Source organism: Benincasa hispida, chromosome 11 (genome assembly GCF_027475165.1).
Source record: "Benincasa hispida cultivar pf3 chromosome 11, pf3_genome.v1.1, whole genome shotgun sequence".
NCBI lineage: Eukaryota > Viridiplantae > Streptophyta > Magnoliopsida > Cucurbitales > Cucurbitaceae > Benincasa > Benincasa hispida.
The window spans coordinates 78,229,285-78,301,049 of NC_143488.1; the positions used below are offsets into that span (position 1 = coordinate 78,229,285).

The window sequence follows — 71,765 nt, forward strand, 5'->3', positions numbered from 1 at the left end:
TGGAGAATGATGATTTTGCCTGGATAATTGGTTCGAGCGCCACTAATCACGTTTGATCTTCTTTTCAGGGGATTAGATCCTAGCAACAACTGGAGGCTAGTGAGATGACAATGCAAGTAGGCAACGGGCACGTCGTCTCAATTGTGATAGTGAGAGGGCTCCAGTTAGCTTTACATAATAGGTTTCTAGTTTTGAATGATGTTTATATTATTCCCGAACTTAAGAGAAACCTTATTTTTGTAAAGTGTTTGCTGCAATGTAAATACACTGTTAGTTTTAATGTGGATAAAGCATTTATTCATAAAGATAGTGTTATTATTTGTACAGCAAATCTGGAATCTAATTTGTATGTGTTAAGGCCGTTAGCCACTAATTCCTTCCATAACACAAAATTATTTAAAACTGTCGTAACTCAAACAAAACGTCGACATATTTCTCCAAAAGAAAATGCCCATTTTTGGCATCTTCGTTTAGGACATATCAATCTTTATAGGATTGAGAGATTGGTGAAGAATGGAATTCTAAGTGAATTAGAAGAAAATTCTTTACCAGTGTGCGAGTCTTGCCTTGAGGGTAAGATGACTAAACGACCTTTTACTGGAAAAGGTTATAGAGCTAAGAAGCCTCTTAATTAGTACATTCTAACCTTTGTGGTCCTATGAATGTGCGAGTCCGAGGTGGCTATGAGTATTTTATCAATTTTACTGATGATTACTCCAAGTACGGGTATATTTATCTTATGCAACGGAAGTCTGAATCCTATGAAAAGTTCAAAGAGTTCAATGCTGAAGTTGAAAACACATTGTATAGACGGATTAAAACACTTCGATCGGATCGAGATGGAGAGTTTTTGACTTGGAATTCCAAGACTATTTGATAGAAAATGGAATCGTTTCCCAACTCTTAGCACCGGGTAGACCTCAGCAAAATGGTGTAGTGGAGAGGAGAAATAGGATCTTGTTGGACATGGTTCGTTCGATGATGAGTTACACTTCCCTATCGGACTCGTTTTGGGGTTCCGCAGTGGAGATTTCGGTATATATACTCAACTGTGCTCCCTCCAAGAGTGTTGCGAGAACACCTCTGGAGTTGTGGAACAGCGTAAAGCTAGTTTACATCACTTCCACATTTGAGGTTGCCCTACAGATGTGCTTGAGGCTAGTCCTAAGAAGTTGGAACCACGGTCGAGGTTACGTCTCTTTGTAGGCTAACCCAAAGGTACACGAGGGGGTTATTTTTATGATCCAACAGAAAATAGAGTGTTTGTTTCAATGACACTACTTTCCTAGAGGAGGATCATATAAGGGAGCACAGTCCACGAAGTAAAGTCGTGTTGCATAAGCTTTCCAATGAAACTACTGAAACTTCAACAAGAGTTGTTGAAGAGCCTGCTACATCAGCAAGAGTTGTTGATGGGAGTTCATCTAGTAGATCGGTTACCTCAAGAGTTGAGGGAACCTCGACGTAATGGGAAGGTTGTGAACCCGCCCATTCGTTATCTAGGTTTCACGGAAATACTTACTATGGTAGTAGATGGCGACGTTGAGGATCCGTTGTCTTATCAGAAGGCAATGGATGATGTTGACCGGGATAAATAGATCAAAGCCATGGATCTCGAGATGGAGTCGATGTACTTCAACTCAGTATGGGATCTTGTAGATCAGCCTGATTGGGTAAGACCTATAGGTTGTAAATGGATCTACAAGCGTAAATGGGGTGCTGATGGGAAGGTACAAACCTTTAAGGCTCGACTTGTGGCAAAGAGTTATACCCAGGTAGAGGAAGTCGACTATGAGGAGACTTTCTCATCTGTTGCCATGTTAAAGTTGATTCGCATCCTCTTGTCCATTGCAGCTTATTATAATTACGAGATTTGGTAAATGACGTCAATACGGCCTTTCTGAATGGCAATCTTGAGGAGACCATTTATATGGTGCAACCCGAGGGATTCATAGCCCAAGGTCAAAAGAAAAAGGTTTGCAAACTGAATCGGTCCATGTACGGGATGAAACAGACATCTCGATCTTGGAACATACAGTTTGATACTGCGATCAAATCGTATGGCTTTGACCAAAACGTTGATGAGCCTTGTGTCTACAAGAAGATCATCAACACTTCAATAGTCTTCTTAGTGTTGTACGTAGACGATATACTACTCATTGGTAATGATGTAGGTCTACTCTTTCCCTTGTGTTTTATTGTTCGAAGCATGCCATTAATTAGTGTTAATTTGCATAACTATCTGTTAGAATATGTATGTTGTAAGATTGTATCAATTTCAGGGGAAGCTCAAGGATCATCTAAGCATTTAAATTCACTAATTTTGACAAAATATAAAGCATGCTTTTGCAGAAAAATGGGTTTTAAGACATACCTCTTGTAGAACTTCTTCAAAGCTCCATCTCCAGCTTCTATCTTCTCCATATCTTGTTGTAGATCACCTCAAGATCTTTCCCACTATTCTTTTTGTGCTCTAGATTAAGTTGTGGGACTCAAAAAAGCTTGAATCAAGGGATGAAGGAGAAAAGCTCACTGCAGCAACCTTTGTTGAAGAACCTTTCTTCAAACCGAATTTTATCTCAAAATTCTATAGATTGCATGCCTAATTTTCACTCCAATCTCTTCATTATATTACAGATCAACATGCAAAGAGAAGAGCTGCATGAGTTGCAGCTCATGCTTGGAGAAGACAAGGCAAATATATTAGTTCATGTGTGAGCTAGTTCAAAGATGGATAATGGAAAAAACCATTTTTCCATTTAAGTGTTTTAGTTTTCCAATTTTTCAATTTTATCTAAAAATCAAATTTTGATTTAAAAAATCTATTTGATTTTAAAAATGAAAAATTAATTAATTTTGTAAATTAATTATTAAATAAAACTTAATTAATTTAATATTGAATATTAAATTAATTTTAACACATATCCATCTTTATATATTTAAATCTTATTTAAATATATAAATTCTTCTATTCCGTTTAATTCTAAAATTAAACATAATTATATCTCATATAATTACTAATTCTCTTAATTTTAATTTGAACGTTTCAAATTAACTTATCACGCTATTCTAGAGCTAGTCCGTTACGAGCTAATAGGGGGACCTCGCGGACCTACAGATCATGGGCTCCAACGATCCGAGATTAATTGGCTAAGCTCATTAGACCAAATTAATCTGCATTCGTTAACTAATGGGTCATTCCACTAAAGCCCATAGTTGCACTCCCCTCACTATAGATATATTATGTCCACATGATTTAACTATAATCAACAAGTCGACCCTTTACAGGTTGTTCGTAATAATGGCTGGGTCAAATATCTGTTTTACCCCCGAGATTATGTCTTATTCCTCAAGTCCCTACTGATCCTCTAATGAACAATTGATTTTTTATCCAATCACCAAACCAAACTCTCTCAGCCCAGTGAGAGGGTGGGGCCCCTTGTTAAAGACTTGGATCCAGTACATGAGAGAACAACCTTTCTCCTATCCCTAAATCAGGTAGGTGTGAACTTCTTCTTGCACCCTATGTCTCCAGCTATCTATCCGGTCTTACCCCTGAAATGGGAGTCTTATTGAGCCGGCGTTGTTGAGCCAACCCTCAACTATGAAAATCTAAGGGCAATCCCGAATAAACAGGAGTTCATAGTTAACTCAGGATTAAGATCGAGTTACCTAGGTCATCTAGGTGAAATAATCAGTCTTAAACAGTAAACAACGCTATAAAGTAAGAGTGACTTATTTCTTGGTCCTGATCTTATGCAAACTCATTGCATAGGACGCCCCCACTTCTCATGTCATAACATGTACGAATTAGGATCACATTGTATGTAGCACTTTACAACTCTTTGTAGCAACTACAAAGTAGGCCGCATCCAATAGTGTTACCAGAATAAGGTACCGAACCTCATTCATGTACCATAGATCATTTTGACTATTTACTCGAATCCGATCCACTCTTATGTCTCCACATAAAGTTCAAGTACTCATACAATAGTCATGGGTCTTAGTTAATTGGATTTAGACTTTCATACCATTTATGAGATCAATAACAAGTATATTGATAATAGAAAATATTTATCATTTTACAAACTGCGAGTTTTTAGGACATAACCCAACATATGTTGTATTTCGATCACGATGAAATGGATAGATCCGAACACGCTCATGAATGCTCTTCGTTAAGAGTTCCTTCACCCCACCCTCTTATTGGCCCGAGAGGGATCTAGTTTAGTGATGTATTACAAACCAATCGTTCATTAGAGGATCAATAGAACTTAAAGAGCAAATGTAATTTCAAGGGTAAAACAACATTTAACCTAGTCGTTATTACGAACAACCTGTGAAGGGTCGACTTATTGATTATAATTAAATCAAGTGGACACAAATATATCTACAGTGAGGAGAGTGCAACTATTGAATTATAGTTGTGTGACTCGATAGTTAACAAATATTGATTAATTCGGTCTAAAGAGCTTTAACCAATTAATCTCAAATTGTTGGAGCTCACGATCTGTAGGTTCATAAGGTCTCTCTATTAGCTCGTACATGAACACCTTGAATTAGTAAATTGAGTGAATTTATAATGATATCAATTTGAAATGTTCAAATTGAACTTAGGGTTTGAATTTGAATAGTTCAAATTCAAATTAGGGTTTGTATAATTATATTTGATAAAATTAATTAATGTTTAATTTATCGAAATTAAACGAAATTGGATAGTTTATAATATTTAACTATTAATTACATGAATAATTCATATTTAAAATTAGGTATGTGATTAATTTAATACTTGATATTAAATTACTATTTAATTAATTAAATTTTTTTAGTTAATTAAAAATCAAAATTAATTTTCATTTTTATTTCAATTTCAGAAATTGAAATATTGGTTTTGATTTTAATTAATTATGAATTAATTAAAATTAAAGATTAAAAATGAAAATTGAAATTTTGAAGCTTGGTAGTAGACTTTTCCACATTTTGGTGAAGTAAGGAGGTGTTTCTCCTAAATTCACACACATTACCCATTAATTTCATGCATTTGAAGTGGCATCAGCTGGTCTATTGAGTGCCTGCATGAAAGGGAATGGTAAAACTTTCAATTTTGAGATTGAAAGATTTTCAAGGCTGAAAACTAGTTTCTGCATAAACTATTTTTCCTTCTCTTCAAATCGACGTCAAAACCTTCAGAAACTCAGTCCAATTGTAAGTTACACCACTCAAATTTAAGGCTCAGAATAGTAGAGAAGATCTCTTAGTGGTCCACGACTTCAATTGGAGAAGATTGCAACTCAAATTCGTGTTTGGAGAGGATCTTCAAAAGTATGTGTTGAAACCCTCTTAATACCCTATGAATATGCTTATTTCGATGTCAAAATTAAGGAATTGGAATGCTTAGTGATCCTATTTTCTTCCACTGCATATTTCTGTAATCCAACAATGGTATCAAAGCATCATTTAAACATTCAATTCGAGTTAATTTTGGCTTATGGGTGTTTTTCACAAGTTGCATGAAAATGGTGAACTGATATGGCTTTTCTGAGTTTTGGCATTATTTTCTCTTTAATTATGTTGTAATTCTTGTAATTGACTCTTGATTGATGGGCCTTAAGGTGTGATTAAGTGTCTAGAATTCGATTGGAGTCATTAGAGTTAAAATTAGGTTGTAATTGAAGAAAAAAGTAAAGAAGGTCGAGCAATAGATACTGGCTTTTCAGTCACTGCCCTATACTCAATGCACAATGCCATACTCGATGCTCGATGGCATACTTGATGCTCATGCTCGATGGCATACTCGATGCACGATGCCATACTCAATGGTACTCGATGATATTTGCTCATATTTGATGCTCGATGGCATACTCGATGCTCAATGACATACTTGATGCTCGTTGGCATACTTGATGCTCATACTTGATGGCATACTCGATGCTTGATAGTACTCGAGTCCTCGACAACAGTGCCAAAAACTTGAGGTTGGACAAAGAGAGGGAAATATGCTTGTTTTATGTTATGTATTAATCTCCATGCGTCGGAGGACATGCGTTGGACTAGAAAATATGAAATATGCGTTAAGCTCGTATGTAATGATCTTGCGTTCCTATCATAAGTTTTCTTACTTTCTCGCCAAGTATAACGAGAACGCAAGTTTATCGAGATGATCCGAGGTCGAACACAGGGACTTGTAACTCAATAATGTTTTTGAAATGATGCGTTTGAGGCGATGAATAAAAGTAAAAAGACAGAAGTTAAAAGACTATGCACTACTCATAATCCTAACTAAACAGATTGAGCAATGGAAGTTTAACTATGAGAATTGGTAGAGATGCAACAACTGTTAACGCATAATAATGTTCATTATGTTAGGTCGCTCAAGTAATCCCAGCTCGCCACACTAACGCATCACACACCTCTTGGTGGCCAGCTGCATGCCTATATCTTAATAATGCATGGTTGCGTCGAGTACAAGATCGTGCCTATCTCTAGAAACAAGGCTTACTTTGCTTTAGTGTGTTCCACTACTTACCTTCTCGGGTAGTTAGTTGCGGCTAGTAAGCTCATAGACAAGTATTGCAATAGCTCATAGACAAGCGTTGCTTCAGCCTCACACCAAGTGAAGAAGACTAACTCATTATACTCGTGCAACGCACACCTCTCGGTGGGTTGCTACATGCGTCCTATCTCTAGGTTGCAGATTAAGTATGCGACTATCTTCGATACTTAACTAAATGATGAATGTAGATAATGATAAAGAAGAAGAAGATGATGAAGATGGTGTTGAAGAAACTAAGATATGCATTGATTACAAACTGTATTAATATCTTAAACTAAAATGTAATACAATACAGAGATAAGAGGAGAAATGGAAGGCTAGATGAAAACAATCTCTTGCTTTTCATCCGAAATGCGTCAAGGCTGCTGGTGGCGCTATGAATGGATGATGGAGAAGTCTCTCTCAAGCTCTATCTCCGGCTTAACTCCGGTCGTCACTCGGAATGGGTTGTGGAGGTGAAGAATCCTCAAAGAAAATCTTTTTCATGCTTTCACTTGTGATCACAAAGGCAGAAACTCGGATGCTTTGAAGATCCAAGGTGCTATTTATAGTGCTCAAACGCTGATAGCATGATGATGGCGTTCTGACTCAATGCTACCTTTGTCGCGGTATGGGCAATGTCAACATCACCTCATCTTGTTGATACTCCCAAGGTATGCGTTCAAGCTTGTTTCTCCTAAAGTGTCAACGCATTCCACCCACTTGGCAATCAATTTTCCATTACGATTATCACTGTGGATGCAACATTCCATGCGGCGAACTAGTCTTTATGAACCTTTGCATGTGGTTACTCTTGCGGCGGACTGCGGTTGACGCATGTGGTCAATCCCTGCAATGGCTGCAACAATAGACACCTCGATGCATAATAATGCATGATATAAGGTTAGTGAGTATTTCTGATGTTGATCGACGTAAGCTCACTTTTTCATATGAATTCTTAGTATTATTGACCCATATTCTTCTTATTAGCCCTCATAATTCTAAGTAAAAGGCTACAATAGCTTGTATTTCTACAAGCTATCAGTACACGATGGGTTTTTTCTCGGTTCAGTCCAATTTTGAGCATTGGATGTCCGGTTTGAGAGGTTCGGGTATGGTTCAAGGCGGTTCGAGCGATCCAGAAGTGTTTTGAAGCCAATTTTGGTTATTATTGTAATGATTACACCTTTGTTTGCTTGAGAATGCCAAAACTAAACCATATCAGTTTGTGTTTAATTATTTATGCATGTGATGTATGTTATAATTAAATCAATCTTGTATGTGCATATAGTATGTCATGTAGATTTAGAATCCCACCATAGGAAGCATGTTACATGCATTGAAAGTATGTTGTAAGATGTTATAATATATAGTATGCATGTTTAGGGTTTTTATTGTTTTAATATAAGTGTTATATTAAATCATGAGATATCTGATGTATGTTATGGATGCAAAAACATGTCTAAAGTTTTGTAAGTTATTATAAAATTGGGTTAGACATTAAAATTCATCACAAAGATAAGTTGCATACTCACGTAGGTTAACCACTTATTTTTAATAGTTAAAATAGGTTGTTTTATTATAAAACTTAGGTAACAAACTCAACCGATATATAATTTTGTCTAAGGCTGGAGGTATTTAAGTTGACGGTCTACGGAATACCTCCTACTTGGGGATTATGGCCAAATAATTGAGCATTATCAACTAGTTTTATGAGCAATATGTGAACGATGTGAGGTTTTAAAACTAGTTTATCATCTAGACATCGTAGGTTAAATCCAAATGTAAATGTTATACTTGGATAAATACCTAGACTTAGGTTGTTTAATTAGTCGGAACAAACCTACGTAAAAGAATAACCAAACATTTAGAACACTTCAACGGGAGATTAACAATATATTCGATATATCGTTTTTAGCTCTCACGTCCCCAAGAGTTCACACTGTGAGATCCATGCTTGGCTTGTTCCATTCAAAAAGTGTTTGCATGGGTCAATAAGAAGGTGAATGGGAGAAATAGTTCATAGTAAGTGGGTGAAGAAAATGTGTCAACATATCCACGGTCTCGTCCGTTAGTTTGAACCGTGAGATTCATATATTGTGTCTGTTGTCATTTTTAGGCAACACTAGCTAGTCGTTAATCGCAGTGATACCTTCGGAGAGTTGTAACATAGGATTCAGAACAACCTAAGCTTTAGAAATGAATAGGATCTTATAGTTCCGTCTTGAACATTGTCTTCCAATTTAGAGACATGTTTATACCATTCTATAAGATCTAAAAATGGCATAATTGCAATGAAATGAGTTTGAACAATCCAAGATCCTGCTTGGTAACCATTTGATTTTTAGCTTTTTTTTGTTTGAAAATTAAGCCTATAACACTCATTCCACCTCTAAATTTCATAGTTTGTTATCTAATTTTTACCAATATTTTAAAAAACCAAGCTAAAATTTGAAAACATACAAAAAAATAGTTTTTAAAAGCTTGTTTTTGGAATTTGGAATTTAGCTTAAAATTCAACTCTTGTACTTAAGAGTATGCTAACCGTTTTAAGATTAAGAGAAAATAGGCTTAATTTTCAAAAATAAAAAATGAAATGGTTATCCGAAAGTATTTTTGCTTCTCCAATTGTAAGCATGAGGGAGTAACTTGCTCATGTTGTAAATTGAGAGCTGCTCCTTAAATGACATATCAATCACCAATAGTCACCACATGAGCATTTTCCATCCTCAAACCGATGAAATCTGTTGTTATCTCTAACAATGAGAATCCTCCCCCAGCACTTGGACATGAACTTTATTGCAGCGTGAGAATCACCACAAACACGCAAATTCTTCATAACTCTTATAGGTCTTCCAGGTGGGAACATACTGAGTCCGAATGCAATGGCTAGCCTTTCACTGTGATACCGAATCGTCTCGCTTTTCTCCTCACCATCGACTACTCGCAGCACAAAACTCTTATCTGCAACATAGCCAACTTTCTCCATTTCCTCCTCCAACTCTTCCAGTTTCTTATAAATATCTTCCCATTTAGCATGAGATCTATCACCTGCAGTGAACGTGTGAACTTTGTTTCCCTCCTCAACCCAACTCAAACCAGTCTCCTTCTGCACTCCTCGGTCACGCAACATTTTCCTCATCCGGGCCGCTTCTTCATATCTTCCAGCAACAGCATATGCATTAGATAACAAAACGTGTAAACCTGAGCTAGTACTATTTAGTTCTAATACTCTATCAGCCACAAAAGCTGCCATTTCTGTATCTTTATGGATTCTACACCCTGTTAACAAAGCTCCCCAAACAGATTCAGTAGGTTGCATTGCCATTTCTTTGATCACAAACACAGCTTCCTGTAACTTTCTAGCTCGACCAAGCAAGTCCACCAAAGAGGCATAGTGCTGAGCTTCTGGTTCAATCCCATAATCTTTCATTAAATTGAAGTATTCTCGTCCCTTCTCGACCAATCCTGCATGGCTACAAGCATAAAGGATAGATAAAAAAAAATGAAGTTTGGTTTCATCCCCACACTTCCCATTTCTTCAAATAAACCAAACACTCTCTCTGTATGACCATGTTGACCGCAGCCTATCAGCATTGAATTCCACAGGCCAAGATTTCTGGTGGGTATCTCATCAAAAACTTGATAAGCCCCTTCTATAACCCCACACTTGGAATACAAAGAAATCAAAGCACTCTCAACAAAGCTCGAGGAATTAAAGCTAATCTTCAAGCACAATCCATGAATCTGCTTCCCCAATTCAAGAAGTGTGGAGCTGCTACAAACACGAATCACACTCGAGAATGTGAAGTCATTAACATCAACATCCTCAACCAAAGCTTGCTTGAACATGTCAATGCCTCAACACTCTCATCCAATTGAGCATACCCACAAATCATCCCACTCCAAGACACTACATTCCTCTCAAGCATTTCGTTGAACATATGACGAGCGTCCTCAATCTCTCCACATTTCGCATACATATCCACCAACGAATTTCCAACAAACAGATCACAATCAAATCCAGTTTTCACAACAAGACAATGTACAGATTTCCCAACATCACACCTACACAAAAACCCACAAGCCTTAGTGGCACTAGGATAAGTATGATCATCTGGGTGAATCCCAACATTCAACATTCGTCGAAAGAACTCAAGGGCAAGCAATGGGGCCTCAATTTGGGCAAAAGCAGAGATAACAGAGCTCCAAGTGGTGGAAGATTTCCTCGGGGCTTCATCAAACACCTGCAGAGAAAAAAGTGGCAATTGGGTTTTGGAGTATAAGTTAATTAGATGATGGGAAACGAGAGGAATGGTTTGTAATCCGAATTTGACGATGTGGGCATGGAGCTGGAGGCCTTTAACGAGTGAACGGTAATGGGTAAAGGAAAGAAGAAGGTTGCAAATTTGCCTGTAGTTTTGTTCAAAGCTGTTTTGATTGTGAGGGTTTTGTGAGGGTTTAATGGCGGTTGGAGTTGAGAGAAGGCGGTCACTCTGATGTTGAAGAAGCATTATAGTTTGGGAAAATTCTTTGTTTCACGATGATCCTTTTACATTGTCCAACTATGCTTCATTTTTCCATTTTATTGGCTAATGTGTTTTGTAAATTTTAATTAATGGGTTTTAAGTAAAACGTAACCTAGCAACTTCTATTTATGTATCAAGTTCTAAATTTCTTAATAAGTTCTACCTTTTGCTAACACAAAAGTCACTCAAATTGTAAGTGTTATTATAAAATTCTATCGACAAAAAAAAAGTAAGAGATCGAAATTCTTATCAGTGTTATAAGTTAAAAAAATTAACGTCGAATTTGAAAGTTGTGAACTTCAACCTAACCAAGTAGATAAAACTGAAGGAAATTGAACACGAGGATTTCTGTGAGCAGCGGAATAGATCATTCAAAATTACAATCATGTATGAATATTACAAATTACAGTCGTAAACAAAACATACAGTTATGCAATCAATATAGAAATTACAGCATGAAACTACAAATGAACAAGGAGAACAACTACGAACGTCTGTCGACTCGTCTCCACACTCCTTGCTCACGAACGCTCGAACACAACAACCTCGCACGCTCGAACAACACAACTGCAACATAGCACGAACGCTGCGCACTGGAACTCTGTGATCGCCTCGATCACGAACACTCTAGCAAGAACACAAACGGCCTCCACAGAACCTCGACGGTGTCGAGTTGAGTATGACACCACCAAGAAAGTTACCTTGGTATTCTCGGTGTGAGAATCCAGAGGGTGGACTCTGTGTGGACTTGGTATGAGGTAGACGAAGAAGGATTCAACAATCGTGTACACAATTGGGCAAGTGGGAGATGGTTGAAACCTATCGTATAGGTCGATGCCCAATCGTTTAGCAAAAGCTAAGCGATCGTCTAGCAAAAACTAAGCGATCATTTAGCTCATTGTATAGCAACGTGCCTGTCGCTTACAAACACTACACGATCGTTTACCTTTTTTCAAGCTGTCGTGTAGTAAATCCGTATTTACTTGACAAGCTCCGTGAGATTTTTTTTTTTTCAGAGAAAATCTCAAAATCAATTTTGACAAAAACTTACTAAAATTAGAAAAACAATTTTCCTTTTATCTCATGGTTACCATAAACCACCAATAACCTCCCACTCAATTGGTTATTAGAGAAAAAGATTTAATTATCCAATAATAAATATTATTATAAATGTAAATGATAACCAACTTGTCACACTATATTTATAACCTATAGTTTTAATATTTCATCTCATGAAACATATAAACCATATTTCTTTTTCTATTCCATGGTACTTAATGTAAAACTCATTTACATTAATCATCTACTAGATGTATCTCATATATCATACCGATTATATCATATATAATCAAAATACCTCTTGTCAATTTGAACATTTCAAATCAACACCAAGAACTGATCCTCAACTGAATCCATTGAGCTACTAAGGGAACTTTATGGACCTGTAGCTCGAAGCTCCAATGGTACGTGAATAACTGACTAAACTCTTTAGTCACAGGATCCACCATCCGTTAACTGCCAGACCCTCCACTAAAGACTGATAGCTGAACTCTCCTTACCACAGGTATATTATGTGTTCATCTTAACCAATCAACAATGCGACAGCCCTCCACAGATCACTCGTAAGTACAGTTGGGCCAATAACCATTATGCCCCTGTAGTTACATCTAACTCCTTAATTACCATTAATCCCTCTCATAAACATAAGTCATAGTCCTACTATGACTGAGTTCTCTCTTCCAAAGAGAAGTTGTGACTACTATATTCAAGCCCCGGAATCAACCCTTAAAGGAGAAATCTCTCTACTTATCCCTACTTCGGGAAATGAGTAAATTTCATCTTTTAGATTGAGTTTCCAACTCTTAGATCAGACAAGTCCCTAAAAAGGTAGGCATGATGAGTTGGAAATCTGGCCATTCTCACCCATACTAATCAAAGGACCGCCCTCAAAAGCAGAAGTTCCCAAAACACTTAGGATTGAGGTCGTGTCACCTATGGTCGTTTAGGTGAGATGTAAGTCTCTAGTATCAACAACATTATATACAGAGTCTAGTCATCTCGTGGTCCAGGTCTTATACAAACTCTTTGTATAGGATACCTCCGCTCGCACGCCTCCACATGAATGGTCAGAATCTAGCGTTTGTAGTCGTTTACAACACTTGCAAACCTCTACAAAGCAGGTCGTATCCGTAGATCAGGTATCCCACCTTAATCCTTATATTACAGACCTATTTAGGTTATCAATGATTCATTTGTATATCACATATACATGCTTAAGTTCACATAAGATAACCAAGGAGCTTCGTTTATTGGATATGAGTAAATGCCAGAATTAAATAACGATTATTTTATTCATCAAACAATGTGTATCTTTACAAAACAACGAGACTCCGGGAGAATTAGGACACCAATCCCAACAAAAACATCCATTATCATTTCAAGATAATTCGGTTTCTATTTTGTAATTGTTTATTCTAAACGTACACCTGAAAGTTACTATTATTAGAGCTCACTCTTTTTTGCTTTCTTGTGAAAAAAAAAAAACTATAGGAAAGCTCGTGCAACAATATTTGAGCTTCACATGTAACGTCATTTTTTTCTCAATAATAAAATATCTTCAACCCACGTACCTCCTTCGACTAGAGAAATTGACTTGCCTTTAACTAATGAAACCATCGAAAGGAGATCATATTCAACCATCATAAAACCAATGCTTAGAGGGTTATACGACGCCTTCTAACTTCTTATTATTATAAAATATTCCACATTTTTATCCAAATGTTGATTGTAGTCCCCATCCACCTTTGATCTTTGATTCTATTTTATATCCTTATGTTCTCTACTAGGCTTCCAATTTTTTAAGGTGTGTTTGGTTTAAGGAGTTAGGAAGTAGGAGTTGTGAACTCCACTCCTTGTTTGCCCCAAGGAGTTTGTGGGTCTCACTACTAAAAAATATCAATTTTATATCATATCAAGTTTTTATATTGTGGGCCCATGAGTTCATAGCTCCATAAAGTTCATAACTCATTGAGTTCACAACTCTATAAAGTTCATAACTTATTGAGTTTACTATTCCACTTCTTGTCCCAAACACCTACTTAGAGGCAAACTAGTTTGATTTTTTTTTTCTTTTTTTGCTCTCAACTATGAAATATATTTAAGGAAGTTGTTACAATGTAGTTGACAGTTTTACATAATTGAATGTTGGAGAAAAACTAAAATTTTTGGTTTCACAATGCATTTTTTAGTAGGTTTCACTATGCATTTGATAGTTTAGGGTCTGTTTGGTAATGTTCTCGTTTCCTATTTTCCCTTATTTGTTTCTTGTTTCCTGTTTCATCTTTTTTGAGAACAAGAAACAATAATATGCTTGATAAATATTCTTGTTCCCCGTTTCTTAAAAAAAGAAATAGAAACAAAAACTTGTTTTATAACTATCTTTTTGTTTATTTTTTCTTTTTGTTAACAATATAATACAAAAAAGAAGCTATGTCATTGATCAAACATCGAAAAAGATATTATATCAAAAGTTTATGTCATCTAATATAAGTAAGTATCAATAACAACTAAATATAATAACAAAGTTGTATCTATCCTTCATATGTTGCCCAAATTTAATTAGCACTATCATCTCTAACTCAAGCTATTTGTCTTAAATGATGTCGAGTCAAAACTAACTCAATTCTATTATTATGTAAATGTCGTGGTTGTAAAATATTAAAGTTAAGTTAAATAAATGTCTTAGTCAGCAAAATTTATATATTGTAAAATTCTACTTGGTTTCAGATATTCTAAAAATATTATAATTAAAATAATATATATAAACATGATATTGTAAAAATTAATACTCAAAAGTTGAAATATTAAAAAAAAAAAACAATACACATATCGAAAATTAAAATAATATATAAATCTAAATATTGGAGAATTTTAAAATCCAAGATTGAAATAAAATATAAATATAGCACAATTACTTTTATAAATAGCAAAAATAATAAATAAATAAATATAATATAAAAGATGGAAATAAATATATAAGAAAAAAAATAAAAATAAAAGTGTACATCTTGGGAGTTGAAATTGGAAATATAAAAAAAAAAGTGTATATATGTTAAAAAATAAAATAGTATATAAATCTAATAAAATTCAAAATTAAAATAAAATATAAATATAGTAGAATTATTTTTGTAAATAGTAAAATAAATAAATAAAATATAAAAGATGGAAATAAATATATATATAAAAAAACAAAATATAAGTGTTCAATTTACGGGTGTTTGGGACAAAGAGTTGGTTATTATAGTTGTAAGCTACTACAATTGAGTTATAATAGGTTGTGTTTGAGGTGTAGATTATTTTTAGTATGTATTTGAGGTGTAAACTATTTTAGTTTGAGAAGGAAATAGTAAATATTTTAGCAAAAAATAAAAAATGATGAAGATAAAATAGTACAAACTATAGTAAATTGTAAATATTGTAGCAAATGGGGAGTTGAATTAGTGTTGATGGTAGCTAATTGAAAAATACAAAATAATATTTATTGTAGCAAAAGTAATTATTATAGTCTTAAGATAGTTCTCACTTAAAATACATTTCAAGAGGTGAAAGAATAGTTTAAGTATGCATGACTACCCATCGACCAAGGATAAGTTTTGATAAATAAAGAAAACAATATTATATAAAATAGAAATAAAAACTACTTTTTATAGTTTCCCAAATTTGGTCTCACTTTTAGAAATATTTCTCTTATTCTAAAAACAAGAAACGATAACTATTATCAAATAAGCCATTTAAAAAAAATAAAAAATAAAAACAAAAAATAGGAAACGAAAATCGACCTTTAAAAATTAACGCTATAATTTTATCTCAAATGTAATACTAAAATAAAAAAATAAAATAAAATATAAAAACTCCCCCACAAAATTTTAAGGAAAATTATTTCAAATGGTAAAACTGTTGAAAGTATTTATAGGATATAGCAAAATTTTAGAACTATCAATGATAGTCATTAATAGATCATTGATAGATACTCTATTAGTGTCCGAGTGTCTATTATGAATAGTTATAAAATTTTACTATATTTGGTAAGTATTTTAATATATTTTTCTATATTTAAAACAATCTCAATTTTAAAATTGGAAAGTTTTTATAAATAAAAAAATTCCAAAAATATTTACGCTTTATGGCTTTTGAATTTTTTTTGCGTGTAAATATTTTTAAATATTTTTTTATATTTAAAAAGATCCATTAAACTAAACTAAAACTTCTTCGCTGAACCTGTCGTTCCTTGGAATCTTCACGTCATCTCCAAATTCCTCTGTTATTGACCCACTGTTTTGTAAATCGTTCGTTTTTCTAACGTCGACGGCTCATTAAGGTTGCCGAACACTCAAAATGATCGTGTTTATTGCCTGTTGATGCTCTTTCTTGTGGCACTAGCTTTTGATTCTGCATTTTCTAGGGGTAATTTTAGTTAAATAGACCCCTTATACTTCACAGCTTCATTTGTATATATTGCGATTGCCGTAAATTTGTTGAATTCTTGCAGTTCGTGTATTGATTCCAAATGGAGAATGTAACTGAATCTGCTTCTAGCTCAGCTCTTGCTTGGCGTTGGACCATCGAAGCCCTTGCATGTTTCGAGGAAGTGAAACCATCTTTATTACATGGTATTTCACTCTCAATTCTCTAGTTGCTTTAGATTTATTATTATTATTTTTGTATGTGTTAATTGTCTAAGTCGGTGTTTTCTTTTTTTATAGATGTAATTGACAAAGCTTCAGAGTTATTTGATGGTACAAGAAAGAATGCTGAGGAGATGGTTGCTTTGAAATGCTTGGAGGGTTTGTTTGGTCCTTTGAATGATATTGGAGAAAATGGACCTCCTGCTCAAGAATCAAAAGTTATGTTTGATTCATCTGAGAGTTGTGAAAATGTTGTTAAACGCATATATAAGGAGGTAATACTCTTTAAAAAACTTTTTATTAGATTTCTTAATTTCCAAGCCTTATAGTGCAATGTGTTTTTTAAGTGAACTTGGCCTGATTTTATCTCCGCATCAGAAAAACACTTTCTGGCTTTCTAGAATTGGGTATGCATTGAAATAGAATTTTTCTTTTTGCTTGTGTCAGACTCCAGAATCTGCCTTAAGAGTGGCTGGACCAGATATGTTAAAATGGGATGTTAAGCCCTTCATTGACCAAAAAAATGCATCCATGCGTTGCACATTACATCAGGTGAAGAGAATTCAAGACTCGTCACTAATTTATTTGCTTCCATCCTCCTTCTTTTGTATGGTCATTTATAAAATGGTCGTTTTGTTTCTCTTTGAACAGCTGAAAGATTCAATTCTCGATGGTACGCATCCTTATGCTGATTTCTTAATACAGAAGAGTGGGTTGACGCCCATAAATAAGAGGGATAACATTTCTCTGAATAATGAGGATCATATCAAGCTCAGCAGGAGACTCGATGATAGCTCCTCTAGTCCTCAGGGTAAAAAAGAAGAGGGTAAAGGAAGCCCTCTACTTGACGATGAAATAAGAATATCACTGGTGAACCCATCTAGCTCTAGTTTATTACCTTCTAAAAGGAGTGCCGTTGACTTTACATCTGAAGATGAGGCTAGACAGTTACCTGGTTGTGATGATGGTTTCATAAATGTTAAGAAGCTTAAGCATCATTCTGCACGTACTTTGTATTCAGGACAGGAAGTGGCTTCTTCACATGGAACAGAGCTGGTTGAAGATTCATCTGAGAGAAGTGGGCCACAAATTGAGAGAGATGATACCAATCACTTAGATGGACATCAGATAACTTTGGTGGGAGACAAACTTGTAGAGGAGGAGCATTTTGGGTCAAAGAAGTCTGGACAGTGTACCGCTACTGATGAATTGCATGAATCAGATATTCCTTATACTGTGTTGGCTAGTACACAAGATGGTGAAATGCTTGAAGTTGTCAGTACCGAGAAAGTGGGAGATGGAAAGGAGCTGCCTTTTGAACCAAAAGCATCTAATCATTCTCCCGCTGAAGGCCCTAATAATTCCAAGTGTGACTCTGGACACGATTATCATGTAAATGAAATGATTACTGTGTCTCATAGTGGATTCCTGTCAACGACTGTTGCTACCAATATTGATGTTGGCATGAATCCTGATGAGAAAGAGAAAGATATATTAAGTGACAGTGATGGATATCACGAAACGATAGATATTGCCATGAGAAAAAAAGAATTTCTTAGTTCTCAGTGTATGGTCGATCGTGATTCTTTTCTATTAGCTGACAGGAGAGAGATAACAGTTTGTGTGAAATGTAATGAAGGCGGTCAGTTGCTGTCTTGCAATATCAGTGATTGTCCTTTGGTGGTTCATGCCAAGTGCTTGGGTTCCTCAGCTAGGATGAATGACGAAGGCAACTTTTGTTGTCCTTTCTGCTTGTATTCACTTGCTATATCAAAATACCTTGAAGCTAAGAAGCACGCTGCATTGGCAAAAAAGAATGTTGCTGCTTTCCTTTCTTGTTTTGCTTTGGAACGTCAGTCAATAGATATTGAAGAGGTATTGCAACAAAAAGATCTTGATCCTTCACGGAGAGCTGGAGTTGAGGATGTTGCTAAAATTTCTGAAGATGTGGACTTGGAAAATAAAGAGAATGAAGTTACTCTAGATGGAGAACATGTAAATGAAGATGTTGACCGTCAATCCATTACAGATACTGAGCGAATAATAGAGTTGTCAAAGCCAATGCATACTGCCAATTCCAATCATAGAGAAAATGAGTCGAGTCTTTTGAGAGTAGCACCTGATGTTTTATCAGGTGAGAAAGATGATAATGAATTGGTGGACCGAGAGTGTCCAGGAAACACTGCAGCAGAATTGGTAGACCAAGAATGTCATGGAAATACAGTAGCGGAATTGGTGGACCAAGAGTGTCAAGGCAAAGAAAATACAGTAGCCGGATTGGTGGACCCAGAGTGTCAAGGCAAAGACAATACAGTAGCTGAATTGGTGGACCAAGAGTGTCAAGGCAAAGACAATACAGTAGCTGAATTGGTGGACCAAGAGTGTCAAGGCAATGTTGCAGAACTGAAAGATGGTCAAAAAGCCACAGAGCAGCATGAGATTTACAAAATTCTCCACAAAGATCGTGGGCCGATTGAACCAGCAGATATGGAAGATGATTTACAGTACCAAACTGATGACAATGAAGACGAAGCTGCTTGTGCAATTATCACTGAAGGAGAAAAATCTTCTGATGATGGCAATGATGACTCTATTATTTCTAGATACTCCATAAGATTTCGACAGAAATACCATCAGTTAGTTTCTTCATACTTATGTAGTAGTTAGTTACTATTTTCTATTACCCTTCATTGTCGTTTTGGTTTTGGATACTATGTAATTTTCAAGTATGGAACAATTGTAGTAACCAGAAGACTAGAGTCCACAATAAAGTAGTGGGATTAAAATTATCATGCTCTACACCTTGCTTCTTAGAAGTGAGGTGCCCTCATTGAATTGTGTGTGCCTCAGCACCTCATATTGATTAATTTTTAATCATTTTCTAAAGAAATTAAAATTTTCTTATATGCGCTTCACGCTTAAGTTCCGGGGGTTATTTTGCTTTAGTGCTCATCGAATTTAACAAACACTAATGCTGAACCCTGTTTTGTTTGCAGTACAAGTTCAGAAACTCATCCATCAAGACGGAAGAAACTGCCCTGGACAGCTGAGGAGGAGGAGGCAGTATTGGTAGTCATCTTTTATCCATTACTTTGATTTAAAATAAAGATTGTATGGTAAAAATGATGTCCATACGTTTGCTAAGTGGTTTTGATCGTGACTGATTTCATATTACCTCTGTGTAACATAATCAAATATTTTATTTTTGTTCGCTTTCATGTGTACATAAGAATTAAAAGACAAAGAAGTTGTCCACCGGTGTTTTCTATGTTCTTTTTTTTTCATGTTTCTCATTTTTATTTTTGGATTGCAAGTTTCTTGCATGTCATTGTACTCATTTAAGAGTTACTTGTATCTCTGCAGGAGGGAGTTCGAAAATTCTCTAGCTCTGTTGACAGAAGTCCAACCATACCGTGGAAAAAGATTTTAGAATTTGGTAGTAGTGTGTTTAGATCTTAAAGATAAATGGAGGAACATGTCCAGAAGTCCAAAGTTTAAATGAAAGTGCTGTCATTCCGGTCAGTTTTCCATAATTATTTAATAGTTTTACATTTTCATCTGCCCTTGACAGCTGATACCAGTGAGACAAAATAAGTTCTTGTTTCTAAAGGTTTCCACTTGATTTTGTAAGCAATTGATTTTCTCAAAGTTTAAGTTATTTACTTATAGTTGCAAACTTAATATAATTTGACTAGTCAAAAGATGTCAAAGAGAAAAAGACAACAAAATTTGAGAATGGTTTGAGTCTTCGCAGTCTGTGGTTTCATATCTTTGTTTTTGGTTGCAAGTGAAGGGTTTGCTTCTTCCAAGCTCAGCTTTGGCTTTCTATTCTCATTTTGGAATGATAATTGGCTGGTTTTTTCAACTCTTAGCCTGAGTCTCCCTTGGTTATTTGGAGTTGCTTATTTGTCTTTGGTTTCGGTTGCATTTCTTTGTTTGGAGATCCTATCCTATGCCATGGACATATATTTTATTTTAGAAGGCCTTAAAGATGCAGATTTGTGCATTTTCAGCAGCTGCTTCACGATTAAAGAAGTTTAAAGCTGGGGGTTCTTGCTGTTTTAAATTGTTGGTAGTTGGAGTCGTTTGGGAAACTTTTTGTTCTATCTCTAAGATTTTTGTATTTTCTCTATTCAAGTTGTAGTTTTGGGCGGGTTTTTTTCTTTTTTGCTTAATTATTTACATTTGGATGTATTTGCTCTCATTTTGGTTGTTTTTCATCTATTCTCGAAATTTCTATCTTTTTTTATATCAATGAAAAGTTTTGTTTCCATTAAAAAGAAACTGACATATTTACTTTTTTGAGCCATTAAGAAATCTAATCATTGTTTATTCCCTTTTCAACTATGAGCTTTGTTCATATTCTTATTTTAAAGTCTAAATCCTATATCTGCACAAAGAAGTCCTTAATGCCATGGAATCCCAACTCTTGTGATCCCATATTCTTTCACATCCTATATGCATCTAAGTCCAAATTTAAGTCTTTTAGTTTTCTAGCTGGGTTGGATTATTTGACCTAATATACTACTATGGCTTTTTCTTGCCCAAAGAAACGAACATTTTATAAGTTACCTATTGAACATTTTGTACTTTAAGGATGTGGACCAAGTTAAAAACCCTTGATGGATTTGTGATGTGCTGTGGGTTCTGTGTTCGTCTCTTCTTTTGCTTGTTTCCCTTCTCCCCCCCCCCCAGTGAATAGTATTCTAGTTTTTTACACAAGTCTAACAGCCACTATTTCAAAAGACCCCAAGTCTCTCAAATATGACCAAAATAGTTACTTCTTCAAGTTTTCGTAGTTGACTGCACCAAATTTGCATTACAGTTTAGCTACCAACATATCTCAAAGGAGTTTCAGTGAATATTTCACAACAAAAGGGAGTTTCAGTGGATGATTTCACAATCATCTGGTAGGGTGGATTTTTGGCTTTACTTTGATTTAGAGCTTTGACTTCAGAAAAAATGCACTAGAATCACAAGAAAGATAACATGACGTGGTTTGCAACTTGTCAGAAGTCATTTTGAGGATGTTTAATAATGTATTCAGCAGTTGGATTAGTATATTGAATGGTTTTTTGACTTTGAAGTAGTAGGATGTATAGTTTTAACTAAACATATTTTAGATACATTATGATATTTTGTTCTGATGTGAGTTATGGCTTGAGATCAGGACCATTTAATGAGAAGGAGATTGATTCCATTCCATTGCAGCAATTCAAACTTCCACAGGAGGGAGAGAAAAGAAGAGAGAAGGAAACATGAGCATGAGCATGAGCATGGGATAAAGATGAAGAGGAGAGTCTCAAGAATCATGGCACAAAGACATGTGAAAAAGAAGAGCCCGTGAACTTCAAAAATGAAACTGAGGTGACTCTCTCCACTCCTCACTACTTCACTCTTCTTCTACTCACTTAGATTTCTCCAATATAGAATCCAATGAACACCTCTCTCATACTTCATTTAATTTTCTCTTACCTTTTCTCTCTCTTTATTATTGTTTGTTTGTGATCTATTTCACTTCTCTTCTCTTATCTGTACTAGCATTAGTCCAGATCTTTGGGTTGCAAATTCCGTATTACATTTGGCACAATGGGAAGTATGGGAATATTGACCCAGCTTTAAAAGGTTAAATTAGCGTCACTTCAAAAACAAGGAAATGCCTTTTTGGTTCTTTTAGTTTTGAGTATGATTTTTATTTTGTCTGTACTCTTACTCTTGAGTTTTGAATTCATTTTTTCTAGATTTCAAAAAGTTACATTTTAACTTTGAGTTTTGACTTTGGTTTTCATCTGATCATATGTTTCAATACCGTACACTTTTACCCTTGAGTTTTCATTCATTTTCTAATTAAACATTTTTCACAACATAATTGTTTTAAAATGATCTATTGAAAATAAACACCAACAATCAATAGTTAAGTATTAGTGAAAACTCAAAAGGATAAAAATTACAAATTCTTGAAACTTAGAAATATTTTGGAACTTGGATATTGAATAGAAGCTAAACTTTAAACTCAAAACTCCTGATGAAATAATAGAAATTAGTTTTGACCATAAAAGATTTTTTAAATAATAACAAATTAAACTTTATGCCCAAAATATTTTAAGAGCACACCACCTAACAAAACCTATCTACATTTTCTCCTTTTCCTCCTTTGAGACCTTTTCCCTTTTGAGATGTTATAAAAATGAATATGTCAACGTCTTTAAACTTTATCTGATGAGGCGGAGGATTGCATTTCCAATATTTTGGGAGATCCGTTTCTTTGAAGCCATGAAACATAGATACAAATACAGATATCAGATACGGATACGACGATACGTCAATTTCTAAAATATTAGGACATTGATACGTTGGAGATACGTTTTCTTTTTCTTAAAAAAATCTAAGATATAGATAAATTTAGCATGCTATATGACAATAGTACAAAATACAATAAATACAATACAACAGGCAACATCGAAGATGTTGAAGGAAAATAGTATGAAGATAAACGAAAAATTTCTTCACTAAATTGTTGAAAATATTCAAGTGGGTTATATTTTAACATGAAGATGAAGATTATATGATTCTAGGGTTTGGTCTTTTATTTGTATTTTTTTTTTTAAAATTTTAGTTTTTTACTCAAGTATTGAACTTTTTAAATAGGTTGTTTAGTTTTAGATTGTAAAAGATTAACTGAGTTGCTTATCTTTTTTTGTTCTGATGTGTACCTTAAGGCCCTTTTTTCCCCTTTATTTTTGTAAATTAACATTTCAAAAGGTGGTGAAATTTCAACCATTGGTTATAGATGTTAGTAAAGTATTGATTGATTGAATTATGTGTAAGTTGCTTGATCAATTGAGTTATATATGCTCAAGGCGGTGAGGGTGATTACTAATAAGGGGCTACATAGTAGATATTCTAATTAAATTGTACAATCTCAAATTCCCATGAATAGTATACAAAATTAAAGAAAAATTATATCGCAAGGGTACAAAAAAACCTCTAACTTCAAAAGGAGTAGGGTATATGTTCAAATTATCTTCATGTTGGATGTTGGATTTTTTTTTTTTCAATAAGGAAAAAGTTCTAATAAAAAATGGTATGCCAATTAAATTTATACGATATTTAATTTAGATTAAAAGAAATTGATACAATGAAATATGTGATAAAAATAAAGTAACTAGTTTAATCTAAAAAAGAATAGCTTGTAACATGGGTGCCATCAATGAAAACGACACCTATCACCATTCAAAAAGTTTTTCGATTTTCAACTTTCTGCCATTGTAAAAATAAATTTACAGAAAAAAAAAATATAGGAATCTTTTTAAATATAAAAAAATAGTTAATAATATTTAAACTTATAGCATACTTTTGAAGCACTTTTAGCTATATAAAGTATAAATATTTTTTATAAGAATTTCCCAAAATTATATAATAAGGGTAGGAAAAAAAACTAGAAGATTTGATTGATTTCTGCCAGAAAAATAAACACCAATCTAAGGATGCTATACTGTCAGATTTTCCCCGCATTTAAATTCCAAACGTATAGAGGTGTTTGTAATGAAGATTTGAATTTTGGGAGGGGTAAAACCTGATTTGGTACATGAATGAATCAAGATCATATACGAATAATAGGAAATCTAAGGATATGAAAACATGTTTAAGAAAGGTATAAAAAAAAAAGATAATCCTTATCCATACCAACAAGGTGTATATCTTTTGAAGTAATTTTATATTGAATGACTTATTGAAAAAAAAAATTAGGAAACAAGTGAGTGAAGACAAAGTATGTTGAAATGACTAAAAATAAATAACGTGACCAAATGACAAGGGATGTCAAAGAATGTGTTAAATCCTAAACCTACGATGCAATATTTCAATTGTAATGATAGAAGTTAAACCTTCAACATAAAATATATATATATATATATATATATATATATATATATATATACTAACCAATTATTATTGAACTAAGCTCACTTTATTATCGGTACATATTATTTGGAACGTCGTAAACACCAAAACACATACATAAATAAATAACAATCACATGGTGACAAAAAAAAAAAAAAAAAAAAAAAAACGTGACAACATTTAAAGTGATGAACTCCTCCCATTTGGCTTCTACAAATTCCCTCTTTCCCCGCTCCCTTTCACCACATTCCCACAATCGTCTTCACTCACTTACTCCCAAAACAGAGCAAAACAGAGTAAAACAGAGTAATGGAGAATTACAGAGACAACAAAAAGCCTCATTCTTCTTCTTCCTCACTTCACAAGCCATGGAAGAAAGGCCCTTCAAGAGGCAAAGGTGGCCCTCAAAACGCTTCTTGTGAGTACCGTGGCGTCCGTCAACGCACTTGGGGCAAATGGGTTGCTGAAATTCGCGAGCCCAAGAAGCGAACCAGGCTTTGGCTTGGCTCTTTTTCCACTGCTGAAGAAGCTGCTATGGCTTATGATCAAGCTGCTACCAGGCTTTATGGCCCTCATGCTTATCTTAATCTTCCACATTTAGCTAATAATATTAATAATAATGCTTCTAACTCTAATTTTGTGAAATGGGTTCCTTCTAAAAACTTTATTTCTCTGTTCCCTTATCCAAACCGGGCAGCTGCTGCAGCACCGACCAGCTTCATGCTTAATCTTAATGCTCAGCCGAGTCTTCATCTTATTCATCAGAGGCTTCAGCAGCTTAAAACTCCTCCTGCCTTTCTTTCCCCTAATTCCCTCCTTTCTCCTTCCAAGGTATTCTTGTTTTTTTTAAAGAAATTTGAATTTGAATTTTAGACGACGTAATATGTTCATGGGTTTGATATCCACATTTGAATTTTCTTTAAAGAAATATATAAAATTATGGATGTAAGTGGGTGGAGATTGTTTTACGGCCCTTAGGCATCTTGTTTGATTACGATTTTGATTTTTAGTTTTTCTACTTTTAAAATTTATATTTATTTTCTACTAAATTTCATGGTCTCGCAATTTTTTTAAAGAAATGTTTGAATTTTTAGTCTAAAATTAAACAACGAAAACCCCTTTTGTAAACTACTCTTTTAATTTTTAAATTTTGATTTGGTTTTTAAAAAAGCTAATAACAAGTGAATAACAAGACAAAAAAAAATTATTTATGAAAATATGTAATATTTATATACTTAATTTTTAAAAATCAAATAATCATCAAATAAAATTTTAATGTCTTTAACATATACTATAAAAGTAATGAAATATACATATAAGCTTGTAATTGTGGGAACACTATTAATATTAAAAAAATAATAATAATAATTTCTTTAAAAAATGTGAAATGTTTGTTTTTTATTGATGTTTTTACTATGGTGTTGATACTTATTCTTCTCGTCTCTTTAAAATTGAAGATTTGATCTATTTAAAAAAAAAATGAATATTCACTCTACTTACATTAGTTAATTAATTAATGTTTTAATTTGTAATATAAGAACATAGTAGATATTTTATAGATATTTTCGTTGCAATCGGTATTTACAAGTTTGTTTCACCCACTTTTTCTCTTTGCAAGAAACTCGAAAATGAGGACGAGAAGGAGAAGGATGACGACGAAGCTTTGGTGAGAGAGGAGACGACGACGAGGAGAGATGTCGAAGAAGAGAAACCACAGATTGATCTAAATGAGTTTCTACAACAGCTTGGAATTTTGAAAGAAGAAGAAGAGGAAAAAATAGTGATTGAATTAGAAGGAGAGGAAGGCAATAATAATAATAATAATGATGATGATGATGGAGGATGTTGTTTGGGATCATCAGAATCCAATAATTGTGATTACAGTGATGAAGTTGAAGTGCTTAGTGACAAAAGCTTTAATTGGGATTCAATTATGGAAATGAATCCTAACATTGAAGATCATCATTTTGGAAACTTTCAAGTTTATGATCATTATGTTAATTATGAAGATGATCTAAGTTTTCCCAATTCCATTTGGGATTTTGAAGAAGACCTTTCCACAAGAATCATACATTAGAAAAAATGCCAACTTTATTTCATGATTTTTTAAATTTGAGTTTTTTTTGGAAAAGTTGTATACTATAGTAAAAATAGAGATGATCGATGGAATAAATGGGATAGAGCCATCTACAAGGAAATAAGAGTTTTTTTTTTTTTTTTTGAATCTCTAATCACTTGATATGATTGATAACACATATTTTATGTCAGTTGAGTTTTGTTAATGTTGACTGAAAATGAAAGGATTGTTAGAAAATTATTGATTTAAACCTTTTACTAACTTTATAACTGTGTCGAATGATAAGATATTAGAAAACTAAAAGGGTATAGATGAAAATAAAATATAAGTAGGAAAATATATAATTGTCAAATATGTAAATATTGTCTCACGTCAATTAGAAGAGTGATAAAGATTTACCGTACATAAGTAGATGGCAATATCTTTATAGATATGGGAGTTTGGTAAAATTAAATTTAATAGATTTAGAACTAAAGTTCACTGTATCATATTATTATGAAATTTTGATGAGGCACATTATTGTCCTAACAATAGTAGAGATCTAAATACACGAGATTTGTGAGGAGAATGATGACATTGATGTTTTTCAATACTATGCAACTTGAACAGATGAAAGGTATGATATTAAAATCTTTAATTATATTGGAAATCACAACTCTAATGATTAGACAGTGCCAATTCTAAAATTTTTCATGTTATATAAAGATTCATAGTTAATAAAAAAAACGAAAAAAAAAAAAACATGGTTATTTGCTTAAATGGCAGCTAAATGAAAGGTACTCTATTTACCTATTGTTTAATATGTCCACTAAATGAACTCAAATAATAATAATATATCCATTGAATATAAAGTATAATTGAGACTTTAGAATATATTAACCCTTGTGGATTAGTTTTAGATTAAACTACTATTTTAATTTTTGTACTTTGAAAATTTAGTTCTTTAGAGTTAATTTTGATCAAAGTTGATTAAATAATAAAATTGTTCGATTTTTTGGAACCCACCTTCACAATAGTTTTCAGGTAAGAAACTACACTAGAAATATGTTTCCAAAATTTATAGTGGAGTGATTAATATATAATAACAAGTTTTTGAAATAATCTACTATAAAATAGGGACATAACTAAAATTGAATATGTCTTGGTTACAAGATAAAAATAGTATTTTAATCATAGGGTAATTGCAATGGGTAGCATTTTTAGGGATAATAACTAAAGTGTATAATAGAATTTTAAAAAAATTGTAAATGTAGCAAAGTTTATCAGCAATAAAGACTCTTACCAACGATATGGTCTATGACTCCTACTAGTGATTTGGTATATCATTGATTGACAATCTAATTTTTGCCATGTTTGCAATTTCTTTTACACCATACTAAATTTACTAATACTTTGGATCTCATTACTATATTTGCAACTGTCTCTTAACCATAAGTTTATAATTTAATTTCGAAAAGAGTACCTTTGTTATAGATTTTGTATCATTCACTTGAAATGAGATGTGAAAGAGTCGTAACCTTAGTAGACCATTTGTCATTGAAGTGACCATCGACATAAATTAGTATATTAAAATAACGTTCAAAAGAAGAAAAAGAATTATGTCAAACGACATTGATCATTGATAATTAACATATAAGTAGAAAGTTTAAATCTATACATCTGCATGTTGTATTAGAAAATCAATAATAATTTATGGTCCGACAAAAAAATTTCATAGCTCAATAAATAAAGTAAAGGTACCAATTAAATTGGTTGTTTGATTTGTTTAAGCTACCAAATTAATAATAATTTGTTTAAGGTACCAATTGAGTTTCAAATCCTTATACATTTGGGTGTTGTATTGGACCAAGTTGATTTGCTTAAGAAGATGTCATCAATCAGAGAAGGTTATGATTGTTTTTTTTTTTTAATAGAAAATTCAGATTCTGTTTTATGTTTTTAGATTTACTATTTCACAAATTCTATTTATGAAAACTTCGTATCCAAATTTTGAATTTTGAATTTCAAAATGCATAATTATATTAGATAAAGATAAAAACATTTAGAAACACAATATCATGTTATAAACTCAATTATTTTTAAAATATATATATAGTCTATTATGTAATGTATTATAAATTATATAATATTATAAAACAATAACTATATAAAATTTTGGGTTGTTTTCAAATACAAAAAAATGAACCAAAATAGTAAAATTTCATTGTCTACCTATGATAGACACAGATAGTAGACACGATAGACTACTATTTGTGTCATGATAGACATAGTAGTCTATTGTGGTCTACTACAATCTATTGCAGATAGATTGTAAATATTTTCAATAATTTTGTCATTTAAAATAATTTTTCTAATTTTTTTAGCCTAAATTATATTCATAAATAAATTAATAGTAGTTTAATGCCAACTAAATATTAGTAGGTACTACAACCAGTTTTATGATTTATAAATATATAGTATCAAACACATTTTAAACAATTATTTACATTAGAATCCAACTTCTGAATCTACTATAAAATACATGTTTAAATATGATTTCATTAAATTTTTTATTTTTAAATTTCTTTTTTCAAATTCTCAAACAGTCCCTAGGGGTTATAAGATAACCCCAGTGTTCACTTTATTTTTGAAAGTGAAAATTTCTGCAAAGTATGCTATAATGAAACATCATCTATATAAATACTAGATCATCAAATTTTCTGCTGTTTGGAGAAACTTGAAAATTCAATAAATTCCACTTTTCAGATAACAGTTCCCCTAGACCAGCCTAAATGGAAAACATTACCTGAAACTTATATTATTCATTCTGATACTCAGAGGCACTAAGATACTCACCATTTTCTTCAAAATATTCGATTAGGCGCTTCAAAAATGCATCATGAGTTACTGTATCGGTGTCGCAAACCAGACAACATTGTCTTCTTGCTCGAGTCACAGCTACATTCATTCGTCTATGGTCGCTTAAGAACCCTACCTGCAATGTTTTTAGAAGAATTTGCTAGTGCAAGTCCCTAAAAATTTGAGGTTCATAAATTTTTGTACAAAGAGATGATACCTCTTTCTTTGAATTTGATCGGACCATGGAGATGATAATAGCTTCCTTCTCTCTTCCTTGGAAGCCATCAACTGTAGAGATTTCAATGTCTTTTAGTTTGTCTTCATTGCTTCTCAACATTTTTAGTAACACAACCTGCAATTTATAAAGGTAGTAAGGCAAAATACATGCTGCCCCTAATACCATCTCTAGATGACTGGCTCGGAAGCATATTTGATTCGTTGAATCGGTTTTCTCGTGTAGAGGATCAATTCTAGAACAATCAAAGTAAAAGAACCTTTCTACCTGTGCAGCATAAGGAGTTATAATTCCAATATCAGAAGGTTGAACGCCACTTTGGATCAGCCTCTTTGCATGAGCCATAGCAACCTCAGCTTCACCTTCATTTAAGGTGCTTTCTTCTTCGTCCTTCTTTTCTTCCATTTCACACCTGAAGAAGATCATAATTAGCCATACAAGCAGTGGCATCATCAAATTAGTCTACAACGCATTTGTAATTCTCTCTCTCCAATAACGTATACAACGCATCCTTGCTTCTGGACAAGCTTCATGCAGAGAGATGGAATTACTTTGTCTTATAGCAAATGTTCAGTTAAAGTTGGTATGCAATACCCAGCTGTGTCTATGAGCAGAAGGGTAGGTTCAGTTGATGATGTCTTTTTCACATCCTCAAGGTCATAAAGCGTATGTGCAGCAACACTTGAATGAGCTTTGATCTGTAATTCAGCAATTGATAGAAGTCCATGATTTTGTTGTTCATGATCAGCCAAACAATTTCAAGTCCAACAAATAAAACTACAATCAATAGATCACATCCAGGTATGACACAAGTACCTTACTATCATAAAGCTCTTTTGATGACCAATCCATGATAAGTTCATGCATACGGTATTGGACGGTAAGCATAGACGTCACTTCATTTCCATACATTTCAGCCAGGCGTTCAAATAGGGTTCTTCCCAGTCCCTTCTTCTCTGCTTCGACACTTTGGATTGTTGGAGGAAGCTGAAGATGGTCTCCGGCAAGAATGCATCTTGAGGCCTGAAACAAGCATTATGCCATGATCTATTTTAAATCGAGCTTGATACAAGTACAAACAAAATTTCCATATTTGCCCAACATGAACTTTTGAATCTGAGAAATTCATGGAACTCCTAGAGAGCGTTCTCCACATTTTCCTTTTTCTAGGGAAACAGAAAAAGACTGCATTTCGAATAAAAATGTCCTTTTTCAACACAAATTTTTTGTTTTCAAGTCGATGTCTCTAAGATAATCATCACTACCCAAACAACCAATCAGTTACTCTTTTCATTTAGATATCTAAGAACATCGGAACTTAAGTGAAAAGTTATAGGTTAAAAATCACTTTTAGTCCCTAAATTTTTATAAAAGTAACAATGTAGTCCCTGAGCTTTGGTTTGTAATGATTTAGTTCCTGAACTTTCAATTTTACGACAATTTAGTCCCTAAACTTTACTATATAACAATTTAGTTCTTGTACTTTCAAAATTGTAACAATTTAGTCCCTATTGTAGAAATTATAGTTAAGATTTAATAAGGTTTCTTATCTAAGTAAACCGATAAACTAATTAGAAACTCAATATTCTAATAAAATACAAGTCTACATCATAAAATATTAAAAATTGACATCTCATTTTGATAAATTTGTTTACGTTAGGGACTAAATTGTAATGAATTTTAGAAGTACAAGGACTAAATTGCTACATACTAAAGTTCAGGAACTAATTTGTTACAAAATTGAAAGTATAGGGAATATCAGGGATAAATTGTTAATTTCATGAAAGTTCAAGGACCAAAAGTGTTCTTTAAGCAAAGTTATAAATGTATGAAAGAGAAAATGTCAAGGTAGCAAGCAATAGCATGAAAAGATTACACTAGTACATCTACAGTTGAGAAACAACCCGTCTCAACTGCATTAGACAGTCGTCAATATGCATACTTGAATGATGCATATTAATCATTACCTTTAACAAAGCTATCCAGCATGCAATTTCAAGTGCTTGGGCAGCTTCATCAATTATTACCAAATCAAATGAAATATTATTCAGTTTGCGAGAAAATGCCCCTGTCAAAGTTGTTAGAACAACATCTGAACTTTTTATTACATCTGTTACAGCTAACTGCTGTCTATTCCGCTCTTCCTTTGACAGTGTTCTAAGCTCCTTCTGGATATCTCTCCGTGTGTTTCGGTCCTTGGCTTTCAGAAGCTTCCCATTTAATGCCTGAAATAGTTGCTCAGAAGAAGCTCAAGAAAACTTTATTTTTTAGAATAAGAGGGCAAATGATTTCATCACAACAAAGCACTTGCACTAACAAAGGACTGAGCAAGAAACTCACTCAAGAAAAAGACCTCTAAAGCGACAGAATGCAAAAAAGGACACTAGGCAAAGGATATGCCCTCACTCAAGCAAAGCATTTCTCCATTTTCAAAATAGCACAGAACAAATTTGAATAAATGAGCCACTGGTCACAAAAACGAACTGTCTGGATGGATAAAGATCACCAAATTTAACCAAAACCACGTAAGATAATCTTAAGATCTCTTAAGAAGCTAGTTATTTGAGTTGGTAAAATAATCCTTCTGGAAGAGAATAAAGGCTTTTGAAAACCCGTTGGTTCCCCTTTCCCTAAACTTGACTTGAAGTAGAACTGAGCAACTTCTTTGCAGGATGAAGAAAGCACAAATCATAGGGCTCAGTATACTTCAAACAAGCATACATTAAATTACAGTTCACTTCAAAGTTGATGCATAAAAACTACTATGGCATTGTGCTCATGAAAGGTGTAGCAATCTTGAGTTTTTTGAGTTCAGAATCTTCCTAGAAATGGTTTCCACATTAAAAACTGGCTGCCAACTGTCAATCTATCCCTTCCTTTGTGTTATTTATTTGATACTTTCATTGAAGGGTTAAAATCTGAAAATAACTAGAGTCAAAGTAATCAGACAACCCATTCCTCCCCCCAAAACTCTATAGGCTGTGCATTATTGATAGTCCATCAGATTACAGGCTTCTGCTACCGTAGGTTGGGCCTAACTTTTGCCAAGGAATAAAATAACTTATAATCTAAAATCCAGCAGAGTTGTATTGTAAGATGGGATAGGCTACTGATAGTTTATCTATACCTAACAAGTCAGGAAAAGGATTTTGCAAATGGAGGAACTTTGAGTAAAACCCTAAACAATATGTTCGACTTCAAATATATACCAGAAAAGGTCGTCTCTAACTCCTAGATGTTAAGAGAGGGAAAAAGAAAACTAATAACATGCTACAATTTCACATGCAACATTTGACAGATAAGAAACAAGACTCTGAAGTGTAGGCATTGTCAAAGTTTTACCTTCATCTCTTTCCGAATGTCATTTGCAAGAGAACTATTATCCCCACGCAAGACCTAATATCGAAGAAAATTGTGAGAAGAAATTTTTACTTCGCAATGGGCCAGAAATTACATCAGCCAGAGAACTAGACAGCAACTTGAAACTTAAGTGGTCAATCAAGGAATGATTCAAGTCGTAGAAAAATACCAAACAATATCATTTTCTGATAATTTCCAGATAGATTAGTTCCTTAAAAAAAAAAGTTCCCTGAGATGTCTGATGTCTTCATATGTTCACAGGAGCGGATTCACTTATGCAACATGCTTGATGCTCACATGATGGAGTAGAGAAAATAATGGGCAGACAAAATTATCTTAAATTTTTGCGTTCATGGCATTAGTTCTTTCAGCCAAATAGGTGATTATGTATACCTGGGCATCTAGAGCACTCTCCAACACTTGAGGAAGTAAACGAGCAGGATGTCCCACTCTCACCAACTTTACTCTAATCAAGCATGTTAAGATAAGTGATCATATGTATCATCTATTTACTGCCCACTTTGGGGATGAAAAAGGAAAAGAGGAAATAATGCAAATAATAACACTAGGATGGGATAAATTACCACAAATCATGATTGGTATTAGTAGTCTATCCAAGATTCTTCTAATTTTTTAGTTAAAAAAAATAGTTTTAAAAGATCCCTAACCTTGTTTTTATTTTTTTTAATTTAAAAATGTCGAGTAAGAATTAAAATAACAAAAGAAAATTACAGTAAAGGAGAAATACAAGGTTAGGACCTTTTAACCTAATTTTTAAACCTTGGGGACTAATTGCACCCATTCTTGGAAACTCGGGGTTTAAAAAGGTAATTTTTTCAAAAAAAAAAAAAACAAAATTGACGCAAAGTTTCATATGACGATAAAATATTTGCTTGCCGTTCAACATATATTCAGCATTTACCATATTTCATGACATATCAATTCTTGTTAAAATAAACCATATGATATTGAATAGGTGCAAGAAAATGATTCAAACGCTTTTATTTTATAAGTTTATGCGGATTCTATCTTCATCATTCCTTCCATCAGTTTAAGTGTTTAATAAAGTTCCATTTCCTCAGGAAAAATAAATAAAATGTCAGTTGTAAGAAACTTGAGTATAAATGTCCATTCTTGGCTGAATAATCTTTAAATGTTGGCAAGAAATCTTTTTCTCTGGAATTACAGTTTTCACTTGACCCATTAACTCTAGAAAAATGCAGTACTTGGTCACCTGTGAGGAACAAGTCTCTCAACAATGTTGTCGACAGCAATATTTGAAGCAGCACATGCTAGAATTTTTGACCCACGCTTTACTTCTTGTAAGATAATTTCCACCACTGTTGTGGTTTTTCCAGTTCCCGGTGGACCATGCAGCAGAAATACATTTTTTGCTGATAGGGCTTTCGAGATGGCATCTTTCTTTGAAGAAAGGAGAACAAAAACAGTAGAGGTGCTTAAATGAGTAAACTAGGTAAAACTGTAAGCATAAACAGAAAGAAAGTAAAAGAACAACACTTCATATTCTGAACCAGGCTTATGCCAAGAAGCAAGAATATAAGTTTCCCATGACGTCAAAAGCATAAATTCAAGAACCTTTACCTAGACTCTACCTTTCTTCTTTAAATAAGAAAATTGTGCATTAAGAATAACAATGTAGAAAAGGGAAGGACAAATTAAATGTCAATCCCAACTCCCAACCCAGGATGGAGGAAATTATGAATGATGTTCCATAACTGTTCAAAACAAAAGGCGTAATAGATTTGCTAAGGCATTATGCAAAAAGCCCTAGTCATCATGAGGTTCACATCACAACAATTCCCCTTCCCAACAATCTCCCCCTTTCCCTTTGTAACTTTATTCTGATTGAGGCACATTTTTGTAAACTCCTGAAGGAAGAAAATAGACTTCAAACATGTATTGTCATCATACCCAACAGAGTGTACGACCATAAGTGAAAATAATAATAATATCATTAATAAAGCCATAAGGTAAAAAAGCTTAATGTTAATTTGAACTCTCCAACAGGGAGATCTCAGCCAAAGTCAAAAGGTTACTTTTCTAGGAACAAAAGCATATATGCATGTATAACTGCAGACTACCCACTTGAAGAAAAAGAAACTTGAAAAAAGAAAACAATAATCTATGAAGAAATTGTAAATGTGTAAGGAAATATAAATTATCAGCTCATTAACCTGAGAGTGATCAAGATTGGAGTTGAAGGGTTTGAATTTAACATCAGTTTTGGACATTGATGGTTGCCTCTCTCCAAATAATACAGGAATAAGATCAGCAGCAGGTCCTCTATGTACCCCTTTGCTCAATTGTATCAGGGCATCCTTCATCCTACGATATGTCACCTGCAAAAGAAGTGAATATCAGATTTGCTTATACAGTGGATAGTCAAATAAGTATTTTAGGACTTCATAGGTTCGTCGGTTGAAGGGATGGAAAAAGGTAACTGGTAGTGTCTCAATTATATATTTACTGATTTTGGCTCAAAATAGCCTAGGAAGGTCGAGAGCCCCCTCCTGGATACAAGCTCACAAGCTTAAACTCTCAAGAAAATCAAAAGATACCTCCCTGCCTCTACATTCCTATTTTTATAGCAAATTGTCACCCCTCTCCCTACTAACAGAATTCCCCACTACTAACCGAATTTGTTATAGATTTGGTGGTCCCCTCTCTAACTAATTTGATTCTTTTCCATAGTTACATTTTTGCCCTTCTCCCTACTCTTCCTTTTGGCCTTTCTTTCATATCTTCTAAATATGGGAGGTCTATCATTACCCTCCCCTCAAAGCACCACCTTGTCCTCAAGGTGAAAATCAGGGAATTGTTCAGCTAATTGTGCTCCTCCTTCCCAAGTTGCATCTTCTATTGGTAGATCTTCCCACTGTATGAGTACTTCAAAATCATTTGGTGATGATATCGTTGAACCAATCTTCCTAACCCCCAAGACTTGACAATGGTTTGGTTGTTTTCCAAAAGGTCTCACTGTTGGTGAAGAGAATCGTGGTAGTATGGTTCCTTTGGCCTTTCTCAATTGTGAAACGTATATTACTGGATGTATGGAGACATTGTGAGGTAGATCAAGCCTATATGCCACAGGTCCGACCTTTTGAATTATCTGAAAGGGTCCACTGTAGCGTGGTGCTAGTTTTGGGTGGCTGTGCACCAATAGTGATCCTTGGTGATAAGGCTTGAGCTTGATGTAAACCCCATCCGATACTTCAAAGTTTACCTCTCTTCTTTTTGAATCTGCTAGGGCCTTCATTCGTTGTTGTGTTGCTTCTAGTGTTTTCTTCAACTGTTTGAGCATCTCGTCCCTGTTTTTAAGTAGGACGTCTACTTCTCCTACTGTGGCATTCCCTTGTGTGTAACAAATGAGTGTAGGTGCTGGTCTACCATACAATACCTCGTAAGGTGTACATTTGATGGCTGTGTGGTAGGATGTGTTGTAATTATATTCAGCCCATGCCAGCCATTTGTGCCATTGTGAAGAAGTCTCTATGGTAAAGCATCTTAGATAAGCCTCTACGCCTCTGTTGACCACTTCTGTTTGCCCATCTGTTTGTGGGTGATAGGATGAGCTCCTCTTGAGTTGTGTTCCCATCAATTTAAACAATTCTTCCCAAAATAGGCTAGTAAATACTTTATCTCTGTCAGAAATGATGCTTCTAGGCACTCCATGTAAACGCACAATTTCCTTCATGAACAAAGTGGCCACTGTTGCTGTTGTATAAGGGTGGCGAAGAGCAATGAAGTTTGCATATTTGGATAGCCTATCAACCACTACCAAGATTGAGTTGTATCCCTCGGATTTCGGCAGTCCCTCCACAAAGTCCATGCTGATATCTTGCCAAGTGAGCTCGGGTATTGGCAGAGGTTGGAGTAGTCCAGCAGGGGCTAAGGCCAAATACTTGGCTTGTTGGCAGACAGAGCAATCCCCTACAAAAGCCCTTACCTTTGCCTTCATCCCTGTTCAGAAGAATTCTTTTTTTAACCGTTGGTACATTTTCACTACACCATTGTGCCCTCCAATTGGGTTGTGGAATTTTTGTAGAAGTAATGGAATTGTAGGTGATTGAGGTGGGAGTACAATACACTGCTTATACAACAGAAGCTCTCCCTGCAATGTATATCCCTAGGGGTGTGGTTGCTCTGCTCGTATGTTATCCCTGATTGTTCTTAGTTCCTAATCTTGCTCAACTTGACTCGTGAATACCTCCTGATTGAGGGCATGCAGTACACTGATCATGGTCATTTTCAGCGTGGTAGGCAACCTAGACAAAGCATCTGCTACCGAGTTTTCCCTCCCTTTCTTATACTCAATCTCGAACTCGTATCCTATTAATTTTGCAACCCATTTCTGATATTCACCTGCTATGATCCGCTGTTCTAATAGGAACTTGAGACTTTTCTGATCTGTTCTTACAATGAATTTTCTTCCTAAAAGATAGGGGCGCCACTTTTGTATAGCCATGACTATGGCAATTAGTTCCCTTTCGTAGGCAGCCTTGAGTCGATGTGTGGGTGGGAGTGCCTTGCTGAAGTATGCCACCGGCCTTCCTTCTTGCATCAGGATTGCCCCAACTCCTACCCCAGGGGCATCTGTTTCAATTATGAATGTTTGATTGAAATCAGGGAGCTTGAGGGTGGGTAGTTGGGCCATATTTTGCTTCAAGACCTCGAAGGCCTCTTGAGTGTCCTCATTCCACTGTAACCTATCCCTTTTGAGCTGCTGTGTTAGAGGGAAAGCCAGCAAGCCATATGGCGATACAAACTTGCGGCAATAGCCCGTTAACCCAAGGAATCCCCTGAGTTGCTTAACTGTTGTTGGTGTTGGCCATTGGAGCATAGCTTCCACCTTTGAAGGGTCTGCTGCTACTCCTTCTTCTGATATGATATGCCCCAGATAATCTATTTGCTTTGCCCCAAATGTACACTTCTTAAAATTGGCCACGAACTGGTTGTCCTCCAAAGCTTGTAGCACCACAGATAGATGATGCACATGGTCACATAAAGAAGAGCTGTAAATTAAGATATCATCGAAGAACACTAACACAAATTTTCTTAAGTAGGAATGCAAGAGATCATTCATTACCGATTGAAATGTAGATGGAGTGTTTCTCAAACCGAATGGCATGACTAAGAACTTGTAGTGGCCTTCATGAGTGCGAAATGCGGTTTTGTGTATGTCTGAAGGAGCCACTCGAATTTGATGGTATCCTGACTTCAAGTCAATGTTCAAGAATACCCGTGCACCAGCCAATTCATCAAGGAGTTCCTCAACCATTGGAATAGGGAAGTTTTCTGGTACTGTGACTTGATTTAATGCCTTATAATCGACACAAAACCGCCAGCTACCATCCTTCTTCTTCAATAATAACACCGGGCTTGAGAAAGGACTTACACTGGGCTGAATGATCCCGGCAGTGAGCATCTCTTCTACCAGCTTCTCAATCTCGTCCTTCTGGAATTGTGGGTATCTATACGGCCTAACTTTCACTAAACCTGCCCCTGGCTTGAGTTCGATGTGGTGTTCATGATGTCTCATTGGTGGTAACCCTTCTACTGAACTAAAAACGGCTTGGTATCTCTCTAAGATCTCTTGTATTTCCGGTTGTAGCTCTACTATTGACTGTGTTGCTCCATTTCTTTCAAAAGTCATGAGCGAGTTTAGCTCGAGAAGGATACCTTGGCCCCCTCCTTTTACCAATTTCATCATTGACTTTAGTGAAATCTGTGCTTTCATAGGCTATGGTCCCCTTGCAAGTGTACTCTCCAGTCACCTACTTGAAATTCCATCTCGGACGTTCCCTAATCGCATTCGACTTGTCCTAAAGTCATCAGCCATTGCACTCCTAACACCACATAAGCACTACCCAGGGGCAAAGGAAAGAAGTCATTGATAATAATTAAGTTTGGAAGGTTAAGAATTACCCCCTTGCAAATGCCCGTCGTCCTCACTAATGTCCCTGTTCCCAGCATAATTCCATAACTCAATGTTGGTGTCTGTGGCAGTTTCAGGGCTGATACTAGTTCGTTATCAATGAAGTTGTGTGAGGCACCACTGTCAATGAGAACAATCACGTCCCTATCTCCTATAGCTCCCCTGACTTTAATCGTACGAGGTGAATCGATCCTTGCAAGAGAGTTTAGGGATAGCTTTGCTGCTTCTTGTTCGCTATCTTCCACCACCATAGATTCTAAGGTAGTTGTCATGGGTATCTTGGCCTCCACTGGTTCGTCCTCTGTTTCCAGGATATCATCTCCTTCCTCCTCATCGTGGTAAAGCAAAATACTTAGCTCCTTCTTTTTACATCGATGCCCTGGTGTATACTTCTCCTCACAACGGTAGCAGAGTCCCTTGTCCCTTCGGATTTGCATCTCACTGTCGGATAATCGATTGAAAGCTCCGACCGTGAATGGTTTTCCGTTGACATCTTTTAAAGTAACAGAGTTTGAAGACATACCTGATGGGCGGGTCGGGTTGAGAGAGATCGTTCAGGCAGATGCGTGCGTGTTCTGATTCGAATTGGAGCCGGTTTGACAGGTGGTCGAGTTGGGTCCCGAGTTTGAAGACACGCTTGTTGATTTTGCCGGAGTCGGGTTGCCCCATTTCTTTCTTCGGGCCTCCTTCGTATCTTCTATTATTTGGGTTATTCTCATCTTCTCTTTCAGCCCAATCAACTTGAACATCCTCATTTCGATTTGAATGTCTTCCTTCAGCCCACTAACGAACTTGCTTTTTAACGTCTCATCGAATAGGTCTTTCAACGGCTGTGAGAGTTGCTCGAATCGCCGCCGGTAAGCTCGCACACTGTCGTCCTGCTTCAAGGTGAGAAACTGTGCCCTCCGGTCTTCTTCTTTGACTGGTAAGAATCGTAGCAGGAGTTGTTCTTTAAATTTGGCCCATGTATCCATCAACGTCCTTTCTTCCTCCTATTGATGCCATTCCAAAGCTTCTCCTTCCAAACACAAGATTGCAGCCTCGATTTTGTCCTTCTCCGATAACCTGTTCACAACAAAATATCTTTCAACTCTATGGAACCATCCCATTGGATCCTCACCTGGTTCTCCTTTGAATATCGGTATTTCCAGCTTCCTCAGTCGCATATCGAACAAGGGCACCTCCCTTCTTTCGCCCCTTTCCTCTCTCGCCGGCTGCTTGCCCTTATCAGTCACTGTCCTTTCTGATGACCCCGATTCCATCTCCTTGGTTGTTTCTGATCTCTTCGACCAAACCTCCAATGCCCGGATCATCTTCTGCTCCATCGACTCTCTCGATGCTTCAATTTTTGCTGTCATCATGCTCTCCGTGATCTGTTGCATTTCTCCAAACCTTTGATCCATCCTGTTTTCCATTCCAACTTGAAGTAAGGTGAGTTGTTCCTCCACAGCTGATAGTCTTACCTCCATCTTTTTCACCATACCCCTTCCCCACGAACCGGATGGCTCTGATATCAAATTGGTAGTGTCCCAATTATATATTTACTGATTTTGGCTCAAAATAGACTAGGAAGGTCGAGACCCCCCTCCTGGATACAAGCTCACAAGCTTAAACTCTCAAGAAAATCAAAAGATACCTCCCTGCCTCTACATTCCTATTTTTATAGCAAATTGTCACCCCTCTCCCTACTAACAGAATTCCCCACTATTAACCGAATTTGTTATAAATTTGGTGGTCCCCTCTCTAACTAATTTGATTCTTTTCCATAGTTACATTTGTGCCCTTCTCCCTACTCTTCCTTTTGGCCTTTCTTTCATATCTTCTAAATATGGGAGGTCTATCAGTAAATTACAAATAAGAAAATATTTCTTCCTTAGACATGTAAATATAAATAAATAAACAAATAAAAGCTATATAGTAGTAAAAACTTCTTTCAGTCAAACCTCATTTGCCACCTTTTCCAGCCGTAGAGGACTAGCTAAACCCTCTTCTGGGATGTCATCAAAAGCAACAGTAATCGAAGAGTCCTGCAGATATTAGCTCTAGATTAACAGAAGTGGCAGTGAAAAGGAGAGTCACCCATGTCAAATTAATCACACGAAAAATGAAAATCCTATTATTTGAAGTGGAACTTACCTTCAACCGATAAACTACTCCTTGCCCAAGAGAAGGAGAACCTAAATCAGCTTTGTTGGGTTTCAAAACCACCACATCATGTGTGCTAAACTGCAACAATAGTAACATATGCCACCAATTAAGAGAGGGAGGAGTAGGGGAATATAGTTACAGGAACAAAAATGGCTTTTGATTGTAATTGAGGGGACACTAAGATAATTCCCTGGTGCAAAACTATATAACATGAAAAGGAATATAGATAGAATGGGAAGAAGAAATGGAAATATATCAGGAAAACCATGACACTAGCAGGTGTCATGAATCAATGAGTGTTAGCTTGCATTCCTTTGGGCTTTGGAAACTTTTGCTATCATTTGATTCTAACCATAATCACTTATAATAATATTTATATATTATATTATTATCCTTAATAATATAATCTTTATGAGAATAGCAAGTTAGAGTTCAAAAGTATGCAATATCATTTCCTCTCATTTCATATTAATTATTCACTATTTAAACCGCATAAATCAAACCAATATCATCGTCCAGAGGTGACTTGGGGTATTAAAATAGAACAAAAGTTGGATCTAGTAGTAATTTAATACTTCTCAAAACTCGAGTTCCATGTAGTTAAAAGGAACTGTCTACTTCTTCTCACCTTGTGGGGAGGAAGAACGTCTCCCTTGTTTGATTGAAACTCAAGAAGAGTTTTTCCCATTAGCCCACTCTAACAACAAAATCCAAGGCAGAAGAAATGTAAGAAGACCCAGATATTAAAGAAAATTCATGCATAATCACATTTAGTAGATCCAACATATGAAGTTAAAAACTACCGAAGCATCTATACACTTCAAGTTAAGAATAGTAGAACCCTTTTTCTGGGCAGTCTCCAAGCTCCTGGATGCACCTGAGGTGATAGACGCAGCGATTTCTGCATCCTGCATTATCAGATTCTTCATTTTAGTAAAGCTAGAAAAATTACATCACTGATCACCCAATTCATCAATCGCAAAATACTCACAAGCAGAAGTTCGTTACTGATAGAAGATTAAAAACAAACATTATTGATAAAGTAGACATTGATTGCTAACGAAATCAAACAAACAACCTTCAACTTAACATTCATTTGACACTCAAATTTCACTCCAAGAAGAAAAAGAATTCGAACAAACTCGGAAATGGGACCTTTTCCATGTCTAAAAGTGGGGCAGTGATGGAAACGAATTGCTCCAGAGTGATCGGAGCTGATTTCTTCTTGGTTTTGCTTCCCTCCATCGTCGTTGTTGCCGCTGTTCTCATCGTTGCAGGGAAAAGGGAGCGATTGAATCAGCAATAAAATCCTAAAATTTAAGTTTAAATTTCAATTTAGTTATCTAAAAAAATGGGTCCTTTTTCTTTTTCTTTTTTATTTTTTACAGACTATGGTATTTGAACTTTTTCAAAAAAAAAAAAAAAAACAAAACAAAACAAAAACAAACAAACTACCAGTACTATATTATTTGGACCTCTACGAGATGAATTTCGAATTATCGAAAATTTATAAAAATAAAAAATTGAAATAAATTATTTAAATTAATAAATGAACTTTTTATTTTTTAAACAAGTTAAAATATTTATCATTTATATTATATTTACATTAGTAAATTTTGTTACTTATTTTTCATGTTTCATGAATTTGTTTACATTTCAATTGTTAATATCGAACCATTGTGATGTAGATATATCAATAAAAATATTGACATGCAAACTAAAATTTAATATTATACTCATATATGTGTCAAGTATTGCTGATATAAAAAAGTATTTTTAAGAAAAATTTTCCTAAATAGAAAAAATGTCAAACTATTTACAAAAATAGCAAAAAAAAATCATCGACTTATAGACTTCTATTAGCCTCTATCGGGATTTTAAACTTAGTTTCCCTTATTTTTCTATCAATAAAAATCCCCATATTTTTAATTACAGACTTTTAAGGGTAATTATTTTAAATGATAAAACTGCTTGAAATATTTTAAATATTATAAAATATCACTAAACGTGTCGCCTAATAGTCGTACATTATCGAGTTAAACTAAATTTATGGAAGCTTGACAATGTGACAAACATATTAAATAATTTGGCATTCTCATCAATTTCAAGTACCAAAATTAGGAACAAATATTTAAACTTTGAATTTTATGAAAAGTACTAAAGTATAGGAAATCGTCAGAAATAGTATATTGAAATTTTCATCTTATAAAACTGGCACCTTTTTTGAAATTTTGTTCAAACAGTTTTTCTCAGTATATGTCCAATGAGATCGACCATCGAATTTAGTTAAAAAATTAATATTTACTAACTCATTGATTGTTTTGTTTGGGTCTTCTCAATACATCTTGTACATAGAGATTCTACTAATTTAATCAACCGAAATTTTATACCAAATCTTATATATTTTCAATTTTTTTTCAAATTTGATTGTCTTCATCAAATATTATATCTAAATCTTACATAATTTTTTAAAACTTAGGCCAACTTTTCTTTTCACAATTATATGAATTTCTAAATTTCCAAATGAATTTACTAATGATTTTTTTTCAAAATGGAGGATTGCATTTTTATTTTTAAATTTTAGAAAAGAATAAATTTTGCAAAAATCTCGTTATTAATCTATCCGATAATTCACCAATCTCGCTGCTAATATGTCCAAGATTAATACCGAGATTTTATATATTTTCCATATCTTAACTATTTTTTTTAACAAAAGAATTTTTCCAAAAATTTAAAAATCAAAATGCAATCACTAAAGTCCATCTAAAAATTCATTTGAATAATTGGTAAATTGAATCGGAAATTAGAAATTGGGCTACAAATTTAAAAAATTACGTAAGAATTGGATATAATATTTGATAAAAATTTGAAAATATATAAGATTTGGTATAAGATTTCTACCTAATATTTGAAAAAAATTTGTATTCAATATGCTCGAGATATACCAAGAAGGTTCAAAGCAATTCATAAGTTAGGAAAAAATAATTTTTTAACTAAATCTCCAGTCGATCTTGTCCGAGATGGACAGACAAAAACTGTTTAAACGAATTTTAAAAAATGGTGCTAATTTTGTATGATGAAAAATTTAATATTTTTCCAAATACCTTGTTAGTTGAGTTAGGTTGCTGGCATACCGTTATTCACATTTTTTATTTACAAGATCATGTCGCCCGCCCGCCCCCCCACTTTACTTTTTCTTTCTTCTTTGGATGAAGATTTACAATTTTTAGAGGCCATCAATGAAATCAAATGCCATAAAATAGAGCAAGAACTTCTATTGCATTTCTTGATCATTCTTACTAAAAAAAATATAACAACCTGCTACAAAACAAAACAAATAAAAAAAAAAAAAAAAAACAATGAATATATTGTGGGTGGGGATGTGAATGATGGTACAAAATCATATTATTCTCTGTGGTTCACATTTGATTAAAAAATTTATCAGAAGTTCGAAAAGAGATGTGAGCTCTCTGGGCAGTATCAAAGACGATGATGCAGTCTACTCGAGTTACTGTGCACAGTCATCTTCTAGATCGGGGACACCTGCAAGCAAAAAATAAGCTGCCATCTCGCCATCTTCTTTAACATCATGATGAATGCAGCGACATATTTGAGAATTGAAAGTATGTAGGACTAGCTTTTCAGTTGTTTTTTATTAGACATTCCTGGGGTAACCCGGACTGGTTCTTCGACTGAACATGACGCCTCCAAGGATCATTATGCAACTTGTAATGTAGAACCTAATCCAGACAACAATAGTTACAAGCCAAATAATGTCAACTATAGGTGGAAGCTGTATGATAATCCAGTAGAAAATTTAAGATCAAGAAATAAGCTCATATGAGCTGCAAAAGGTAAACAATATACAAATTATATAATCTGCAATAGTAGATAAAAAATTCCACATCAGCCACAAACTGGATAGATAAGACGTATGAGCAATCTCAGACTTCAACAACTGTAGTGTTGACTAGCGCCATTCCATAGGTGTATTTATAGCATTGTAATATCAAGTCTATCAGGTAACAGGAAAAACCACATTACTGGCCCTGAATATCTTTTCAAGTTATTTACACTTTGGCTAATCTTACGAGATGACAGTCTATTTTTAATCCAATATGAACATAAATACTTATTACAAAAGTTGTAACTTAGTTTGAGAATAAAAACAACTTAATTATTAATCTAAACAAAATTTCCAAACTTTTTGACTTATAGAAATATCCATCAATATCAATATTTTATCGATATATCCATAAAATTGAAATCTTGATATCGATATCTACATCAATATTTTAACCATTGGCTCAAAGTCCCTCTTATTCTTTCGCACATGTTTTGATACCAATAAATCGACAACTATATTACTAGAATTCGAGAAATAAAGTTTAAGTCTTTATGTAATATTATTTTTCGTCTTTTTTCTTTCATTGGTTCTTCAGATGACAGGATGGTGATACCCAGTTCATCAACGAGAGATTGAAAGAAAGTTTTAGCATGGAGTTTAATCAGAAGAGATCAAGTTGGAAAGAAGGGGTAAGATTTCCCTTTTTTTCTCTGTTCAGTCTGTTCCCTTAGGATACTGAGAGGAAGCTATCAAGAAAGTCTCTGAGAAGGGGTCTGATAGTAATGTCCTATGACTTCCAAACACCTCAAACAAAAGAGGAATTTTAGAAGTCTTCCTAATATAAGTCCCGAAGAGGAGGGCTTATATATAGTTTAAGATAAGATCATTTTTCCTATATATAGAGAGAGATGAATGATAGACTCATGGAATATAAGCATAATTTCAAAGGTTTTCAACTCTGCTCCATCTAGACACCAGATAGAGGCGTGTGTATACTCTTTTAGCCAGCAACTCGTTATATAGTTGTCCATTTCAACTTTTTGTAAGCCGGCCTGGCTTTTTCTAGCTGTTAAAAGGCCCTCCTGCAGGGTTCTTCTGAATTTTGAATTGTCTTCAAGATCCTCTGTTTTCTGAATGTTGATTGTTTTCTCATTCATTTCAAACTTATCCCTTCCCTTTATTTAGACAAAATACAAAACATATGGCCTGAAACCACAGGCATATTATATACCCAACATTTAATTACTAAAGCTTTTATCGTTTATCAGAAGAAAAATAAGAATTACCTGTAAAATTGTAGCCACAGCATCATCATCAATTAATTGAGAATATTCATCAGCCCAATCCTCCTGAAAACCGTAAACGGCTTTCTGTCTCTGAGCTTCCAACATCACAGCTTCACGATACATGAATCTCTGCCAGATTTTCCGCACATTTGACAGTTTGAATTCGATTTCCGATTCGTTAAATCCCTATAGAATCAAGATTCGTAAGCAAGATGATCTGACATTTCTTCAGTGTTACAACTTCATTCATAAGTTAAATTAAGAACTTTACCCTAAGAATGTTGATTAAATTTGGAATATCATCTTCTCCTATTCGAACAGCAAAACTCTCGTAGTTGAGCACATTTTCATATGGAAGGAAAATTCCATCCTGCAAAATAGAGAAGAGAAAAGGAGTCATAAAACATGGTTGTACACATTTGAAGAGAAGAAAGAGAAAGAGAATTGATGAAATATAATAAAGAAAAAAGAAAACAAGCAAAGTCAACCACATGAAATATAATAATTTCAAAGTGGCAAATAAAAGGACCTACAATTCCATGTAATAGTTTCAAATAACTTGACCAGACAATATACTTTAGTAGTTTATAAAGATGGAAAACATTCAAGTCAAGCATGGACATAAACCATATATATGCAACAAACATATCTGCAATAAATATTTGTACATGAGACCACAAGCCACATTTGATGTTTCCAGCCCAGTTTCTAGCATATTAGTTATTTTGGTATATGAGCGTCTAAAAAAACTTGGAATGAATAATAATCACTACGACATGACTAAATAGACCTCAATGTCTGATTCCACATCAGAAGAAATATTAGATGCAAGTTACCTGAATGATGACAGGAATGCATCCTTGCAAAATACTATCTTCCATACGCCCACTCCAACCATCACCAGGCATCACACCACAGAAAACAGAACTAGCTAAATCTTCATGATAATTTTCGGAACGTAATGGGGTAACAATAACATCTTCTGCATGTTGTTTCCCAAGCTTTCCTTCCTTGTTCGGGCTTGAACCGAATTCTTCTGCTACTTTTTGTCTAATACCCATACTATACCTGCATACAAACCAAGCTTTCATTAGGTCATTTGGGAAAATTTGAAAATATCCAATTCTTGGCAGCTCAATCCCCAAAGAACTTTTAACGGTGAATTGCAACTTGCAACGTTGTCCTTTTTTACATCAAAGCACCAAAGAGGTTTCCTTTTTTGTAGTCCTTCAAATATCACAATTTTAAAGAAAATATTTCTGTTGGTGCACAGTAGGAAAATTCTCCCCATATTCCAAAGGAATAAATTCAATATTGGAAATAACTATAATATATCTCACGTGGACTCTGGTCTTCCCTTTTCGTATGCTGGTCCAAGATTTCCATTGAAAAAGAAGAAAATCTTTCGCTCTTCACGTGGTCTGCAGATTATTGAGTTAAGAATTTATACTAACTCAGCTTTTTTACTGAAGCAAAAACGTCCAGAGAAAAGACTTAGATATTTAGAAGAATCAATGAACTGTACCTAGCCCAAAGTTTTTTGCTCATTCTACTCCCATCAGGACGTTTCCATGCAGGAACCACGAGATCTTTCTCGGGGTCAAAGCAAGGATGATTTCCTCTTCTGCCAGAAGGTATTTGATCCCAATTGTCCCCCCAATAAGCTGTGGTTGAATGGTTATGCTTAGAGTTTGTGTTACCCCAGTGAACCAACATCATGCTGTTCCATATCTCCTTGGGGGCATAGCAAGCACCTTCATCCCATGAAAAGAACTGCCTTCAGACATAAAATTGATAAATTAGTATAAACAAATGCTTACCCATTAGAAGATAAGTTCTATATGCGCAGAAAAACACACACTCACACACCAAACACGCACCCATATATGATCTCGTCCAGATGAACGATTCCAGTAAGGATACTGCTCAACAATGTGATCATGTGCCTTCTTGTAGAAATCCAGTGTTAGAAAGCTCCTCAAGCCCATGTAGTCCTGAAAAATAAATGCTCTTTGGGCATCAAACTACTTTCCTCAACTCAATGATATCATTACTTTAAGAGTAATTGATTCGTGACTGTATTTTCTGTATTATCCAGAACAATATTTATGTTTCTGTTCCATTTCTTTTTTCTACAAAAACAGGGCTTGTGAAGAAATATGCTGGGTCGACACCTATCGGCTCTGATCAAAGCTAGATGAGGAACTAACAGCAAATAGAATTATAAATCTTAAGTTGGATGTGGTGGATAATGATACCAAACATGTTTCTCATTTCTTGATGGTAAAGAACTGACATTTTTGTAACAACTTTATCATTCTCGCTTGTACCTATACATTCACCAGACAGGGTAGCCCCAAGCCATCACGTCTGGTATTCTATTTCATCACCTTCATTAATAAATTAAATATTTACTGTTTCATGGTTTTAGAGGAAAAAGACCAAGAACAATGGCAGATAATAGGACCTAAATTTCCATGAAGTTTCAAAGCGTTTGACCAGACTACTTCACTCCTCAGCAGTTTATTCAGGTCATACATAGACATAAACCAAATAGTGATATGCTAAACAGATCTGCAATAGATATTCGTACATGTCTACCTTCAAACTCAAGTGAGGAGCATCATCAGCCCGAGTTATGATGCATGAATCAAGAACTGGTACAAAAAAAAAATCTGCTTCTTCACCATTCAACGTTCGATGTGGACTAGCTAAGATGCTTTCATAGAAAGCCATCTACAAGGAGATAAGCACAAAAACTTTGTTATAACGTATCCTAAAGGATGACTAGGTTGGGCTATGTTCAAGCATTAAATAACCCATAATTTCAAAAGTTCAAGTAAACCATGTGAGACCTAACAAGTGAATTATCAATATTGAACCGAGGAAAAAATGATATCGCAAAGGTTTGAACATAAGAACAGTAACTCCGACAACCATATTAACTCACCACGTGACCCAAAACTTCTTATTTAAGAATTCATACCTCAGCACCATACAAATCCTCTGTCCACATTGTTGCATTCCTATGATCGTAGATTCTGTTAACACACTCAAACTTCCAGTGACGCCCCTGCAATACAAAATCAATACTTCATATGAAGTTTGTTTAAGGAATATGACTAGAGATAGAAAATTTCTCATCCAGACCTGAAGTAGTTGGCTGTTAAAACCTGGGGGCAAATCATAAATATATATCAAGGGCCTTTTTTTATTCACCATAGGCTTAAGATAAAAACTTCTTTCAGTAATATGCAAACGATCAGGTACATCAATTCGAGCCGGTAGTAGCCATTGAGGCCATTCCCTCACGGATGTTTGAACAGATGGAACACTGCAATCAACTCCATACCAGCCCTTGTTACACTGCAATACATGCCAAATTTAGCTTCGACATGAGAAGTGATAGATTATCCACAGATAATAATAACGTTAATAATATTAATGGACTTCCCTCTAGAAAATTAGGAGGAATTTGTTATAATTCCTTTTAACCCCAAGATGTTCATAAGTTTTCATGAAAATCATCTAATAAGTTTCAATGTATGGATTTCTACATCCATATATGCATGACGACACTACAACTACAACTATTTTCTCTAAGATAGATGGATATAAGAACTGGCTCACATGAAATGGCAATTCAATTGTTTTCAAGAATAAATATAAAATTTATCAGTGGCTTGTAACAACATTTGGATTAACTATTGTCCTAAGCATGTTCACGTGAGTTACGAATCAAGTATGTCCTTGGAACAAAGTAGAATAGTCGTATTGATAGAGATGATTAAGCTAAATGGAGGAGTTGGGTAGTCCTATCTAAACTTATAGACAATGAGAATTTGTAAGTACCTTGGAACAAAGTACAATAGACCTATTTGATAGAGATCATTCTCCAAGGGTTTGGAACTAAATGGAGAAGTTGGGTAGTCCTATTTAAACTTAAAAGTACAATTTCCATTAATCCAAAGCTAGTAGCTGGGTACTCTATTATAATCAGATGTAGTGTTTTAAAATACTCTTCCTAAATGTTCGTGAAACTTTACATGTATCCAAGTTGTTAGGGGATATTTGGGGCAAGAACTATCTTAAGACTATAATGATCACCTCTTACTGCAGTAAATACTATTTCAAAACCCTCAATTAGCTACAATCAACATTATTTCAAAACCTCTATTTACTGCAGTATTTACTATTTACTACAGTTTTTACTATTTTACATTCATCATTTTTTTATTCTTTACTAAAGTGTTTATTATTTCCTTCTCAAACTAAAATAGTTTATACCTCAAACACATACTATTATTACCCAAACTAAAATAATCAACACCCCAAACACAAACTATTATAACTCAACTATAATAAATTACGACTATAATAACCAACTTCTTGCTTCAAACGTCCCTTTAGAGTTTCAGATAGTTTCAATGTGATTCTCCCAAGTTCCTCATCTAACATAGAAATAGGGAAAAATAAATTAATGATAATAATACCAATAACAATACTTTAAAAAATAATAATAATAATAATAATAACAATTAAAAAAAAACAAAAAAACAAAAAAACAGAACATAAAGAGGAAGACGTTGAACACCCCCCCCAAAAAAAAAAAAAGAAAAAGGAAAAGAAAAATATTAAACACGTACAACAAAATAGAAGTCAATACATAGGAAATTACCTGACAAAACCCCCCCATACAATGCCCATGTCCAGAGCATTGATTGATACAGGTGCAAGATACAGGTATTTCACAGAACCGCCCGAGTGAACAGTCAAATTTGCAGTCACATTCTTCTTTAAATTGCACCTTTGAAGCATATGCTTCAGCTGGGTCTACATTGCACCATCCTGGTTTGCTTCCATTCGTGGTGAAAATACTATCCAAATCAGCTTTTGTCCAATCAGTAATTTTCGGAGCATTTGGTTCAGAGGATGGCCTAAAGCAGACACCACGACATCATCAAATAAAGCAAAAAATATTCATCTAAAAGAAGACACATTTCAGTTCAAGAATATGGCTATTGTTACCTCATTTGAAAACCACATGCCTCAGCTACTGGACGATTTGGATATTTTGTGCCCTCCCCACAAAAACACATCGCTCTTGTTGTGTCACAATAAGCAGGGCAAATTGAGACAATCCATGGCCCATATGGTTCCCCTTCTGAACCAGGATGGTTGCATTCTAAATGCACCTTCTCAGAGCATCCTTCACCTGTTGCAATAGCAGTTTGTGCACGAATGAAGATAATAAGTCAAATTACTGATGGAAATTCAATCAAAAGACACAGTTCAATCAAACTTGAGCCCAAACCAAAGTTGTATTCTTCTTCTTGTTTGTTAAAAGAATAGATTAAATACATCTCATGACACTTAATGTCAATATTCTGAAACTGTGCATAAGAAGAAAAGTCTCAAAAAAATTTTGACTATCACTCTTGCAGATTCTCAAGAAAACTGATGAATATCCATGAAATAGAGAAAAGGCAGATATAAAACTAACCACTATATCCATGAAAGCACCGACATTGTCCCAATTCATAATTACAAACACCTTGCCCACTACAGTCATTTTTGCAACCACTGCCACCAACTAACTGCCAGAAGAGATTTATTTAGTTACAAAGAGATCAATGTCACACAGCTGACAGCAGAAGTCAAATAACTTTCCATAAAAATCTGTAAAGAAACTTAGTTATGCAGCAAGCGAGCAGTTACCATTAGATATTATTTGAAACCTAGTTTAAGAGAAAAATGAAGAAGTTGGTGTTACATTTTGCCTATCATCCCCATTTGAAAAGAATGTTGAATTAAACAATGAAACAAAAAGCATGTTAAGCAAAACCAGAGGGTGAATTATAGAGGTAACTTTTCTCAATTTTTCACTACCTCAACAATCTGGAGTTCGTTAGTATTGGCATCACAACCAGAAAGCCACCGGCCGATATGAGACTTCCATGGTGCACCATGATAAACAACTGCATGGTGAGAATCGGGAGGAAACTTATGATTCAAATCAATGGATGGACCTGGATCTTCTTTGGCATGGTTATTATAGGCTTCAGTAGACAAATTAACAGCAAAACCAGAGTTTGGAAATCGCCTTAAGTTATCCAAAGAAGGCACCAAAGGAAAGAAGAACAAATGAACCACAGTAATCAATCCAATTATAGAAGCAATTGATGCCCCAAGAGACCATGAGCAATTCCATTTCTGAGCAAATGCCATGATCTCAGTCTCCTCCTAACAGTGTCTGTACAATTTACATGAAATCAAAGCAACCTTTCCACCCTGAGTCAAGTTCCCAAGTACCTAAAAGAAAAGAAAAACCAGCAAAACAGGATTAAACCCCTATTCCAAAGTCCAATACCATGAACTTCAAAGTGCAGCTGTAGGTATCATATATCTTTCTACCCACAAGAGAAAACAAACATCAAAATCTAATTTCTGCCATGAAATAAACCTTACACAAGCCATAAAAATCAAGACCCAATTAATGAAATACACTAACAAAATCAATCCCCAAATATTTTCACTACCCCATATACCAATTCTTCACAATTACCAGTGTGAGTTGACCAGAATATACCATTGATTTCAGAACTCGAAAATGGAAGAGTACAGGAACAAAGAAGAAGTACCCGAACCAGAGGGTCGGAATTAGAAGACGCCAAGTAGAAAAATTCAACGACAGATCGAGATTTCTTTGTGACAGAGTTGCAATTAAATAACATCGTGCGATTCTGGGCTTTTGCTGGCAAACCCAGATACAAAAATCTCAGCCATTATATAAAGAATGAGCAAATGAATAGAAAAAGAATCTGACACCCGATGAAGAAACCGCCAAAGGGTGGCCCTGAAGACGAAAGTTTGAATAGCATTAAATATACCGACGGTAAAAATTAAGGTACTGTTCTTACAGATTTGTTTTTTATTTTTTAAATTAAGAAAATGACCTTTGTTTAATTTTGTATTTCGTTGAAAATCGAGGTGGTGCGTAAGCCCGTTGACCGTTGGGCATTGGATTTGTCCTTTGTGGGGATTATTTTCTAATTATGTATTAATATCTAAATCTTTCTTAGGTTAAAGTTTTTAATATCAAAATTCCTTATTTAAAAAAAAAATTATTAAAATTCTATTTTGGTGTGCCAATCTTAAAATTTTTCTTATCTGGTAGGTAGATTTTAAAGGAAAATATGTAATGACCATGATTGAAAAATATTGTTTGTGAACTTTCTATTTTAATCATTTTTAAAATTGCAAAACTACCTAGAACAAATGTATGGTATGAAAATTTGAATCTTTAAGAGAAACATTACATGTATACTTGAACTGTGGTGACATGAAATTATTGTAATTAAATCATTTTCATAATTAACATAGAGGTAGAGGAGATCGAATTAATATCTTTTGATTGAGTGTATATATTTTAGGTCGGTTGAGTTATGTTCCTTTAAAAGAAATAAATCATATACTTTATAACTTTATTAATGGTTGCTTTTGTTAATGATTAGTGGTTGGATTTAATTAAAATAACGTTCTAAGTTTAGAAGAAAAAAGGGGTGTTTTAGAGTTTAGAAGGTTTGAATGATGAGTTTAATTTTGAACAATTTTGTAAATTCAATAAATTTATTTCTTATGTTAAAAAAATAAATTTATTTCTAGAACTAAACAGTTGTGTGTTGTAGTGTAACAAATTCAATTCATTATTGGTTTTTACTTTTTTTCTTTCACTTGGTATGTGTTCTCTCCTCTTTTGGCAAGACTTTTTAAGGGTTGATTGAAAAACTAAAGGTACTTATTGAAATAAATGAAGTAAAAAGAATAGTTTTGAGAAAAATTTAAGAAGAATGAGTGATTTTTTTGTCTTTTTGAAATACCACGGAGGCAGGAGAGCGAAAGAGATGCATTCTGACGAGATGGTTAAAAAAAATCTCAAAGTGCGTCTCTTAAGGAGACGTATTCTTGAGAAGTTGAATTAAAAAAAAAAACACTGCAAATGGCACTAACACTGAGTTAATGCTCGATGAGATTCCTGACGCTAATGTGACATTGAGGACTATGATATCCAATGTATTCAAAATCATGTTTTTTATACATGCATCTTCTTCATTTTTTTAACTCCCCTTTCTTCATTCACGTCTTCATCAACACATATTCCTCCTCTCCTCCACCTCTTTTAAAACTTCTTCAATTTAGATCCAACAAACTACTCCATTTTTCATTTTTGAGAATCTTCTTCGGTGAAACACTTCTTCGATAAATTTGATGCAACATTTTTCTTTACGTAAGTGATGATATATTTTTCTTTTATATTAGTTACAATATCATTTTTCTTTTTATGTAAGTTATATTATTATTTCTTTTATGTAAGGTATACAATTTTTCTTATTTCATTATAAACTAACGTGATTTTCTATTGAATTTTTAAATTATTACTCATATGTTTATTGTTGGGATTATTCACAATCTTTCGAAGGTTATGTGGCTAGTTATTTACTTTTAATCGAAATGAAATACTTTATTGTTTACATTGTTCTAATACATTCTCTAAAAAATATTTGAACAGCAACCAAAAAAACTACATAAGTGAGTGGGACAAGTGGTTGTGAAACTGAAACTCAAGGTTAAATATATATTTGCAGATGGAGGCCAATCATCAAATCTGAGGCCATAGTGATTGTTGACACTATGGACTTAAAAGTTCCTAGAATAAAAAACTGACTAATCAAATTCATATACGTTGAATCAAATGTCACGAATGTTGCTACGTCGTGGTAGAATCACTATCCTGTAAGCAAATACGACGGGACCTCAGTGCTAATCGCTTAAGTTGGTTGCTCCCCAAAATTAACGCAACCTCCAAATTTAGGCGTGCACTCACTGGAAAAAATGACTAGAATAGAAGAAAATGTTACTCAGAACAATAGAAATGAAGTGGAGAATGATGAATAATTTGTTGTGTGTCCTCTTCACAAATTTGAAGAAAATTATATAGAGGAGGAGGGAAGGACACCAACAGACGGGACGGGTGGAAACGGAACGCTCCATTAACGGACGGAAACCAACGGTCAGAACCTCAAAGGTCTGATAACGGACAGAATTCCAACGGTCAAAAGACAACAATATTAAACAAAATAAAAGGATAAGTGATAAAAAAAAATTAATTCTTTTCCGCGCAAGTGCGATTACTGATACGTGGAAAATGGAGTAAATAAATATGCATTTATCGTTCGTTCTCCATTCATCGATGGTCATGTGTTGGACTAAAGGATATGCAATATGCGTCTAAGAATTAATGCAATGACCATGCGTTCCTGCCACAAGTTTTCTTACTCTCTCGCCAAGTATAACGAGATCGCAAGTTTCTCGAGGTGATCCGAGGTCGAACTCAGGGACTTGTATCTAAATGTTATGAAGTAATGTGTTTGCAACGAAGAATAAAAGAATATTGAAGGTTATGGGTTATGCTCTACTCCCACTCCTAACTAACAGATTAAGCACTGGAAGTATGACTATGAGAGTTAGAGACACGACAACTGTTAACGGGTAATAAGATGAATGGAAAAATAGATAAAATGGTGGAGATGACTTCCCCGCATCAATAAGCTTGATCGTAAGGGCAACCCCAGCCAACACAAGCTATGCGATTATACTACACACACTTAACGAAGACGCATGCGATGTATATGTGATAGTGTCGAGAGGCCTCATGTCTAAGTCTCTATTCTTGCTCACGTGCTCCCACACATAAATAAGATGACCGCATACCACCGTATCCTACTTCTGAATGCATGCGATGTGACCGCATACTTTCATATCCTATTTATAGGGTGCATACGTTGTGTAATAGCAAACAAAGCTTATTTCTAAGTCTCTATTTTTGCTTATGTGATCCAATCTGACTCTCCCAAGCCTAGATTTGATTTTTAGACTACTCTCCCAAGTATGCCTAAATGATGAATGATTCGCTCATAGGACAAGGTAATCACATAAACATGGTTGACATAAGAATATTTCTATCCCTAGGAACACTGCTTACTTTGCTTAATTTGTTCAACTACTTACCCTCTCGGACAGTTAGTTGCTACTGATTTTGCTTATAGACAAGCATTGCGTCCACTCATAGACAAGCATTACTACAACTTTTCACTAAGCAAAGAGGATTTTCTCACAACATTCGCACAACGCACACCTCTCCGTGGTTTGCTACATGCTTCATATGTCTATGCTGCATGATTAAGTATGCGATACTCTAGCAATCTTACTTAGTCTTTGCAATGAAAGTAAAGGATGATAAGAAAATGAAGATGGAATCGAAGGAATTAGAGAAATGCATTGATCACAAAATGTATTAATCTCTTAGGCCACAATGTAATACAATACAGAGAAAGAAAAGATATGGAGGGCCAGATGGGCAATGTCTTGCTTCCATCAGATGTGTGTCAAGGCTGCCGATGGTGCCATGGATGGGCGGTGAAGTAGTCCCTCTCGAGATCTATCTCTGGCGAAGCTCCGATCGCCACTCAGAATGGTAGAAGGAATGAAGAACTCTCAAGAATATCTCCTCATGCTTTCGTCTGGATCACAAGGATCTGCCCAAAGCCAGAAGCTCGGATGATTTGAAATTGTGCTCTAAGGCTTCTATTTATAGAGCTCGATCGCCGACAACATTAATGGTTCTTCTTTGAAATTATGTAGCTAATGGCGTGATGGACCTGCTCTGAATCTCTGCTCCTAACGGCGTGGTAGGTGAAATGTCAACATTGCTTTTTGATACTCCCGAGGTATGCGTTCATGCTTGGTTTCCGAAGTACCAACGCATTCCACCACCCTTGCGTTCATCCCTCTATTATGGTTATTACTCTGTAGCCGCAATCTCTATGCAATGGACGCATGCGGTTAATGGCCGCAACATCCATGCGTCGAACGTATGCAATCGCCTCTGTGATGGCGAGATTCACCGCATGCGATCAATTTCTGCGTTAGCTACAAAAATAGATAATTGGACGCAAAATAACGCATAATAGTGGATTAGCCGAGATTTTCATTGTTGACCGATGCAAACTCACTTTCTCATGAATTCTTAGTACAATCACCGCATATTCTACTTAATAACCCTCATAATTCTAAATAAAAGGCCTATAATAACGTACATTTCTACCTATCATCAATTACCTAAACCCGCTCGCCCGATTGGATGGACAGTGGTGGTGACACGCACTGTGGTGAAAGGGTTATACTTCCACCATCCATTCACTTTGGATTCTCGTCTAGAATGTCTTCCCTCTAAGCAATTATAAAACTATCCATGTAAGACAAAACTTCTCAGTTACTTTTCAAATGGCCTAAGCCCAAAAGTCATTTCCAACCATATAAACTCAATAAATCCAAAATAATAAAAGTAAATATGGAATATTTTAGTATTAGACAGAAAATGATTTTAGAATGTTTACCCATTCCTCACTAAATAAACATATTCAACATCAAGAAACATAAATGAAAAATTTATGAAAAAAAACTTAATTTAATAAAATTGTTTTCCCTAGTTCAAAATTTCGAGTCGGCAAAAAATATGGATCGGAAAGAATTATATTAAAATAACTAGTTCAAATGTTAAAAAAGAATGAACAATTGTAAATGTAATTTTAAAATATTAGATTAAATAAATTTGGTTGAAAATTAAAAAAAAAAAAAAAGGGGGAAGATAATAGCGAAAAAAAAAAAAAGAAAAAGAAAATCGATCATTCCCAAACCTAGTAGCAAACGGGCAGGTCGGACCAAAATTCAAACAACTCTCTTATAGACGTATTCGGTAAAAAGAAAAAGTTTCCATTATGTTGCTCGTTGTTAGAATGCACCTCTTTAAAATACGCATTCCAAATAAGACAAAAAGTTCACCCATTTTTTCCTATTTTTTTCAAAACTATCCTTTATATCTAATTTATTTAAGAAAGTACCTTAGTTTTCCAATTAATCCTTTTTAGAGTAATTATTACTTGTCATTACTCTACTCGCAAAGAGAAATGAAATTCATGGATGATTACAATAGCATGAGAGAGAAATGTAATTTATGAATGATTATAGTAGCATTTTTGTCAACTAGTTTACTACTACGATTAAGGTTGGCAGTGGGGCGGGGCGGGATCGGGATGCACTCCCCGTTGCCATAGGGATTTTTATTTCTCGTCCCTACCCCATTCCCTGTTACGAGGAGTTGACGTCGGGAATTCCCATTCGAGGATCGGGTCCCCATAGGAAAAAACTCCCGTATGTTTTTTTTCTAATTTTTAAATATTTTTTAATTTAAAATCAATAAATTTTCATATATTGAAATGGTACACTTTTTTAGGTAATAAGTTGATATTATTATTGTTTTATTTATTTAAATTAATAATAAAAAATATTTTAACATTTATTTATTTTAAAATTTAATAAAAAGTTAAAAATTAATTATATTATGATATGAAATAAAAAAGTAAAATAAAAAAACAAAAAAAACAAAAAAAAACAAAAACAAAGCTATTGTTATATATATATATATATATATATATATATAATAAAAAATTATTAGAGGCGGGGTTGGAGATGGGAATGTGACATGATACCCTCTCCACCCCAGTACAAGGACCCATTTTGGACCCCGATTTGACCCATCTCGATCAAATCAGGATTTTCCATCTCCACTCAAGATTTTTTCAATCCTAATTGTGATGAAATTTTAAAATATAACCTCTTTCATAGAAGTTTATGTGATTTTATTAAATATTATCATAAATTTTAAATTGTGATTTAATCACTTTTCAATATGAAATATTTATTCAATATTCATTTAATTTAATTAATTAATATTTAACATAAGATAAATTAATTTAAATAGAATGTCTAGAAGTTAATTTGCAATGTGTGTGACATCTTTTGAATGGTGTTGAAAATCTTGTAGACAACTTTTAAGGGGATATAAAATTCTTTCAAATAGATGGATGAATAAAATTAAAAGTAAAAAAGAAAAAAGAAAAATATATATGTAAAAAAAATAGATGGATGAATAAAATTAAAATGTGAAATAAATTCTGTGAAATAAAATTGATATAATAATATATCTTAATTATTTTATGGGGTGATTTTTTTTATAGTTCTTGAAAGATAATGGTTGGAGGAAAAATAAATAAATAAAAGCTAAATTTTTATATTTTTTAAAATTAATCTTCTTGTTTCTAAGAAATAAAGCAAGTTATTTTTCTTAAACCTCCTATCAAAGTCATTTTTCCATTGAATTTGATTCAAAAAAGTTTATAATAATCATTTAGTGTATGTGTAAGAAAACCTATATTATAAGATAAAAAATAAAAGAAGTATGAAAACAATAATTGAAACATAATGGAATTAAAAAATAATAATAATAGTAGTAAACAATGAAACTAAAATCAAGAGAACTAAATAAATTTTGACCTAATATGCCCTAATATTCTCACTCCCCTTCCGATATCCAAAAAGAAGTAAGGTGTTCGAGAAAAAAAATTAATAATGTCTAACTAATAATTATTAGCTCAAATTAGTTAAAAAATTATTTCTTTAAATGACACATTTTTCTTTCCGAAGGAACAAACAAAGAAGGATAAAAAACTTAAATACATAGAAACATAAAAGAAAAACATTAATAAAAACATCTTAATTCGTCAGATCAAACTATATATATTCATTTTTTTTTATGTTTGTTTTGCTGTGTAGTCCCATTCTAAAATGTTCATTTTAGTGCATGCATACTCACAAGATATTTGCATTTCATATTTTATATAAAAAAATTGTTAATTAAATGAATATCATCTATTTAAGGACTAGCAACAAAGCCTCTTATTACGTATTTTATATCAATGGCTAAAATCTAAAAATTTAATTTAAAAAACTGATACAAAAGAAATATTTAGAAGAAAAAAAACCAATTCTAAATCTAATGAATTACCTCTACACGACATAAATATATTGATGAATTCTTAAAAAGTTGTTTTTAATGGATTATCTGGATTGCCCTTTGACTTTTCATACTCAAATGAATCTCCATCATCTAATTAAGATCGACGAAAAAAGAAAAAAAAAACTTTAATTTCAATAGTTAGGAATCTAAAAAAATTAATTAAACAATCTCAAATACCATCTAAATTCATGCAAATCTAGATTTAAGTATTTCAGATACCATCTAAATCAATGCAAATCTAGATTTAAGTATTTCACTCATACAAATCTAAAAAATTAAATAAAAAGCATAAAAATTTAGGGTTTAAATAATAACATTAATATGCATAAATTCATGGATTCTTAAAGCTGCCTTTAGATATGATTGAATGTTAACATGAAATTAATTATAAAAAAAAAACAGAATGAAAAGTGCAAAAGGTCAAAAGATTTAAAAAACAAAAAAAAAACAAAAATGTATAATGATTTCAAATGAATTTCCATTATTTAGGAACTAACAATCCTAATTTCAATGGTTAGAAATCTTTAAATTTTAATTTAAAAAAAAATTGATACAAATGAAAGATTTGATGGAAAAAAAATTTAATTATCTTAAAAAATTAAACAAGAATGCTTAAAAGACTTTAGTGGTTAGGAATCTAAAAAAATTAATTAAAAAATCTTCAACCCAATCCAAGACCATGTAAATCTAAAAGATTAAATAAAAATTCATAAAAATTTAACGTTGAAATAATAGCATTATAAATAAACTAATGGATTCTTAAATTGAATGTTAACATGAAAATTAATCCAAGTACAGATTCAAACAAAAATGGAAAAATGGAAAAAGGTAAAAAAATTAAATAAAAATTAGGGTTGAAATAACAAAATTACCTTTACATGGAGAAATAAATTAATAGAATCTTTCGTCTTGACTGAATATTAATATGAAAATTAATCCAAAACACAAATCAAAAAAGAAAAAGAATGTAAAATGTCAAAAGGAGATGAAAAGTACCAAAAAAAATTAATAAAAAAAGAAAAGCAAGAGAAAAGAGATAAAAAATGCGAGAAAAGTAGCAAAAAGTTGGAGGAGGACACGAGAACTCGTGAGAGGAATGTAGCCAATTATGTGAAGGAACGACTAGAAAGAAACTATATCTATTTAAATCTAAAATAAGAAAAAGATAGAGATTTAAATCTTTGACTAACCATTCATGAAACATGAGAATCTATCTCATAACTTTATATTAAACAGATAGGACAAAATAGAATGTAAAAATTCTCCCAATTTTACCTCCTTTATATAGGATAGAGATTTAAATATCTAAATAACACATTAGGTTTGTTAATTAACATTTTTTATCTTCTTAATAAAATATGGATTTATTTAAATTCAAATTTAATTTTAGATGTTTATGGTACTTTTTTCAGAAAAATTTTGTTTATTATATATTTGATTATGTGCATTCATTAAATAGGCAATTTTTTTTCTAACTTTGGCTTTGGCTTTTTGTTAAGCTTCCTAATTAGTGTGCCAACTTTTTATTGTCATTTATTTTGAGAAAGGTCACGAATGACCTATTTTTAGAGGTCCATACAAGTTTTGATCCAATGTTTAAAAATACATATTTTTTTGGCCTTTTGTTTATATCAACATGAGCACGAGGTGAATTTACTAAATGGACCAAATTTGAAAGTCCTTTCATTTTGTACTAACGATTCTCGCTCTTCCTCTTCTTCCTTGGTCTCGATCTACATTTTTCTCTACATTTTCGTTTCTTCTTCTTTTACACGTTTCTTCTTCTTTTATTTCTTTTTTTATGTGCATTGGTTTCTTCGTCTATTCTTCTTCCGTTTCTTTTCTAGATCTGCAACTTTGTTTTTTCTATCTTTTTTACTTTTTCCCCTTGCATTTATTCTCCTCTTCTTCTGGAATCAAAGATCGGAGATGGAGTGAGAGCAATAGCAAGAAGCATGAGGAAGAATATGATGGAATGAAAAAAAAAATCCAAGCAAAAAGTGTACGATGCTATCACTACAAGAAAAATGAGTTCTCCCGACGCCTAAATCGATCGTCGGGAGAAATAGTCTCTCCCAACGATGTAAATGACCGTCAGGAGCTCCCATGGAACTCCCGATAGATCTCCCGATGCCCGTCAGGCGGTGTCTGGAGATGGGATCTAGTAAAAACCAGATCCCTTCTTCCTCATTTTTCCCATTCTCCCTCTTTTCTAACCCTAATTCGCACTGCCAAAGGTCTCCCCTGCCGTCGAAGCTCTCCCCATCGATCTCTCCCATTTTCCCCTCCTTCCCCGTCGATCTCCTCCCCCCGCTCCTCTCCCTCGCACGCCGACCACTCTCCCTTTCATTCGCACTTTCATCCTTCAGGAAGCCCTCCGCCGCCGCTCCTTCAATCGCCCACCGTCGCCGCCGCCTCCTTTCCTCATTTAGCAGCCGCATTCAACCGCCTGCCGCTGCCGCCATCTCCTCCCCTCGTTCAGCTGTCGCCGCCCGCTAGTAATCTTCCCATTTTATTTTCTCTTATTTTGTATATTAATTTAAATCATTATTTTTCAATTTATGCAATTTTTTGTGGATTAAGTTGTTATTATGAAATGTGGATTAATTTATGGATTGAGTTGTTATCGTTGATTGTAGATGTTTCAATTTATGCAATTTTTTATGGATTGTGGATTGTGGATTAATTTATAGCATGTTATTGTGGATTAAATTGTTATTGTGGATTATGGATGTTTCAATTTATGCAACTTTTTGTGGATTGTGGATTAATTTATGGCATGTTATTGTGGATTGTGGATGTTTCAATTTATGCAATTTTTTAGAGTATGGATGTTATTGTGGATTGTTTTTAATTAGCGTTGTTTTTTTTTTTTTTTTATTTAAGTCATAGATTGTGGATGTTTCAACTTATTTAATTTTGGACTTAGTTTAGGGAAAAACATCAATAACATTAGGGGCAAAAAAAACTCAAATCACGTATTATAAATTAGTTAAAATTTTAAATACTTCGAACAAACTTGAAAATTTTTATTAAGTTAATCAAAATTCATGCTTAATAAATACTTTGTACTTTGTCCTCTAATCCAGTTTATTGTTTTGGATTACAAGTTGGTCAGAAAAGATTTATTTTTAAGGATGAATAAAGAATGGATTAAATTAAGGAAGAAAGAGTATCCCAGTTTTTAGATATGGCAAAGTTTCATGTTAATGATTCCGGATAAATAAGATGTCCATGCAAGAATTGTATGAATTCAATTTGGGAAAAATAGATATCATAGAACGACATCTATTAACATATGGAATATCTCCCTCATATTGTGAATGGGTATATCATGGAGAGCCAGTAAACTTATCTAGAAGTTTTGAAAGTCATACAAGTCATTTAATACAGAATGTTGAAGTAGATAGTATAGAGAGTAATGCTGTCGAAGAAAATGAGATATTGAATCTTATAAACGATTTACAAGTTCCAATTGAAAATGAAAATGCAAATGAGGGAAGGATTGAAAATAATATGTCCTCTAATGGTCAAGAAAGAGATACCACGAACTTATTCGAGGATTTAATGACCGAAGCACGTAATGAATTATACCCTGGTTGTTCGCAATTTTCGTCCTTGAACTTTTTAGTGAAGTTTATGCATATCAAAGTTCTCAAGACTGGAGTAACAAATCGTTTGACATGTTGCTGGAATTGTTAAAAGCAGCGTTTCCAACTGGCACCTCTATACCTACTTCCTTTTATGAAGCCAAGCGAAAATTGCGTGATTTAGGCCTAGGTTATGGGTCTATTCATGCGTGCAAATATGATTGTGTATTGTATTGGAAAGAGTTTGCAGATTTGCAACAATACCCCGTTTGTGGTGAGTCTCAGTACAATTAATGATGGCAAGGGTAAAAATACCACATAAGGTATTGCGTCATTTTCCATTGATACCGAGATTAAAACGATTGTTTGCATTAAAAGAAGGCACTTCTGACATGAGATGACATAAAGATAAGCGAGTTGAAACGGAGGATGTATCGCGACATCTAGCTGATGCAGAGGGGTGGAAACATTTTGATTGTGAATTTCCTCATTTTGCTTTAGATCCCTGAAATGTTCGTTTGGGATTAGCTTCAATCCGTTTGGAAATATAAGCACTTCTTATAGTATGTGGTCTGTGCTGATAATTCCTTATAATTTGCCCCCTTGAAAATGCACGAAGGAAACAAACTTCTTCATGTCTTTGCTCATACCTGGTCCAAAATCTCCTGGAAGGAAATTGATGTTTACTTGCAGCCGTTGATTGAAGAGTTGAAAAGAATTATGGACAATTGGTGTTCGAACTTATGATTCTGTTACTGGTGAGTTTTTTCAACTATATGCTACCTTATTATGGACGATTAATGACTTCCCTGCGTATGGTGACTTATCTGGGTGGAGTACAAAAGGTTATCAAGCATGCCCAATATGCAAAGAAGATAATTCGTCCTTCGAGATAAGAGGGAATATATCATTTATGGGACATCGACGTTATCTTCCAGAGAATCATAGTTGGCGTCGAAGTAGATAACATGATGAAAAAGTTGAACGTAGACTTCCGCCAATCATAATGAATGGAGAAGAGATCTTACAACAAATAAATACGCTAAACATTTTTGTGCTTAGCAAACATCCATCAAAGCAAGATAAAAAAAAAAAAAGAAAACGAATTCTAAACTGGACTAAGAAAAGTATTTTTTTTCCAACTTCCATATTGGTCCAGACTATTATTACGACATAAATTAGATGTAATGCATATTGAAAAAAACATATGCGACAATTTGGTGGGCACATTGTTAAATATTGAAGGAAAGACAAATGATACAACGAACGCTCGATTAAACTTACAAGATTTGAAGATAAGAAAGGACTTACACTTGATACAGGTCGATAACAGATTTGTAAAACTACACGCAGCATACACATTAACTAATGGTGAACGAATTTCGTTTTGTAAGTATTTGAAATTAGTGAAATTTCCTAATGGATTCGTATCTAACATATCACGATGTGTGAATGACAAAGATAGAAAAATATCAAGGTTGAAAACACACGACTGTCATGTGTTGTTTCACAGACTACTCCCTATTGGTATTCGAGCATACCTACCGAAGAACGTATGCACTACTATTGTTGAATTGTGTACATTCTTTCGCAACTTATGTGCAAAGACAATATGTGTAAGTGATTTGAACAGACTACAAGCAGATATCATAGTCATACTTTGTAAATTGGAGAGAATATTCCCACCTGCCTTTTTCAATGTAATGGTACACCTTGCAGTTCATCTACCATATGAAAACAAAGTGGTGGGTCCAGTTAGTTACAGTTGGATGTATCCTATTGAAAGAAGTTTACGAACATTAAAACAATTTGTACGGAACAAAGCACGTCCCGAGGGGTCTATAGCGGAAGCATATGCAATGAATGAATCATGGAACTTCTGCTCGCGATATCTAAGTGGGATTGAAACGAGATTCAATAGAGATGAACAAAATGATGATAACATTTCCGATCATGAGATATTTGGTGAATTTGAATTATTTAGGCAGAGGGTACGACCATTAGGGGTGTCAACTTTACGGATGCTATAAGCGGAGGAAAAGTGTATTGCACATTGGTACATTCCCAACAATTGTAAAGAAATAACAAACTATCGCAAGTACTTTTCAAACTTTTTCTTTTTCTAAGTTCTATGGTAAATCCTTTGATATAACATTTAAATGATTAATTTTGTAGGCAACATTTGAGGTTAATTAGTCATGAAGCTCAAAGCGCCTCTGACTTATATATAAAACATCAATACAAATTTTCCGATTGGTTCAGATCTCAGGTATACATAGTTATTTTGTAGGCAACAGTTGAGAGATGATTCATTTTTCGTAGTCATTTTTAATGTATAATTAATTATCAGGTTCTACAACGGCGCGAGAGAGAAGATATCTCCGATGATTTCTGTTCACTTGCAATGGTACCTTCTTCTGAGGTGCGCTCTTACAATGGATGCATTGTTAATGGGGTACGGTTTCACACTGTAGAGCGTGATAATCGTCGAGCTACACAAAATAGTGGAGGTCCTATTGACTAGGGAGATCAGTGAGAACGCAAGTGTGGATAACAATTTCTACGGTGTTGTAGACAAAGTATTAGATTTCCAATATACGAATAGAAGACATGTTTTCTTGTTGAAGTGTAGTTGGTTTGACACAGATAACAACAAAAGTAATAGGACACATGTAGATTTAGGATACAAATCGATCAATACATCACACTTTTGGTTGTCGATGAGCCTTTCATCTTTGCTATCCAAGCACAACAAGTCTTTTATATTGATGACAACAAATATGGTAGCAATTGGAAAGTTGTTCAAGTAGTCCAAAATAAGCGAATATCAGATGTACCAGAAGTGGATGATGTTGAAAATGCACAATTAGATTTACTAGAAATTGTTGGTGGAGTCTGAGTGGATGAAACCATTGAGGAGGTTACTTTATGCAGAGTTGACGTTGATCCTACAATCGTGGAAAGACCAATTATTGTACATGGTGATCATGACTTCATAAACGATGATGATGAAGAATAATTATCTCCCAATAACAGTTCAAGTGCTAATGAATAATTTGAATTACATTACAATGATGAGTAATGATGTATTTACTCAATTCTCTTTTTCTCTGGTTACACATATTTCATATTAATTTAATATTGTTTTGTCTTTTTTGTGTTTGTATAGATACGATTCAACCCCTAATAGGTAACAGGAGGCTAATGCAGAATTCCAGGAGATATATATCTGGGCAATACGGTATCTTCTGTGGGTGATATTTCAGGTTAGTATATTTTGAAATATATTATGTTAACTGAAATACATCATAAAGTTTTAAATTTTTTATTCCTCAGATAGTAGCTCAGCATCCACTTGGAGGAAACACAAGCATTCGCGGAACATCGAGTTGGAAAAATACGTCAAAAAATATGGCAGAATTACAATCGTGATAAATGAGGGGGAGACGAAACCGATATCTCAAAATTCGGTATGATTTAGTAATGCGATTGGCATCGTCGTGAAATCTGCATTTCCAGTACGATGTCATACTTTTGCTGAGGTTCCAAACGAGTTTATAAAATTGGCTAAGAGTCAATTGTTGATAAGTAATTATAAGTTTATTCTTTTAGAGTCATGAACATCATCTATGCTAATTCTTCCCTCATTCTTTTGTAGCCTCATTTCGAACTTGATTTGTCCAGTCAACGACTTAATCGTTTTATAGAACATCAAATGCAAAACTCCTTCAAAGAATTTAGAGCAAATTCTTGGAGTTCAGATCTCCCGACGGGTTTTTTCCGACCAAACTCCCGACGACTCATTATTCATCGGGAGAGTCTCTCCCGACGCATTTTCCACACTTTTCCGACGAATTATGACGTCGGGAGAAGTTAGATTTCTTGTAGTGTATGTTGATGAGGAATGAAAGGAAGACGCTAGAGGAAGAATGAGAAATGAGAGGAATGAACAAAAAACTTTGGTAGGCTCCGACCCTTGCGTACATGTTCTTCGGACAAATTGGTACTTTCCCACGTGGCTGACATCGACATTCCATTTTTCGAGCATTTTTTTAACCCTATACCGTCTTTCATTCGTATATTTAAAAATAGGTCATTCCTACAAAAATCTCATTTGTTTTCTATAACTATGTTTCAATTTGACAACTATATTAATATGTAATCCCGTACGCTTATTTCTTTTAGGATTTTATGAGAATTTAATGGTTGACTTTGTGTACTAGAAGTTTTGTTTGTTTTTACCTATGTAATAAAAAATCATAAGTAGTTTTATGGATCTAAGATTAATTTAATTGATTAAAAGATATTATTATTGGGCTCCTTCATTAAATACATGTGCTTGAATCCTCAATCATTTTGTGATTAGTTTATCGGTTTTTTTCTCTTTCAGAAAAACTAGTTAAATTATAATTTAAATACCACAGTATCTAAAATTTAAAAAAATAATATAACATTCAAATCAATTAAAATACAATTAATATACCATGTTGTATAAATAGAAAATCTTAAATTATAATATTTATAAAAATCAAAACTGAACAAATTTTTATCTTAATTTTTAAATTATATTTTTACTATTATTTTATTAAACTACTACCTGGTCAAAAAAAATTTAAATGTAAATTTTACTAAATGAAATATGTTTCATTTATTTTAAATTATAAATATTTAACATGATTTTACAAAACAATTAAAAAAAAGGGTGAAATTTGAATATTGAATGACATAAAGTTTGTATTATTTGTCTCGAAGGATCAATTTTCCTATCATATAAATTGCAAAAAAAAAAAAAAAGTGTTGGATGTAGTTGAAAATCTCTACGACATAAATGGAATAGTAAAATATAGATTGTGACTTAACATACCTTTCATTACGTATAAATTGTAAATATTTGACATTAAATTTGAAAAAAAAAAAAAAAGAGATCGAAATGGAAAAAATAAATGAAAAGATAGACGTGTTTAGAGAAAATACATAAAGATGATGTAATTAAACTAAAAGTTATATATTAATTGGTAGAAATAAATGTGACATAATCAAATATCTTACCTCATGAGTAATTGTTATGTGATTTTTTCTAATGAACTAACTTATGGAGAAAAAAATAAAAATAAATAAATAAGCACTTTATATAAAAATTACAGACATTGACATTTCTTTGAATAATTCAATAATTATGTAATTAAAAAAATATTAAACAAATTAAATATTCATCTAAGCATACAATGAAAGGAGAATAAATATAATGAAATTAAATTATGAAAAGAGAGGAAAAAAAGTTGGTTGGGATTTTCATTTTTTTTTTTTTAAAGATTTCCTAAAATTTTCAACTTAACTCTCTATAGCTCCCTAAGCTCTAAAAAATTATTTTGCATGAACATCTTCCAACAAAATAAAATAAACACAGAAACCCAATTAAACTTTGAAGTCATTTGCAATTGGCCAAAATCGCACATGTCGGTTTAATATTCTTTTTTTCTAAGTATTTGTAGATATATTACTCTTCTCTCTGTCATTTTAGTGGAATAGAAGAAATGGTCGTTGGGAAGGGAAAACAAATCAAAATAGAAAAAAAGATGAAAAGATAGATGATGTAATTAAACTAAAAGTTTTATACTCATATAAATAAATGTGACATAATATCCCTCATGAGTAATTGTTGTGTGATTTCTTCTGATGAATTGGCTTGTGGAAAAAAGAAAAAGAAAAAAAAATAAAAATCTATATAAGAATCACAGACATTGACATTTTTTTTTAAAAAAATAATTTAATAAATATTTAATTAAAAGTAGTATTAAACAAAAAAAAATAATTTAATAAATATTTAATTAAAAGAAGTATTAAACAAAATAAACATTCATCACAAGCATACAATAAAAAGAGAATAAATAAAATGAAATTAGATTATGAAAAGAGAGAAAAAAAAATAGTTGGTTCGAAGATTTTCCTAAAATTTTCAACTCCTCTCTCCATATCTCCCTAACCTCTAAATAATTATTTTATATGAACATCTTCCAACAAAATAAAATAAACATAAAAACACAATCAAACTTTGAAGTCATCGATAATTGGCCAAAATCGCACCATCATAGGTCGATTCAATACTCTCTTTCTTTAAATATTTACAAATATGTTACCATTCTCTTTGTCATTTTAATGGAGATAAAAGAAATGGTTATTGAGAAGGAACATGCATATGATTCATAAGATGAAACACTACATCCAATCTATTTTTCTACTCCGTATTCAAACTTAAATTTAAACTTAATTCTTCTATTTCTTTTTTCCTTTTCTAACAAAAGAACATCTTCAAGGCAATTTTTTCACTTCAAGAAACTTCTCAAAGCATACTACGAATTTGCAAGGCCTCGTTTTTAGTCTCCATGATTTCTTGAAAAGATTTTACTTTTCTTATTGTTGGAGAAGAAATTTCGTCCTGTCATAAAATGCTACGTGTCGTCCAGTTGGTCATTTGATCACAATAATGGGCTCATCACCTTCAAAGGTGGCAAAACCTAGACCAGATAAATTTGACTGAACGATGACTGATTAGGCTTGGAATCATAAATTGGATCGGACCGAGTATTTAAAATTGCTTGGGTGCAAAATTCGACTCAATTCAAGCCTACTGAAGGAACTCTAATGGGAGAGAACCTTGAGTGGAAGCGGATCGACCAAATCCCATTTTCATTTAATACAAAATTTTACAGTAAACAAGCAACAAAATATGCATTTAATTCTAATTACAACATGCTTTAGAAAGAGTTTCAGAAACCTCACCTTTGAAGACTTTTTCTTCACGTTTCCCCTCGAATAAAACACGATATCCTTGAAGACCTTCTTCAAGATTAGCCTTGAACAAAATCGGACGCTACCACAAAAATTACCTTGATATTCTCAGGGTGAGAACCCAGGAGTGGTGGCCTCTGGCTATTTTGGATTTTGAGGATGAAAACTAACTTATCATATATATATATATATATATATATATATATATATATATATATATATATACATATAACCTACAGTTTTAATATTGTATCACATACAATATAAACTATAGTTTCTTTTCTCTATCATATGACATTTAATATAAATCATATTTATATTAAGCTTAACAACTATGAATCAATTCATAGAAATTATATTTGAATGTCATTCAAATATTTATTTCCTCCCATTAAGCTATAATGTATCAAATACATTATGACAATTATATCACATATAATTAAATCAACTTAATTATATCATATATAATTAAATCCCTCTATTAATTTGAACAATTCAAATTAATCTAAAAACTGATTCTTAACTAAATCCTATTGAGCTACCAAGGGGACCTTATGGACCTATAGCTTGAAGCTCCAACGATACATGAATAATTAATTAAAATCTTTAATTACATTATTCACCATCCGTTAACTGTTGGGGACTCCACTAAAGACCGACAACTGTACTCTTCGCACTATAGATATATTTATGTGTTCATTGGATATAACCAATCAACAGTACGATGACCCTTCATAAATTGCTCGTAAGTACAACTAGACCAAATTGTCGTTTTGCTCCTCTAATTACATCTAACTCCTTAAGTACCACTAATCCCTCTAATGAACAATAGATCATAGTCCAACTATGACTAAACACCTCTCGGGCCAGGAGAGGGTATGGCACCACATTACTCAAGACCCGGAATCAGCCCTTAAGGGAGCAATTATCTACTTACCCCTACCTCGGGGAATAAGTGAATTCCAACTTATATAGTTGTGTTCCCGGCTCCCCAATCAGATGAATCCTCAAACTGGT

At 33.7% G+C, this 71,765-nt stretch overlaps 5 protein-coding genes and 2 pseudogenes across 11 annotated transcripts; 3 read left to right on the top strand and 4 right to left on the bottom strand.

Annotated features, from left to right (window-relative positions):
• Positions 1–9,042: 9,042 nt before the first annotated feature.
• On the bottom strand, positions 9,043–11,068 carry LOC120090843 (putative pentatricopeptide repeat-containing protein At5g52630 pseudogene; annotated as a pseudogene).
• Positions 11,069–16,307: 5,239 nt separating this feature from the next.
• Positions 16,308–22,508, top strand: LOC120090944 (uncharacterized). Of its 3 annotated transcripts, XM_090307430.1 has the most exons (9): positions 16,311–16,524; positions 16,610–16,730; positions 16,824–17,020; positions 17,193–17,297; positions 17,397–19,381; positions 19,742–19,814; positions 20,109–20,263; positions 21,571–21,655; positions 21,957–22,496. In XM_090307430.1, the coding sequence occupies exons 2-7, from the start codon at positions 16,628–16,630 to the stop codon at positions 20,202–20,204; spliced, it is 2,559 nt and encodes an 852-aa protein (XP_090163556.1). In that variant the 5' UTR covers positions 16,311–16,524; positions 16,610–16,627; the 3' UTR covers positions 20,205–20,263; positions 21,571–21,655; positions 21,957–22,496. The 3 variants fall into 3 exon arrangements, with proteins under 3 accessions (XP_090163554.1, XP_090163556.1, XP_090163555.1); XM_090307428.1 differs by lacking the exon at positions 21,571–21,655 and having other exon boundaries at positions 16,308–16,524; positions 21,916–22,508; XM_090307429.1 differs by lacking the exon at positions 21,571–21,655 and having other exon boundaries at positions 21,957–22,508.
• Positions 22,509–24,807: 2,299 nt separating this feature from the next.
• LOC120091697 (Integrase-type DNA-binding superfamily protein) lies at positions 24,808–26,836 on the top strand. Its single transcript, XM_039049806.2, has 2 exons — positions 24,808–25,478; positions 26,266–26,836. The coding sequence occupies exons 1-2, from the start codon at positions 24,957–24,959 to the stop codon at positions 26,722–26,724; spliced, it is 981 nt and encodes a 326-aa protein (XP_038905734.1). The 5' UTR covers positions 24,808–24,956; the 3' UTR covers positions 26,725–26,836.
• A 2,543-nt stretch (positions 26,837–29,379) lies between these two features.
• Positions 29,380–42,712, bottom strand: LOC120092027 (DNA-binding protein). Of its 2 annotated transcripts, none has more exons than XM_039050220.2 (15): positions 42,417–42,712; positions 42,065–42,169; positions 41,890–41,958; positions 41,250–41,339; positions 41,057–41,140; positions 35,353–35,517; positions 34,392–34,579; positions 33,551–33,623; positions 33,140–33,193; positions 31,765–32,022; positions 30,614–30,820; positions 30,392–30,495; positions 30,065–30,209; positions 29,780–29,914; positions 29,380–29,698 (listed from the first exon to the last, which is right to left on the bottom strand). In XM_039050220.2, exons 1-15 carry the CDS (start codon positions 42,528–42,530, stop codon positions 29,522–29,524), a joined length of 1,968 nt encoding a protein of 655 aa, XP_038906148.1. In that variant the 5' UTR covers positions 42,531–42,712; the 3' UTR covers positions 29,380–29,521. The 2 variants fall into 2 exon arrangements, with proteins under 2 accessions (XP_038906148.1, XP_038906149.1); XM_039050221.2 differs by having other exon boundaries at positions 41,069–41,140; positions 42,417–42,694.
• LOC150032917 (uncharacterized) lies at positions 38,839–39,928 on the bottom strand. The gene is made up of 2 exons (XM_090306864.1): positions 39,637–39,928; positions 38,839–39,554 (listed from the first exon to the last, which is right to left on the bottom strand). Exons 1-2 carry the CDS (start codon positions 39,780–39,782, stop codon positions 38,981–38,983), a joined length of 720 nt encoding a protein of 239 aa, XP_090162990.1. The 5' UTR covers positions 39,783–39,928; the 3' UTR covers positions 38,839–38,980.
• A 1,799-nt stretch (positions 42,713–44,511) lies between the features above and the next one.
• Positions 44,512–53,270, bottom strand: LOC120091382 (exostosin family protein). 4 transcript variants are annotated; one of them, XM_039049383.2, is made up of 15 exons: positions 53,036–53,270; positions 52,284–52,706; positions 51,898–51,991; positions 51,423–51,609; positions 51,073–51,331; positions 49,545–49,760; positions 49,381–49,467; positions 48,996–49,130; positions 48,275–48,388; positions 47,920–48,167; positions 47,735–47,815; positions 47,231–47,462; positions 46,666–46,764; positions 46,395–46,580; positions 44,512–45,001 (listed from the first exon to the last, which is right to left on the bottom strand). In XM_039049383.2, exons 2-15 carry the CDS (start codon positions 52,620–52,622, stop codon positions 44,903–44,905), a joined length of 2,376 nt encoding a protein of 791 aa, XP_038905311.1. In that variant the 5' UTR covers positions 52,623–52,706; positions 53,036–53,270; the 3' UTR covers positions 44,512–44,902. The 4 variants fall into 4 exon arrangements, with proteins under 4 accessions (XP_038905311.1, XP_038905313.1, XP_038905314.1 ...); XM_039049385.2 differs by having other exon boundaries at positions 52,960–53,129; XM_039049386.2 differs by lacking the exon at positions 53,036–53,270 and adding an exon at positions 52,984–53,032.
• An 11,575-nt stretch (positions 53,271–64,845) lies between these two features.
• LOC150032918 (uncharacterized) lies at positions 64,846–66,978 on the top strand (annotated as a pseudogene).
• Positions 66,979–71,765: the final 4,787 nt, after the last annotated feature.

Excerpts from the sequence above, each read along its gene's own strand:
- LOC120092027 (XM_039050220.2), bottom strand. The coding sequence starts at position 42,530 with ATGAGAACAGCGGCAACAACGACGATGGAGGGAAGCAAAACCAAGAAG. Across the intron at positions 41,340-41,889 it reads ACGTTCTTCCTCCCCACAAG|TTTAGCACACATGATGTGGT; the intron begins GTGAGAAGAAGT and ends CTATTGTTGCAG. Across the intron at positions 35,518-41,056 it reads TGGAAAAGGTGGCAAATGAG|GTGACATATCGTAGGATGAA; the intron begins GTTTGACTGAAA and ends CTTCTTTTGCAG.
- LOC150032917 (XM_090306864.1), bottom strand. The coding sequence starts at position 39,782 with ATGGGGCAACCCGACTCCGGCAAAATCAACAAGCGTGTCTTCAAACTC. Across the intron at positions 39,555-39,636 it reads CAACCCGACCCGCCCATCAG|TGAGATGCAAATCCGAAGGG; the intron begins GTATGTCTTCAA and ends ATTATCCGACAG.
- LOC120091382 (XM_039049383.2), bottom strand. The coding sequence starts at position 52,622 with ATGGCATTTGCTCAGAAATGGAATTGCTCATGGTCTCTTGGGGCATCA. Across the intron at positions 51,992-52,283 it reads ACGAACTCCAGATTGTTGAG|TTAGTTGGTGGCAGTGGTTG; the intron begins GTAGTGAAAAAT and ends CTCTTCTGGCAG. Across the intron at positions 45,002-46,394 it reads CTGTGGCTACAATTTTACAG|GTTCTACATTACAAGTTGCA; the intron begins GTAATTCTTATT and ends TGTCTGGATTAG.
- LOC120091697 (XM_039049806.2), top strand. The coding sequence starts at position 24,957 with ATGGAGAATTACAGAGACAACAAAAAGCCTCATTCTTCTTCTTCCTCA. Across the intron at positions 25,479-26,265 it reads CCCTCCTTTCTCCTTCCAAG|AAACTCGAAAATGAGGACGA; the intron begins GTATTCTTGTTT and ends TCTCTTTGCAAG.
- LOC120090944 (XM_090307428.1), top strand. The coding sequence starts at position 16,628 with ATGGAGAATGTAACTGAATCTGCTTCTAGCTCAGCTCTTGCTTGGCGT. Across the intron at positions 17,298-17,396 it reads TGCGTTGCACATTACATCAG|CTGAAAGATTCAATTCTCGA; the intron begins GTGAAGAGAATT and ends CTCTTTGAACAG. Across the intron at positions 19,815-20,108 it reads AGGAGGAGGAGGCAGTATTG|GAGGGAGTTCGAAAATTCTC; the intron begins GTAGTCATCTTT and ends GTATCTCTGCAG.